At 36.7% G+C, this 72,089-nt stretch overlaps 2 protein-coding genes across 4 annotated transcripts; one reads left to right on the top strand and one right to left on the bottom strand.

The window, feature by feature from the left end:
• The first annotated feature begins 35,871 nt into the window (after nucleotides 1-35,871).
• On the top strand, nucleotides 35,872-45,256 carry LOC141611744 (putative aarF domain-containing protein kinase At5g05200, chloroplastic). The gene is made up of 11 exons (XM_074430356.1): nucleotides 35,872-36,119; nucleotides 38,296-38,410; nucleotides 38,702-38,844; nucleotides 38,954-39,067; nucleotides 39,235-39,423; nucleotides 39,504-39,659; nucleotides 41,798-42,063; nucleotides 42,157-42,254; nucleotides 42,825-43,003; nucleotides 44,117-44,233; nucleotides 44,800-45,256. The coding sequence occupies exons 1-11, from the start codon at nucleotides 36,045-36,047 to the stop codon at nucleotides 44,977-44,979; spliced, it is 1,632 nt and encodes a 543-aa protein (XP_074286457.1). The 5' UTR covers nucleotides 35,872-36,044; the 3' UTR covers nucleotides 44,980-45,256.
• A 111-nt stretch (nucleotides 45,257-45,367) lies between these two features.
• On the bottom strand, nucleotides 45,368-52,028 carry LOC141611743 (uncharacterized). 3 transcript variants are annotated; one of them, XM_074430353.1, is made up of 4 exons: nucleotides 51,580-52,028; nucleotides 50,950-51,054; nucleotides 49,470-49,703; nucleotides 45,368-48,542 (listed from the first exon to the last, which is right to left on the bottom strand). In XM_074430353.1, the coding sequence occupies exons 3-4, from the start codon at nucleotides 49,588-49,590 to the stop codon at nucleotides 45,580-45,582; spliced, it is 3,084 nt and encodes a 1,027-aa protein (XP_074286454.1). In that variant the 5' UTR covers nucleotides 49,591-49,703; nucleotides 50,950-51,054; nucleotides 51,580-52,028; the 3' UTR covers nucleotides 45,368-45,579. The 3 variants fall into 3 exon arrangements, with proteins under 3 accessions (XP_074286454.1, XP_074286455.1, XP_074286456.1); XM_074430354.1 differs by having other exon boundaries at nucleotides 49,470-49,601; XM_074430355.1 differs by lacking the exon at nucleotides 51,580-52,028 and adding an exon at nucleotides 51,140-51,213 and having other exon boundaries at nucleotides 49,470-49,601.
• Between the last annotated feature and the right edge of the window lie 20,061 nt (nucleotides 52,029-72,089).

Raw genomic sequence — 72,089 nt, 5'->3', positions numbered from 1 at the left:
ATAAAACTTGTAAAATTTGTGTTATTATGACATATCACGAAATAATTACATGCATGTTAATATTTCTGGTCCTAAAGTGTTTTAGGATATTTTGGTTAATTTTTCGGATTTTTATTGTTCATATTTAATAATAATGACATTTAAATGTGATTTTATGAGTAAAAATGTCATTTTTGGTCGAAAATTAGCTATACTTCGAATTTTCACTTGGTTTTTGGATATGTTGTTACACATATTATTTTGAGATAACCTGTAAATTTTCATAATTTTTGCACTTGTTATGCTCGAAAAATGAATTTTTCATTATTAAATTCGGATTTAAGAGAAAAATAGGTTAATATGAGTTAAATTTCGAATCTGGTCATAGAAAATTTATATGTTGTCACATGCAATTTTACAAGATGTGTGTAAAATAATTGGCTATAAAGAAGTCTTTTAGCATGATTTATGAATTTTTGAAGAAAAATGGCATAAATAGTGACATTATTAGTTGAAAATTAATAAAACATAATCTATGACTTAGGAAAAACGTCTAATGTTGCATTTTATTATATTTTTCAGATCTAAAATTGAAAAGTTAATGAAAATAATTTTTCCATGTTTTTATGATTATTTTATTAAATATCGATAAACCGCAACATTGTTTTTCCTAAAAATTTCAAATTTTTAACCTAAAATTTTGAACATTATGAGTGTCATGGAATTTTCCAGAATGTTCATGAATTTAAATTTCAAATTTTGAATTTATTTGAAATTTTTGGATTTATTTGAAGTTAAATAGCTTATTTTTGTAATTTTTGGTCCATTTATGAACAATTTAAGTAAATAAAAGTTAATTATGGTCAAATTATTAGTGAAGACTATATTTTGAGTCCTAAGAGGTTAGGGTAATTAACTTATGCATAAATATGAGTTTATGCATTTTTGTGATTATAAAATGTTGAAATCACGCGAATCCGTAAAAACCGAGTAATATACGATATTGGCTAATTAAAAGGCGATTTAGCATAAAAAATTGAGCATGTTTATACATATTATAATGCTGCATTTTCCTTATGATTGTCATAATTTTAATTTATGTAATTTTGAATTATGTAATTTTACTTAGTATGGCCTTAGATTTTAATTGGTATTTCCCGAAATGTATGGGAATATCGATTCGGTTGTAATTTTTATTGTGATCTCGTATCACCGTTTTGTAATTTAATAGATTTATTTTTTTTTAGTTACAAATGTATAATAGGAAATTATGTAATTTATTATGTAATTTTATTCATTCCGGAGTTCCAAAAGACGGATTACTTCAAGAATGGCGATACATAAAGACGGTGTTACCTCGAGATGCGTGCTACAACCGAAGTTCAAGGGACCAATGGAGTTGGTTTCCGAATATGTAATAGATTAATAGTTTTTCTATTTTAGGAAAGGCCATACTAGGATTTATTTATTTTTTATGCTTGCATTTTATTTTATGTCACATGCATCGCTAAATCGCCATAACTAAACATGCATTGTTATTTTATCGAGTTTATCGACCGTGTCAATTCGAATTATCGTAGTTCACCGCTTTAGTTCACTTAAAACGTGATAGATAATAAATTGACATGACCTCTCGCTAAAACTATCAATTGAGACATAGCCTTACCAAAGAGTAGAAACCATGAAAACCTATTTCGTGAGGGAGTGCACTCGGCCACACCGGGGTACAAACCTTGTTACGTAGGGGAAGTGGGTGATGAATGTTAATCCACCGAATTCATGTTGATAAGGGTTTCATCGGCCACACCGTGCCCAAGTTGATGTGGGTTTGGATCATGGACACATTTATTCGAAATTTGGATTGAACTCAACAAAAGTTTTTCGATAAGGGTTTCATCGGCCACACCGTCCCCTTGTTGAATGTGTTTTGGGCTATAGATAAATGTTAATGTAATATTATCGACCAAGAGTTCTAGAAGTAGAATCGATTAAAGCGTTAATCCACCGAGTTATATTGATAAGGGTTTCATCGGCCACACCGTGCCCAAGTCGATATGAATTTGGGTCTTGGAATCATTTATCATAGTTGGGTAGAGGTCACTATGTAAATGCTATACTTGTTTTTCAAGTATTAATAAAACGATAAATGTTAAGTTTTCCACTATTCCGTTGTTATTTTGTTCTATTTCTTTACCACAATTCATATACGATATCATTTCGATTTTTGATTCATATCTCCATTAATCCATCGTAACTAAAGACAAATATGAATTTGCTTCTAAAAACCTCACATGAACCATTGATAAGGATCTCTTGTAAAGAGTATAGATTAAAGTTATTCATTATCAAACAGGTTTTTGATTCTTGACTAACACATCTACTTACAATGGATTGTTATTCATATACTTAAATGAATTAAGTACCTTGAAGCGATAAATTGTTTTGGTAATTAGTTTTGTCAGAATTCGTAATTGACCAAAATAGCGCAACCACTTCAATGAAAGTTTTAAGATTAAAACGAACAAATGAAGAGTAATCTTTATGAATTCAATTTTGCTTCTCAAAGCAAAGACTCATTGAAATGAGTGGGAGCATTCTCTTAAACCGTTAAGATGAGGACGAGGTTCAAGAAGTAAAGATTATAATGGAATTGATACAAGGTTATGTTAAAGGTAAAGTTGTTGAGAATAACGATACTAAACCTATCAATCCCGACCGATAAAGTTTCCATTGTCTTAAAATGTTGGACACGAGAAAGGAAACTACCCCAAATTATTGAAGAATCAACAAGTTAGTTGTGAGACATCTAATGGGACCTTCTTCTTTAAAAATGTTTATTTGATTAAACATAAAATTTTGCTAGTACTACTTCGTCTATATTAGAAACCAATGGAGGTTTTCATCATTGTACTTGATACATAGGATGATTAGAATATGACGACTAGCAACAATGATATCGAGAGACAGAGTAATTGTGTACTCAATCTAGTTTTTGGATTTAAAGTTGTACTTAATTATGACTATTAAGTGCATAAACTTGTTAAGATACAAAAGAGGTTTTCACCTTTGTGACCCTTTACACCATGATTTGATGTATGGCTAGCCCATCATCAAGGTGATTATATTCTAAACCAAACTAGAATGATATATCATGAAGATGATGTAAAACTCAAATTGGTAACCCAAGATTAAACCTTAAATTTTGGAATGATGAACGCAAAGAGTTATCGAGTACTCTTGAAACCATTAGATTGTTAATGGTGTATGCGTATCTTGTATTCAAAGCAAGATGTCTCGTGCCTTTTGGTTGAAAAGGAGATCGAGTTTGTAAATCATCGATCCAAAATAGGTTGATCATTTTCTTTTACCAACGATTTAAGTTGACGATAATATGTTCACTTAATAAGGTAAATAGAGAAATATTTGAAGAATTTCAAAGAGTTCAAGGAATCACGATTTAGTCGTGATGGGATTATCAAAGTGAAAACTTTGATATAAGCCAAAGGAAATGTGATATAGTATCACAAGTTAATCTCTCCTAGCACGCATTATGGAATAATGTGTGATTAGATAAGAAATCAAACGCTATTCGATATGGTTTGGATTTCAATCAAGTTACTTTGAGTTACTTGATCCTTTTGGGGATTTTATCATTTTTGTCTAAATTATTTTTCCACTAAATCGAATCATATGAGATATGAAATGGTAAGGGTACCATGGTTGTAAGTTTTCACAAAGAAACAAATGCTCATTTTTCCCTCTTCAATTAACACGAGTACGACGGGTTTGCGGCTCGTGAAGCTGTCTTTCTAAAATACAAGTTTATTTCTAGAAGACAGAGTGGGAGAAAATTATTCAAGAGCCACAAAGAATGTTATGTCGCAAGAAACTGGTCTTTCTTGGCTACATGAGACGTTTTGTGTAAGATGTTGTTCCTTTAAAACCTAGGAGGTTAAATTCGTCAAATTGATAAAAATGATGGATTCATGTTACTTTTAAGAAAGTAAAGAGCTTATAACTTACAAAGAAATCGTTTGATTCAAATTGATTACTTCTAGAAAGTAATGAACATATGACTTACATAAGAGTGTTTAAGTCACAACTCAATACAAGGCTTAGAGCCATAAAAATCCGAAACAAAAGGGCTTGATTAGTGACAAAGGGTTTTGCACTAATAAAGAGATATTTCAAGCAAGATTGGTTGCAAAGGGTTTTGCACCAATTGAAATGCTTAAGTCTATTTGGATCTTCTTAGGGATTGTGTTTCATTATGAGGTTATGAAATACATAGCGAGTGAATCTAAAACCCACTTCTTCAATAGAAAGAATGTATTCAATACATGTCATGAGTTTTATAGATTCTTGCAATCCTAAAATAATGTGAAACTTAAGAGAGAATCTTAAGTAGGACATCAATGAGTTGGAATCAACATTTCGATCATGTGATAAAACATTTCTCGATAAGTCGAGAAGTTGTGTTTATACATGGAGTTTAGTGGGAGTTACGGAAATTTTAATTAGTCCGATATGTGGATGACATATTGATCATTGAGAATGATTTAAGACTTTTGGAGTATTATAATACATCTTTAATATACGGATTTATGAAGATAAATCCACATGATATTAGCGTCAATAAGAAGTCTTATGTTGATAAGATTCATGACTAGTTCAATTAAATTGAACATATTTGATTGATTCCATTTGCTTCCGCTGCCGGATCAATTAAATGAATAATGATGTATAAGATTTCATATACTTTGAGTATGATGAATTGTTTTAAAATCGAATTAAGTAATCTTTACCAAGTAAGCTATAAAGATTACCCTTAAATGCATGCAGAAGCATTAAGGAAGTAAAGCAAAGTGTTTATGATGCAATCTTGTGTAAGGGTGTTACACAAGTGACAATTGACAATTGAGATTGCGCATGGTTTCCGACAAAACCATAATCAAAACACATCAGAATGGTTAAGATACCATTGTGGTTATGATATTTAAGAAGTAGATTTTCTAGAATCGTTCTAGGCAATAAAGAACAATGAGAGAAATTTATAACGGAAATTGAGTACACTTGCAATCATGAGATGTGCAAGAGGATGAGTCCCGCACACTGTGAAAATGGTGAGAGCTATTCTTAGGCTAGAGGACCTATGTCTTGATTGGATCTCGACACGTACTCAAAAAGTTTTGTAATGCAAATGTATACATTACAAAGGAAAACGAGTATGTAGTAAGGTTGAGTAAGGTACAAGAAGTTGATAAAACCTACTAACCAAAGCCTTCTCAAAGGCTAAAACATGATGAGTCATGTTATTTCAATTGAATTGAAATGAACAACTATGTACAAGATCAAATTAGATTATAGAACATGAAAGAGTAATCAGGCATTGACTATACATGTGTGATAATCGCATTTGTCGTTCGAGTTTTATTTTAAAACTCTTTTATTATACTTTGTTACATCCAAACGGGTTGTAGAGACAATTGAACCCCGTTAAAGTGAACACGGATTAGCATAGTATTCGCCCATAGTCACTTGTATGAGGTGACGTCTCGAAGTGACTAGAGTGTGATGCGATTGATGGCAAGTTCAAGTGACATACAGTCATGTGAGATGACTAGTCGATCACATAGGCAGATGTTAGGAACACCTTGTCGGGCCTTATGACCGCTTATAGAGTTCTGGCAAATTTATATAGCCTGGTCGTGGCGAGAGCTGCTATAGTATTCTAATGAGTCGATTCTTTTGACTAAAGACTATTCACCTAAGATGGCACAGTTTCAGATTAACTTTGATTTGTGTTACTACGACCTTCGTAAATGGGGTCAAATGGGCATATTTTGGGTTATGATGGCTGTGGCTAGTCGAAGGGAATGAGTGCGATAAGAATTGTCCATCCCCTTGTCAGGGTTAAAACAATATCTCGGGGCCACTCGAGGAGTAATGAATCGAAATGCGTGGCCACGCTCGGAAGGTATCCGAGTGGATAAATCCGGTCAATCGCTTATTCTCCGGATCGAGGAAACCACTCTCGATATGATCACTTGCAAGTACGACCGAAAGACACCTTGCATTGAGTGGGAGATAGTAATAGGACAAGAGAATTGGTAACGCACACTTGTCGAGGACAAGTGGGAGATTGTTGGGAAATGTGTCCTCAACAATAGTGCGATTACATGATTTAAATATCATTATTAAATCTCATTTTAAAGAATACAATTGGGAAGTATTTATACTGTCAACTGGTCAACATATATCGGTAATGATTGGCTGACTAGAGTTTGACATTACTGTCGTGCGACGGTGGTGATCAGTTGACCCCCTAGGTCATACCTATAGGGCAACACTCTTAATTGATTATTTAATTAATCGTATAACGTTACGAGTTAATTAAATTACTTGAAAAATTGACGGACGATTTTGGAAGTAAAATTTACGTATCAAATTGAAATGTGATTAAATGAGATACGGTCTGAGTAATCGAATTGTATCATTACTCGGATGAAATTATTGTTTAAAGAAACAATTGAAACGGAATGAATAAATTATTATAAATACAGAATGTTGTAGTTTATAATTTGGAAACTTTTTGGTACGAGTAATTACGAATTACTAGTCAATTTTGTAAATGACATATTTTATGAGTATGTTGATTTTTAATATGATAAAAATACATTTCATTGTAACATGTCATGTAACATGTTACATGTGACAAATTTGACAAATGACAAAATAAAATGGTTTCTCCATTTTATACATAAAACCGAAATTATGGGTGTGTTTAGAGTATATATTGTGTTATTTATTTTAAATGGAAACACAATCATAACACTAGGTAGTAGGCTTTGCATGCTTGGTCTCTTGTGAAGAGCAAAAATAAAAGCTATTGGGCAACCTACCCAATGCCATAATTTCGGCCACCATGAAGAGAAAAGAAAAGTTTTCTTTTTCCAATTAATTCATTCAAACAATAAGAGAATTTTCTAGTGTAAGAAAATTAAAAATACTCTCTACAATTTATGAGAATTCTAGAGAAATAAACTCCAAAATCCCCTTACTCTTGACCGAATATTCAAGAGCACAAACCATATTTTTGGGTCATTTTTCTACAAGAATTAATATTATCTAGTACTCATAATATTAATTCTAATTAAGAGAAAGCCTTGGGTATAAAGCTTAGGGAGAGATCTTATTCTTAGATCTTTGTTCTTCCATTTGGAAAGCTCAAGAACAAAAGAAAAGGAGATTTCTTTTGTGCCCATTAGAACCGAAATCACAATGTAAGGATGATTTCTCCTCTATTTTATCTTATGTTTGCATGCATAAAATCCATATTTAATTTTATGACAAATTAATCTTAACGTATATGAGTATGTTAGTATGTATATAGATCTACATTTCCTTCAAACATATTATACAGAATAAACAGACAAGAATCTCATGAATATCATCCATACCTTTTCACGGAATAAACACATATCATGAATACACATACAAGTATAACTAACCATGCCAGATTACCCAAACTATCACTTTTGAATATCATTCCATTAGCCTACCGTACCCATCATGCATTATAGAACATTCAAATAACAACTTTATAACTATCACACCACACCACTTATCGTGAGGTCAGAACCTCACACAAACTTTTATACATATCATATACCCATAAACACATCCAACCAGTCAATCCTAATCACGTAAGTTACCACCTGATAAAGGTTACCTCTCGCCCATAACACATTCCTCCATTCGCATAACCATCATTCCCTGCCAACTACAACCATACAGCTAATACTCAACCACTAGCAACTGCCTCCTAAGACCACGTCTTATACTTCCCCACAAACGTACATATCGATCCGGCCTCTACCAAATCAACCTCTTTAGAATTGTTATCTTTCTAATTGACTATCACCCTTAACCACTAGTGACAACACCACAATACCCCCACTGCTCGTATAACAACCCTTTTACACTCATTTCTAAACATTACGGTTTCCTTCCTACCTTTGGTTAACATCCCAAAGAACGAACATCAAATCCATCAACAAAAATTACCTCAACACTATTCCTAATTCCATCCTTAATTGCATCGTCGCCCAACTCACCACCAAGGTCTCATATCGTGTAAATTCTTTACTCGACTTCTTACTTTCCTTAATTCCCCGAAACTCATGACTAATTATGTTGTCCTGAAACTCCTATATAACCCTTAACTAACATCCTCATGATAATATCATAAATCTCGACGCTTCCTTACTTCTATATCACATAACTCCGGTCAACATTTTTCTCAGCTTACTTTTATCCTTCTTTTCTCTTTACATTCAACAATACCAATTAGTATTCAACTCCTTATTCCTTCTACCTAACTCTTTAGTAATCCAGTTACCCTTTCGTTGCTCAAAAACTCAAATTCCATTATTTCATATTAGTACCATCTCAATCCTTCTTACCATCGATCTTTTCTTATCCTGCTATTACTCACACTTAACATAAATCAGTCCAGACCATCTCATGCTATTACTCACACTGATCTTTTTTTTTTCCCAAAACTCATTTCATAACGTTACTCGCCCAAGGATATCACACACATTAGTTTCACCTCTTGATAATGCAAATTCCCAAACTCACTCACTATCTGCAAATCCACGTCGCGACATGTCTCCATTAAGTTCACTATATACTACTCTTCTCCATCCCTCTAAAACGACCTTTCACTACATATATTCTTAACCCACACGATTCCTAACCATCTCCCTCCATAATTCTTTACACATCTCAAGTTGCCACTATCCACATCCTTCCTTTCAATCTTTTCATTCTCACGTTCCTTAGACTCACATCATCCCTTGCCCATATTCACTTACTTTTACATTACTCAACACACAATCATATCACTCATCTCATCTCACAAAACATGCTCCATGCCTTAATAAACCTTACCCATCTTCCTTTTCTTTTCCACTACCTATCACAACCGCATATAACTCATGTCCTCCCCACCGAACTCATACTCACCACAGGTGCCACTCCTTACATCATAAGATTGGGTAACTTACGCATCAAGACCGACACACATGTAAAGCAATGCATAAGGAAAAAAAAAGAACACCTTTGAATTAAACATAATAGGCAACGAAGTCAAAAGATAAGCATATGACCCAAAACAGGGGTCACTAGATCGAGTACAGGCCACTCGATCGAGTGAGTGACTTACTCAATCGAGTAGGTGAAGGTCAGAAGTACGTAAAACAAATTACCAGGGCTACTCGATCGAGTAGGGGTTACTCGATCGAGTAACAAGAGGTGCACTCGATCGAGTAAGGGCCACTCGATCGAGTACCCTACGCATTTCTCAGCACTGTCTAATTTTCGTAAAATGGTCATAACTTACTCGTTTCTTGGTCGTTTTGGGCGTGTAACCTATCGTTAGAATCGTAACAGAACAAGCTATCACCTCAAATTGGAATCACATTAAAATCATTTATGCATCTCAAGTTATAACAGTTTAAAGACAACTTTGCTTTAATCAGACGACATAACTATTTGATTTTCTCTTTCAAACAACTTAAACAACAACAAGGTAGACAAATACAACTCAATACTCGTAAAATCAGTATCCCTAACCACATGTTACTATCTTCAAAAGCCAAGCAACAAACAACTCAATGCACATATATCATTCAACTTACCCATCATATATTACCCGCATGTTTTTATTCTATAACTTTACGTAAACAAAATCACAAATACATGACATCAAGTCCCCTTTTTACATGTTACTAGCATAACTACATCATAAAATCACTTTCATCATACAACATGCTTAATCATAAATCGTATTATCATGCAACGATTATTCATCTTTTTCCACCAATTCATCCATCATACCACATTCTTCATCTAACAAGTGCATATGACACAACAGTAGACAAGTATATGAACTTATTACTTAAGTGTACGCAAACAAAATTTATGTAAAATCATATCACATCCCCTAATCACATGTTACTAGTATAGACACATTATAAATCATTCATCCTGCAACATCATTATTCATCACATATTATCATATATGATCTACTTCCTTTTTCCACCACATCATTCATCATTCTCACATACTTTTCCAATGACTCCAACCAACATTATAAACCAACTATCATTCAACATGCTTTCACCCAACAACATACAAAATCACACCGATTCATGTCACACATCACTATATAGGTACACAATTCATAAAATAAACACATAGCGATCCCGACTCATATCCCATGGTGACCGGTTCAAAATTGTAGGGCGAGTTCGCGACTTTAGGACGTCTCCCAAGTCTTTGCATTAGCTCCTACAACTTCTACCCGGGCTCATTTTATTTTGACTCCCTATGTTCATTAGGTTCATTGGTTACAGGTTTCAAGATCGTCGCTCTGATACCACTTTCTGACACCCTCATACTCCAAGTGCCTTACCAAGACCACTAAAGGTATGAGAACGCCACCATCTTGGTTACCCGAGGCGATGATAATCAAATAGACAATAACGAAAAGTACTTAAATGATTACAAAGTTTAAGTGATACAACTGAACTCCAAATTTGTTAAAGGAAAATACAACTGTTCTCAAATGTTAAACCAACTAGCTAAAGAACAACGTTCGACACAATGGAAGACTTCTAAAACGGCTCGTGATGACACAACCCAGCTATCCCATGCGCATCTGTTGGAGCTTGTGTCCTCCACAATTAGTGTGATAACATTTATAAATCTCTTATAGGTTCACGAGGGTATACTTAGTATTTTATCAGTTGATTAACGATTACCTAATAACGGTTGGCTTGCTGGAAAGTTTGACGTTATTATCATACTGATGGCGGTGATCAACTGGTCCCTAAAAGTCACACCTAAAGGATGTGTTTGAGAGATGTGATTATGGAAATGTAATCACATTGATGCCTTATATGACTAAAAGGTTAGTCCATGTATTTGACTAAACAGTTAGTCAATGTGATGATGAGACGATTATTTAATACCGATTAAATAATATTAGCTGAGACGAATTAAGTTGTTAATTCGTAAATTGAATATAAACTGTTATATTTAATTAATGTATATAATGTTAGCTTAAACGAATTAAGATATTAATTCGTAATTAAACGTAACCAGTTATATTTAATTAGTGAACTATAAATATGTTACATTTATAGTTAATGTATATATTATGCGGAATTGTCATAATAAAATGTTGACAGACCGGTATTAATAAATCGACTGCAAACTGTTGTGTGTAGACTTATTTAATACATGTCGACATAAATAGACAATTGAGAAAATAATACATATGATATACATTTTGATAACAACCAAAATAAGAAGATTTTTCTCCTTATTATTGTGGTTGTTAAAACCGAATAAGAGGAATAAAAGGAAGAAAATTATCTCCCTTTTATTCACTCCATTTCACACGGTTTTAAAGGGGATTTTGCGGATCATTTTTCTCATTCCTCTTTGACCTAATATTCTCTCATCAAACAAAACACAAAAACCCTAAATTAATTAGTGAATTTGGGGATCTCATTCTAGCAATTTGAGGGGCATTTCTCGGAGTAGCTTGGGTGAAACAATTAGGAGAATATTATTTTGATATTGTTCTTAGGCCATTTTGCTAGGACCAAAGGTTGATTATTAATCTCTTCTCTTTTTGTTTATGCAAATTCATTTATGACTAGTTTTCATTATCATAATTTCGTTATAATCCTAATTATATTAAAGGAAGTATACCGATATTTCCTCCAAGTGGTATCAGAGCATAGGCCACGAAATTATTTTGTATGATTTTCATAAATGAATTTAAACAAAAATTTTTGAATCGAAAAAAAAAAAATCGGCCGTGTAAAAATTTTTGCCGAGGGCATTTTTTTGTGCGCAAATGTTTTTTGTTTTTTTTTTGATGATTTATTCCATTTGATTTATTCATATTATTGTTTTAATAGGTTAAGATAATAATATTATAAATTTATAGATGTTTTGATTTAATAAGAATTAAATTGAAATGTAAATGGAATTGTTTTGATTAATGATGATTTTGTTTTAGCTATGTAGTTTTTGGCATACATGATGTTGAATTGTTGTTTAAGATCATGATTCATTGATTTAAATGTTGATGATTATGCCAATCTTGTTCTAGTAGCAACTTTAAACAAATTTGTTCATTATTAATTGGGTTGTTTTCGAAAAAAATTCTGTTTTTGATTTTAGGGCATTATGCCGCAAGAAAAAAAAGGGAAACTGTTCTTGTTTTTTTTCAGAGTTGCCGAGTAAAAAAAAATTTCTGGTTTTTTTGTTTCGGTTTTTGAGGGATTGCTGAGAAAAAAAAGGAAAAAAAAAATTTCTGTTTTTGTTTTTTTTTTTTGCATTTGCCGAGAACAAAAAGCAAAAGAAAAAAAAAAGTTTTTTTGGCAAATATGCCGAGTGCAGCCGAGAATAACAAAAAAAATAATTTCTGTTTTTGTTTTATTTTGGCCAATGATTATTATTATACATCATTTCTTTATTTTGTATAATTGTTTGTTGTGAAAAAGTTCACATATTAAAGATACCTAATTATTTTAAAGAGGTTTAAAATAATGTTGGATTAATTCATATTATAGGTTAATGTGAATTAAGATTGGAATTATTGTGAGTAATTGAGGAATTGTCACATAATTTGATCAATTAAATAGGTGGTTTGGATAAATTACTCTACATAATTAAGGAATTATGTCTTGAATGTTTAATTTATTAGTTGATGCATTTTATTTAGTTGAATGTTTTGTTGAATGGTTTAATTTACGTATTTTTGCAATCGGTTGTAATTTGTAATACCTAGTGTGGCCTTAGTTAATTATGTTTTCGTAATGATGGAAACATAATTTTTATGTAATTTTGAGATCTCGTATCTCTGTTTGGTTTTCTTTTATATTATGGTTTTTAAATTAGAATGTAAATAGGTTTATTATGTAATTTTTAATTGTAATTTTGAGAAGACTAAAGATGGGGATTGGATTGCTCACTCCCGCTACATGGACCAAGATGGAACATCAAGACAAGCTTCTCGGGTCCAAGGATGGATTCCAAAGTTGTATTTATGTTCATTTTGGTAGATAGGCCACACTGAGACTTTATTTTTGTTTTACGTTTTACCATTCTTATTGCTTTTCACTCACATGATAGTTAGTGCATCATATTCCGCCTAAACCAAACCACCTACTAAAATGCATGAAAATTGACTCATATAGATTGAATGTTAGTTTTCATAGACATACAGATGTCACACGCTTTATAAGCCATCACTTTAGTTTATTCATTCACGCATGCTAGATATTAGTTCACTTAAAATGAATTAAAATAAAGTTGATGGGATCTTCCTCTAAAATTGAGATTGAGAATAGTCTTTATAAGGGCAAACAACTATGAATCCCTTCTTCGTCGGTAGGCATATAGGACCTTACTCTCCATATGACCCCTTCTACGTTGGGTAACTAGTTTGTGTTGACTTAGTTTACCTCAACATTATAATCCGAAGAGTTTCTCGTGATTATGATGGACTAAAGATAGAATTTACAGAAATTTATCGACCGAGAATTCTACAAGTAGAATTAGCCAAGAGGTTGGCTTATCAATTTACAGATAATTGAGTCTTGGGATCATTTATATAATTCTTGAGGGAGGTCAATTGTATAAATGCTTGAGTCTTCGCGTTATAACAGTATTGCATTAGACTTAAATCATAACGATGAGTATGCTTATTATATTTTATTCTTCTTTTCGCAGTGTAGAATTCGTTTATATTGATAATACTGTTACAACAAATGGCTGGAAATAATGATATCCCTATGCCAAGTGCCACACTTGGACGCGAGTCCTGGCTAAAAGCTTTCATGGACCACATGAATCAGTTCACACGTCTGAAAAATGACGGGTCCAACTTTGCGGACTGGGAGGCATCATTACGGAATGCTGCCATTGCTGACGGTAAGCTCAAGTACTTAACTGAGCCAATACCGGTAAACCCAGGCCTCAATGCAGGATTTAACGAGTCACTTGCTTATAGTGACTTCGTCATGGAAGCGGGAGCGATAAAGAACGTACTCATTTTTGCAATGGAAACCAATTTGCAAAGACGCTTCATTGCCCAAGGTGCAAACAAGATTTTCACCACGCTCACTAATGAGTTCTCAAAAGCACCGAGAATCGTTACTTATGAGCATACCTGTCGCTTCTTTGATGCGAGACTCCAGAAGGGCCAACCGGTTACCCCACACATTCTTAACATGATTGAGAATGTCGAGAAATTGGAGGCACTTGATTGCAAAATCAGTGAGAGCATAGTCATTGACCCTATGCTTCATTCACTTCATGATGGTTTTGCCTTCTTCAGGGCAAATTACTACATGAATGACATGAAGAAAAGTCCTCATGAGCTAAACTCACTTCTCGTACAGACCGAGAAGGATATGAAATTGAGTGGGAGCATGAAGCAAGATGTTCTCATGATTTCCAACAAGAATAAGGGTAAAGGCAAAGCTCTCGGCGACATAACTGTAGGAAAGCCAAAGGTTAAGAAGCCAGGAAATGGTAAGAGTGGGCCTGGTGAGACTAGTGGCTCACAAGGCAAGACAAAGAGCAAGGGCGGTGACATTGAGTGCCACCATTGTCACAAGACTGGACATTGGAGGAGGAATTGTCTGTTGGAATATGTGTCCTCCGACAATAATGCGATCACAACTGTCGATCTTGATGATCACATGTTTAAGTCTCATTTTAAAGAATACAATTGGGAAGTAATATTTTACTGTCAACTGGTCCACACATATCGGTAATGATTGGCTGACTAGAGTTTGACATTACTGTCGTGCGACGGTGGTGATCAGTTGATCCCTTTAGGTCATACCTAAAGGGTAACACTCTTAATTGATCATTTAATTGATCGTATGACGATACGGGTCAATTAAATTACTTAAAATTGACGGACGATTTTGGAAGTAATATTTACGTGTCTCATTGTAATTTGATTAAATGAGATACGGTCTAAGTAATCGAATTGTTTTAATTACTTAGATGAAATTATTGTTTAAGGAAACAATTGCATTTGAATGAATAAATTATTATAAATACAAGATGTTGTGATTTATAATTGATAAAATAATTTGGTACAAGTAATTATGAATTACTAAGTCGATTTTTGTATATGACGTATTTTTATTAATGCGTTGATTTTTAATATGTTAAAAATACATAACAATTTTATGTGACATGTGACATGTGACATATGACAAATTGACAAAGATAAAATGGAGTCCATTTTTTCTCTAATGACCGAAATTAAGGGGAGTATTAGGAATATATTGTGTTGATTATGTTAGTGGTAAACATAATCATTTCCTCCTAAACCTAGCCATGCAACCCTACTTGCTCTTGTGAAGACCACCTTGTGCATGCATTGGTCCCTTTCCTTCCCCCTTACCCGGTTTTTCAAAGAGCAAGGCCAAGGGTCTTTTGCTCTATAATTTATCTTATACACTACATCAAAACATTAGTGTATTATCATTCATTCATTATCTAAAATAAGAGTTTTAGTGAGATAAAATCTTCCTCCTCCTCCCTCTCTCTTAACCGAAATTATTGAGAGACCAAATAATATTTTGGGTCAATGTTTACACAAAATTAATATTGTTCTAGTAATAATAATATTAATTTTATTAAGTTGTTACTTTGGGTATTAATCCTTGGGAGGGAATCTCTACTTGAATCCTTGTTCATCCATTTAAGGAAGCTCAAGAACAAGTGAGTAGGAGAACTCACTTGTGCCCAAATAATCCGAAATCTTCAATGTAAGATGATGATTTCTTCTTTAATTCTTTTATTGTTTGCATACATAAGATCATCTTTTAATTTTATGACTAAATTAAAATTAAAACATATATGAATATGTCAAGTAATGAGATATAGATTTCTAACAAGCGGTATCAAGAGCCTTGGTTGTTTGCATGCAAATCGGTTATAGTTTTTCCGAGTTATACGATTAACATATAAAACTTGTAAATTTGTGTTATTATGAAATATCACGAAATATATTATACATGTTAAAGTTTCTGATCCTAAAATGTATTTAGGATATTTTGGTTAATTTATGGATTTTTATTGTTCATCATATGTAATAATGGCATTAAAAATGTGATTTTATGATTAAAATGTCATTTTCGGACTAAAATTAGCTAAACTTCGAATTTTTCAGTGGTTTTTGGATATGTTTTCACATATATTATTTTTACATGACCTGTAAATTTTCATAATGTTTGGAGTTCTTATGCACGAAATATGGATTTTTCATGATAAAAATCGGATTTAGATGAAAAATAGGTTAATATGAGAAATATTTCGAATCTGGTCATAGAAATTTAGTATGTTGTCACATGCAATTTTACAAGATGTGTGTAAAATAATTGGCTATATTGAAGTCTTTATGCATGATTTATGAATTTTTGATGAAAAATAGCATAAATAGTGACTTAATTAGTGAATAATTGCTAAAACATACTCCATGACTAAAGAAAAACGTCACATGTTGCATTTTATTACCTATTTTAGATCTAAAATTGAAAAGTTGATAAATATAATTTTTCTCATGTTTTATGATTATTTTTGATAAATCCAATAAACCGCAACATAGTTTTTCCCGATAAATTTCGAAATTTTTAACCTAAGTTTTTGAACATTATGAGTGTCATGGTATTTTTCCAGAATGTTCATGAGTTTAAATTTTAAATTTTGAATTTATTTGAAATTTTTGTGATTTATTTGAAGTTTATAGCATTTTATTGTAATTTTGGGTCCATTAATGAACAATTTTAAGAAATATGAGTTAATTATAGTCAAATAGTTAGTGGCGACTAATTTTGAGTCCTAAGAGGTTAGGGTAATTAACTTGTGCATAAATATGAATTTATGTAATTTATTGTGATTTTAAAACGTTGAATCACGCAAATCCGTAAAAACCGTTAAATATACGATATTGGCTCCTTAAAGGCGATTTAGCATAAAATTGGGCATGTTCATACATATTATAATGCTGCATTTTATTTATGATTGTCATAATTTTATTTTATGTAATTTTTGAATTATGTAATTTTAGCCTTAGTTTTTTAATTGGTATTACACGGAAATGTATGGGAATATCGATTCGGTTGTAATTTATTGTGATCTCGTATCACCGTTTTGTAATTTAATAGATTTATTTTTATTTTAATTACAAATGTATAATAGGAAATTATGTAATTTGTTATGTAATTTATTTATTCCTTAGTTCCTCAAGACGGTGTCACTCAAGAAGGCGATACATAAAGACGGTGTTACCTCGAGATGCGTGCCAAAACCGAAGTTCAAGGGACCAATGGAGTTGGTTTCCGAATATGTAATAGTTAATTAGATTTTCTATTTTAGGAAGCCATACTAGGATTTATTTTATGTTTTGCATTTTATTTATATGTCGCATGCATCGCTAAATCGCCATAACTAAAACATGCATTGTCATTTTAATCGAGTATATCGACCGTATCAATTAGAATTATCGTAGTTCACCGCTTTAGCTCACTTAAAACGTGATAGATAATAAATTGACATGACCTCTCGCTAAAAATAAACAATTGAGACATAGCCTTACCAAAAAGTAGAAACCATGAAAACCTATTTCGTGAGGGAGTGCACTCGGCCATCCCGGGGTACAAACCTTGTTACGTAGGGGAAGTGGGTGATACATGTCTCTCCACCGAATTCGTGTTGATGAGGGTTTTATCGGCCATCCCGTGCCCAAGTTAATGTGAATTTGGATCATGGACACATTTATTCGAAATTTGGATTGACCTCAACGGAAGTATTCGTGACCGTAGTCGCATGTGTTCCGGGCTATAGATAAACATTAGAGTAATTTTATCGACCAAGAGTTCTAAAAGTAGAATCGATTAAAAGTTAATCCACCGAGTTATATTAATAAGGGTTTCATCGGCTATCCCGTGCCTAAGTTGATATGAATTTGGGTCTTGGAATCATTTATCTAAGTTGGGTAGAGGTCACTAGATAAATGCAATAAAACTTGTTTAAATTATTTTTACGAGTATTATTTTGAAAACGACATATGTTTTATTCCTTCTATTTTGTTTTGTACACCGCTTTTATTTCTCATAACAAATGGCCAATCCAAACACCAACGCCACGCCTCTCACTAATACTTCTTGGCTCCGATCCTTCATGGATCGTTGTAAACTTGAAAAGAATGGGTCAAATTTCTCCGATTGGGATGCCCAACTCAAATTAGCCGCCCAAGGTACCGACAAGTTTCGTTACCTTACCGAGGCCTCTCCACCCGAACCTAATGCTAGGTCAACCGCCGCCACTAGGGAAGCATATGAGGCTTACCATAAGGAGTCCGCCGCAATGAAAAATGTGTTGATCTTTGCGATGGAGGCGGATCTCCAAAGGAGAGCCTTTAAAATGGGCACCGCTAATGAAATCTATTCCAAGCTTGTGACAATGTTTTCACAAACTCCGTGGATCGTCCAATATAAGGCGGCCGCGGCATTCTTTGATCTCGACTTTAAAGAGGGCCAAAAGGTTAGCCCTCATGTGCTTAAATTAATGGAGCTAGTCGAGACTTTGAAGATTCAAAAAGTTGAAATCCCCAAAGAACTCATTGTAGATAGGATTCTACACTCCTTATCCAAAGTCAAGGCATATGTTCAATTCCGGGTGAATTTTAACATGCAAGACAAGGACGTGTCTCTTGAAGAGTTGCACAAGTTACTTGTGCAAGCCGAAAGAGACATGGGGTTAAATGTTAACCCACCCAAGGATGTGCTTAACATAAGCACCAAGAGTAAGAGGAAGTTCAAAAAGAATGGGAAGAAGGGTAAGAAGCAAGCTCCCACTTTCACCAAAGCTAAGACTTATGAAGCTAGCACTTCCAAGATCAAGAGGGGTCCTCTTGATAAATGCCATTATTGTAATGGTGTTGGACATTGGAAAAGAAATTGTTCCAAATATCTTGGTGACATCAAAGCTGGAAAGATCACTCCAGTAGGTAAATGACTATCCTTTCTTTTATGTTTCTAATTCAACTATGGTATTGTGATACAAAGTTGTGATAATGTATCCCCTTTTTATTGTAAATAGGGCCTCCACCAAGCAAGGACAAGGGAAAAGAAAAGCAAGCTTGAGAAACCATCGAGAAGCTAGGAGTAGCTTCCATGAAGCTTGTCTTTTTATTGTCTTATTTTAATTTATGTTTCGGATTTTAGAACCTTTTGATTTCCGTGTTCAACATGGAGATGTATTTTGGATAATGGTGGCTTGGTTTGCAACCCAAGTCACCCGTTTTATCGTATTTTATCCTTGTTCTAAAATTCGTCTTTATCCGCTTGCTCATAGAAACATATGATCATTCACTTAAAGTGATCTAATTGACAAATACAATGATGAGATTCATTATATGTCCACAAGCTTAAGGCTTGTATATGATCAATTATAAAGTGATATTGAGTTTATGAACTCTCTTAAAGGAGTGGCAATCACCAAGTACACTCATCAAATTTAAAACTATTAGTCAACCTATAAGATAGTCCTCCTAATACTTCAAAATCATTATTTGTGTCTCATAAGCTATCTTTGAATCTCTAGTGTATTCATTCTAAAGATAGAGTGGGAGAAAAATGAAGACACAAAGAACATCAAGAAAAATTTGTGTAAATGAGATCTACGCAAGGAAGAATGATTTGAATAAAGGTATATCTATTTATATAGTATACACTGATAGATGAGATCTATGGTCTCGAATAGATCTACATGACAAAAGAGACCAAGTGAAGTAATCAAAAGAATATGTTCTCAAGATAACTACACGAGGAGACCAAAAGAAAGTTTTGGAAGAAGAATGACTAATGTAAAGTCTTAATTTACTAGTTTATGATATTTTTAACCAATAGTTTCAATATTGATATTTACTTAAGAGCCTAAATGAATCGAAGTTACATCCTAGAAAATAAATGAGATTTATGACTAGAAGTTGCAAGGATTGATATACCGATATCCACAATAGCTAAGTTAAGTATTAACCACGCTAATGTCATTACTTAACCTCATTATGAAAATGAAATGGTTAAACCTCCTTCCGAAAAGGGTATTTTGAAGGACGTGTATTACATATTATTCATATTTAAATAATGACATTGCTACGCATCATTATAAAATGAATGAGTTAGAGATTAAAATCTCTTTCCATAAGGTTAAGATGAGACCTCTTCAAAATAGGTATTTTGAAAGGATATGATGGGAACATATATGGTTTTATCTTAATAACTTAGCAAAGCAATATATTTCAATTCTTGAAATGTGTCAATTGAGTAGTCAATTACGAAACACGTGAAGTTAAGTGGGAGTTTGGAAATTATCATGTGAAGACATGGAATTTAGTGGGAGCAATCATCTTGTAAAAGTTTATAACTCGTTACTCATTGAGAATGACGAGCTAATACTTTCTTTCACAAAGAAGTATTTGAGTTTTCAATTCTAGATGAAAATGGACTATGATGAATCCAATCACATCATGAGATGTTGGATAACTATTGAGACATACACATCGAATCAACGAGAAACGTAGGTTATTCATGTCAATGAAAATGGAATTGCCATTAGCAGTCATGGTCGTTCATTGAACCTAAGAATGGTTGATCAAATGATTATTAGTTACTAATGTTTCCGCCATTAGAATAATCATGCACATGTCCAATAATGAATCATATGCATAAGAGCATGATGAATCATTGGCAAGCCATACAAGAATCGTCATGAATTCTCAAGGAGAATCCGATGAGCGATTTCAGTGTTGGACAGAACACTCTGTTATGTGTCAAGAGGTTGCACATATTAAAGTTCGAACAACGCGTAAGGATTTATGAAAATACTAAGCCTTTCAAGCTAAAAAGGAGAAATAAAAGGTTTGGAAAAGTACTTAGTTGAAGTAAGAAGTTACTCAAAACTAATATTTCCTAATATGCTAGGACTTGTGAGAAGTGCTAGGCTAATCATCTTGACAATTGTTGCAAGACTCTGCAAAACATTTACCTAGTGCATTGTGAGTGGGTGGAGTACTTGATCAGTGCAAGTTATATCATTCACCACAAACTCATTGGTTATGTGATAATCGACAGGGAAGTTCTTTCAAGATAAAGAACCCAAACCGAGGTTGGGAACCTATATGTGTACTTGGTGAGGTTCATGCTATGAGAGATAACATGAATGTAAAGGAAAATGTGATAAAAGAAGTTTGAACGCATGGACACATGGTATGTTAAACTTCTATTGCAATCAACTAGTGTTTATACACTTACGATATGCATCACAAGGTTGTGATACGATATTGACTACCCGAATGTGATGTCGACATTTGTCGTTTGAGTTATTATTAACTCACCTTATACTTTGTTACATCCAAACGGGTTATAAAGACAATTGAACCCCGTTAAAGTGAACACGGATTAGCATTGTATTCGCCCATAGTTACTTACATGAGGTGACGTCTCGAAGTGACTAGAGTGTGATGCGATTGATGGCAAGTTCAAGTGCCATGGAGTCATATGAGAATGACTAGTCGATCACATAGGCAGATTGTTAGGAACACTTTGTCGGGCCTTATGACCGCTTATAGAGTTCTGGCAAATTTATATAGCCTAGTCGTGGCGAGAGCTAATATAGTATTCTAATGAGTCAATTCTTTTGACTAAAGACTATTCGCCTAAGATGGCACAGTTTCAGATTAACTTTGATTTGTGTTACTACGACCTTCGTAAATGGGGTCAAATGGGCATATTTTGGGTTATGATGGCTGTGGCTAGTCGAAGGGAATGAGTGCGATAGGAATTGTCCACCCCTAGTCAGGGTTATAACAATATCTCAGGGCCACTCGAGGAGTAATGAACTGGAAATGCATGGCCACGCTCGGAAGATATCTATGATAGATAAAATCCGGTCAATCAGTTATTCTCCAGATCGAGGAAACCACTCTCGATATGATCACTTGCAAGTACGACCTGAAAGACACCTTGCATTGAGTGGGAGATAGTAATAAGACAAGAGAATTGGTGACGCACACTTGTCGAGGACAAGTGGGAGATTGTTGGAATATGTGTCCTCCGACAATAATGCGATCACAACTGTCGATCATGATGATCACATGTTTAAGTCTCATTTTAAAGAATACAATTGGGAAGTAATATTTTACTGTCAACTGGTCCACACATATCGGTAATGATTGGCTGACTAGAGTTTGACATTACTGTCGTGCGACGGTGGTGATCAGTTGATCCCCTTAGGTCATACCTAAAGGGTAACACTCTTAATTGATCATTTAATTGATCGTATGAGGATACGGGTCAATTAAATTACTTAAAATTGACGGACGATTTTGGAAGTAATATTTACGTGTCTCATTGTAATTTGATTAAATGAGATACGGTCTAAGTAATCGAATTGTTTTAATTACTTAGATGAAATTATTGTTTAAGGAAACAATTGCATTTGAATGAATAAATTATTATAAATACAAGATGTTGTGATTTATAATTGGTAAAATATTTTGGTACAAGTAATTATGAATTACTAAGTCGATTTTTGTATATGACGTATTTTTATTAATGCGTTGATTTTTAATATGTTAAAAATACATAACAATTTTATGTGACATGTGACATATGACAAATTGACAAATTGACAAAGATAAAATGGAGTCCATTTTATCTCTAATGACCGAAATTAAGGGGAGTATTAGGAATATATTGTGTTGATTATGTTAGTGGTAAACATAATCATTTCCTCCTAAACCTAGCCATGCAACCCTAATTGCTCTTGTGAAGACCACCTTGTGCATGCATTGGTCCCTTTCCTTCCCCCTTACCCGGTTTTTCAAAGAGCAAGGTCAAGGGTCTTTTGCTCTATAATTTATCTTATACACTACATCAAAACATTAGTGTATTATCATTCATTCAATATCTAAAATAAGAGTTTTAGTGAGATAAAATCTTCCTCCTCCTCCCTCTCTCTTAACCGAAATTATTGAGAGACCAAATAATATTTTGGGTCAATTTTTACACAAAATTAATATTGTTCTAGTAATAATAATATTAATTTTATTAAGTTGTTACTTTGGGTATTAATCCTTGGGAGGGATTCTCTACTTGAATCCTTGTTCATCCATTTAAGGAAGCTCAAGAACAAGTGAGTAGGAGAACTCACTTGTGCCCAAATAATCCGAAATCTTCAATGTAAGATGATGATTTCTTCTTTAATTCTTTTATTGTTTGCATGCATAAGATCATCTTTTAATTTTATGACTAAATTAAAATTAAAACATATATGAATATGTCAAGTAATGAGATATAGATTTCTAACACTGTCCCGTGTACCGTGAGGACATAAAAGCAGGCCGCGTCACTCCTGTTGGTATGTCATCTTATATTCATATGATTGAGATTAACCATGCAAGTTTCGGAACTTGGGTACTTGATACTGGTTATGGTTCTCATCTGTGTAATCATTTGCAGGGCCTAAAAAACATCACACCTCTCGGAAAGGGTGATGTGGACCTGCGAGTCGGGAATGGAGCTAGAGTTACTGCAGTCTCAAAGGGAACATACGTAATCCAACTCCCAAGTGGTTTTGAGTTATATTTATATAACTGTTACTATGTACCCAGTTTGTCTAAGAACATTATTTCTGTTTTCGTACTTGATAAAGACGGTTTTTCATTTTCAATAAAGGATAATAGCTGTATTTTCTCTTTTAATGAAATGGTTTATGGCAAAGCAGTTTCCATGAATGGAATTTACATCTTAGATAAAACCACAGATATATTACACGTGAATAATAAGAAATTAAAGGTTGGTGACAAAGATCAAACTTATCTATGGCATTGTTGAATGGGACACATAAATGAAAAACGTGTAAAGAAACTCATCGAGAATGGGACTATTCCCGCATTCGATTTTTCTACATTTGGCACGTGTGAATCATGTCTTATCGGCAAAATGACTCGAATTTCTTTCAAAGGTGTTGGAATGTGCGCTAGTGACCTACTAGGACTCATACATACTGATGTATGTGGACCTATGTCAATTACCGCTAGAGATGGCTATAGATATTTTATCACTTTCACGGACGATTTGAGTAGATACGGATATGTCTATTTAATGAAGCATAAAAGTGAGTCCTTTGAAAAATTCAAGGAATACCAGAATAAGGTTGAGAACCAACTGGGAAGAAAGGTTAAAGCACTCCGTTCAGATCGGGGTGGCGAATATCTTTCAAATGAGTTTGATCAACACCTTAAAGACTGTGGAATCGTTTTACAGTTAACTCCACCTGGAACACCTCAATTAAATGGTGTGTCCGAACGGAGAAATCGAACATTACTTGATATGGTTCGATCCATGATGAGTCACACGGTAGTACCTGATTCATTATGGGGTTTTGCTCTTTTGTCAGCTGCTCTTATACTTAACCGAAGTCCGACTAAAGCTGTCGACAAGACTCGATATATATGAAATGTGGAAGGGAACGGTCCCTAACTTGTCCTTTATTCGGGTTTGGGGCTGCGAGGCTTATGTCAAGTGGAGACACAAGGATAAGCTCGGCCCACAATCGGTCAAGACATACTTTATTGGTTATCCAAAAGGAACGTTTGGTCATTACTTCTATTCGCCTACCGAACATCGAGTTTTTGTTGCGGCTAGTGCAAATTTCTTAGAGAAAGAATTTCTCGAGAACAAGTCAAGTAATAGAAACTTCGAGCTGTCGGAGGTTCAAGAACCAACAACCGAGGAACAGATGGAGGAAGTTGTTCCTCCAACTGATGATACGGTTAATATTCCTCAGGAACCTAGGAGGTCGGGTAGAGTCTCTAATCCTCCAGACAGATACATTGGTATGGTCGAGGAGAATGACGTTTTGCTCCTAGAGAGTAATGAACCCGCTACCTATAAAGGTGAAATGACCTGTTCCGACTCAAAGCTATGGCTTGAAGCCATGCAATCCGAGATGGACTCCATGTATGAGAATGACGTATGGGATCTTGTTGATTTACCTAATAAGGTAAAACCTCTACAGTGCAAATGGCTTTACAAAATAAAGCATTCTGTAGACGGGCAACCAGATACCTATAAGGCACGACTAGTGGCAAAAGGTTTCACTCAAGTGCACGGATTGCATTATAATGAAATTTTTGCACCCGTAGTTATGCTGCATTCCATTCGGATAATCTTAGCGATTGCCGCTTTTCATGACTATGAAATTTGGCAGATGGATGTGAAAACCGCCTTCTTAAACGGTTATTTGGAGGAAGAGTTGTACATGGTACAACCCGAAGGTTTCATAGATCCTGAAAATTCTAAGAACGTATGCAAGCTTAAGCGTTCCATTTATGGACTTAAGCAAGCTTCTCGGAGTTGGAATCATCGTTTCGACCAGGTGATAAAAGAGTTTAGTTTCACTCGATCGGTCGAGGAACCATGCTTATATCTCAAGTCGAGTGGGAGCAAGATTGTTTTCTTGATATTGTATGTCGATGACATACTCTTGATTGGGAATGACATTCCTCTCTTATCTTCGGTTAAAGGATGGTTGAAGAACCATTTCCAGATGAAAGATCTGGGTGAGGCACAACGCATATTGGGAATCCGTATCTACCGAGATAGATCACGACGGATGTTATCACTGAGTCAGGAGTCTTAGGATAAGATTCTTGAAAGGTTCAGCATGACCAACTCCAAGAAGGGGAACCTTCCAATGACGTCTGGGATGCATTTGAGCAAGTCTTAGTCACCCACGACACCTGAAGGGATTGAGCGCATGAGTCGTGTTCCTTATGCATCAGCCATAGGATCAATCATGTATGCCATGATATGCACACGTCCAGACGTGGCATATGCATTGAGTATGACGAGTTGGTACCAAAAGAATCCAGGTGAAACACACTGGATAGCTGTTAAAAACATCCTCAAGTACTTACGGAGGACTAAGGATTGGGTATTGACTTATGGAGGAGATACTAAGCTATGCGCAATCGGTTACGCAGATGCTAGCTTCCAAACGGATCGAGATGATTCAAAATCTCAGTCCGGGTTCGTCTTCACTCTTAATGGTGCTTTGCATGTCACCGGAAGAGTTCCAAACAGAGTGTTGTAGCAGATTCTACTACTGAATCCGAGTACTATGCCGCTTCGAAGCAAAGAAAGGAAGCTATATGGATGCGTCAATTCTTACAAGGACTTACGATAGTTCCTAGTTCGAATGACCCGATCACCATTTATTGTGACAATAGAGGTGCCATCTTCCAGGCTAAGGAGCCTAAGTCTAGCAACAAGTCTAGACATGTACATCGGAAAGCTCACCTGATCCGTGATTACGTGGAGCAAGAAGAGATAGTGATTGACAAGATAGCTTCGGATGACAACATCGCGGATCCTCTCACTAAACCGTTGAATTATGATAAGCATGTAGGGCACGTTATTTCCATGGGAATTAAACATGTTCCTGAGTTGTAGTAGTTGATTATGAATTCGATACATTATCTTTTTCATATACTATTTATAACTACATCGTTTTATTTCATATTTTGTTTTTTCATGTGGATTGTACGACAACATTGAACGCCACAAAGTGAACTGAATTACATTATATTTGTTTTGGTCCGTAATCGCCTACATGAGCTGATAACTCTGGCTATTATTTTGTGAAGTTGATTGATGGTGGGTTCAACGAGCCATAAGTCAAACAGTTGGCTGATAGATCACAGATGCGAGTTATAACGATACCTCGTAGGACAAATTTTGACAACGTAATGGAGTCCTAAATGTTTAAAAACATTCGGTGCCAGGTCGTGGATTGGATGTCCATTGTGTTCCTAGAGTCGATTCTTTTGACTATCGATTGTCTCTTGAGATTAAGGCAGTTTTTGGGTGACTTTGGTTTCTTTCTCATGGTCTCAGTAACAGAGGCTAAGCGATTTTTTCGGGTCATTTCATACTTGTGCTTATATCTCAGGATTCGAGTTGAAGAAAATATCCAACCTTTATCAGGTTTAGTTATTTCTCAGGGCCACTCGAGGAGTTGTAACTGAAATGCATGGCCATGCTCGAATGATGATTCGTTTATCAGTTAAGTTACTCTCTAGTCGGGAAAACCACTCTTGATATTGATCACTTGTAAAATACGACCTTTGTGAATACGGATTTTGCAAATTGTTTTACATTGAGTGGGAGAAATTTTAGGATATGAGAATCGGTTATCGCACATACACTTGTGAGGACAAGTGGGAGATTGTTGGAGCTTGTGTCCTCCACAATTAGTGTGATAACATTTATAAATCTCTTATAGGTTCACGAGGGTATACTTAGTATTTTATCAGTTGATTAACGATTACCTAATAACGGTTGGCTTGCTGAAAGTTTGACGTTATTATCATACTGATGGCGGTGATCAACTGGTCCCTAAAAGTCACACCTAAAGGATGTGTTTGAGAGATGTGATTATGGAAATGTAATCACATTGATGCCTTATATGACTAAAAGGTTAGTCCATGTATTTGACTAAACAGTTAGTCAATGTGATGACGAGACGATTATTTAATACCGATTAAATAATATTAGCTGAGACGAATTAAGTTGTTAATTCGTAAATTGAATATAAACTGTTATATTTAATTAATGTATATAATGTTAGCTTAAATGAATTAACATGTTAATTCGTAATTAAACGTAACCAGTTATATTTAATTAGCGAACTATAAATATGTTAAATTTATAGTTAATGTATATATTATGCGGAATTGTCATAATAAAATGTTGACAGACCGGTATTAATAAATCGACTGCAAACTGTTGTGTGTAGACTTATTTAATACATGTCGACATAAATAGACAATTGAGAAAATAATACATATGATATACATTTTGATAACAACCAAAATAAGAAGATTTTTCTCCTTATTATTGTGGTTGTTAAAACCGAATAAGAGGAATAAAAGGAAGAAAATTATCTCCCTTTTATTCACTCCATTTCACACGGTTTTAAAGGGGATTTTGGGGATCATTTTTCTCATTCCTCTTTGACCTAATATTCTCTCATCAAACAAAACACAAAAACCCTAAATTAATTAGTGAATTTGGAGATCTCATTCTAGCAATTTGAGGGGCATTTCTCGGAGCATCTTGGGTGCAACAATTAGGAGAATATCATTTTGATATTGTTCTTAGGCCATTTTGCTAGGACCAAAGGTTGATTATTAATCTCTTCTCTTTTTGTTTATGCAAATTCATTTATGACTAGTTTTCATTATCATAATTTCGTTATAATCCTAATTATATTAAAGGAAGTATACCGATATTTCCTCCAGCATCAACCAAACCTGCTCAATAACTGCTCACCACCCCCGAATGGATCACCACAGTTTTTAAAACATTTAAACGGGGTCAGTACTAATTACACAAAAACAAATATCATAAAGGAACAATATCATAAACAACACAAGCAGCTCAACAAACCCCAGTCTCCATCTCAAATCTCCACACAACTGACTACACACTAAAGTGTGTAGCCCTGCCATAATACCCATCGCAACAGATACTCCACACCGCCAGTGGGGGGCCACAGCCGTACCCACCAAATCCCCGCTCATCTCCATCGAGCGATAAACCCATGTTCATTAATGTGCACATCCCCTCCTGTGGCGGGTTCCACAAAGGGTGAATCAAGGGCGTGAAGTCACTCCTGCAAGTGACTCCACTCAGCCAGGGACGCACCCCGAAGATCACAGACAGATAAACCGTAATCACAACACAAAACCAACAACCGTCTGAATCAATCAATAATACGAAATCACAACCGTCTAAATCAATCAACAATCACTAGTTACAGCACAATCACCACACATTATGTAATTAATACTGAGTAGGGAAAGCCTACCTAGATAGCAATCACAGAATCAGACGATCTAGTAGCTGTCTCAAAACCTCTCTTCTACGAACCCTCCTCCTATACATACATTCATACAATTACTATCTTAACCATACAATCATAAAACCCCCAAATCACCCAATTAGGGTTTAACCAATATTAACAAAACAATATAAAAGTTATATGTAAAGCTTACCCTCGACACAAGGATCACAACAGTATAAAGAATGACGAAATACGGCACTTCTAGCTCCGGGGATTGCTAATAATGCGGCGAGGATGATTCAACGTAACTCCAATTCTTCTCTTGAAAGTTTTTGGGTTGTAAAAGTGTTTTGAGAAAAGTGACGAAAGCCTTTTATACCATTCCCGCATTATTAACAAAACCCGTCAAATATTACCCGTAAAACCACTTACTCGATCAAGTAAGTAACTTACTCGATCGAGTTGCCCCCTTACTCGATCGAGTGCCTCACATACTCGATCGAGTACCCATCAGACAGACTACTGTTTCGCATAAAAACATACTTACTCGACAGAGTAAGCCCCACTCGATAGAGTACCCATAGACATAGAAAACCGTAGTATTACACCAGCTTAATGAATTAAAATACGCAATGTCGAGAGTTGGAGTTTTCGAAAAGTGGTGCCTCGATCGAGTAACATCAGGCTCGATCGAGGAACCATACTTGGACCTGGTTCCGCGTTTTAAACCGGAATTTCCTTCTTTCTTTTCTCATATTATTACTTTGCTTGTTTAATTCCGTCACATTCTTCATTCATTCTCACATCCCCCTTACTCATAATCTTCATATCATCATCAAATCTTCTTCTAAATTGTGCTAAATTGCTTGCTAGTGAATTAAATCACTCCTCTTTGCTTATTTGTGTGATTCATTGCTTCAATTTGTCAAGTAAGTGTCCAGAAATTTTGCCCCTTTTGGTCCGAAATTCAATTTTTGTTGCTCAAATCTTGTGTTTATTGCCTTGAATCTTCCATTACTTATATACAATTGCTATTTCCTTACTTTTTAAGCCTCTAATTGATGAATTAAAAGCCTAATTTCGAAAATTTGGGAATTAGGGTTCATAAATCCGCGTTGATTATTTGCATTAAATTGGTTAGTAATTGTATTTATTTGCTTGGAATCTTCACTATTGGTCATATAATTGCAATTCCCTTGCCTTTTACATGGTTTATGTGTGATTTTCGACCTCAAAATTGAATTTTCCAACTCATGTAGTCTTAAAAACGTGGCCTGTTTTGGGTAACTAAATTGGTTTGTGATTATATGCTTGTCTTTTACAGGTATGTCGAGTAGAGGACAAGATAACAAGAGGCCACGGGAGAGGCGCGCTCCCGTTCGTCAGTCGGTGGTAGTAGAGACTTCCGAGCAGGAAGAGGAAGAGCTTCTACCAATTGACGAATTTTCTTTTGTTGAGTTTCGTGATGGTGAGCAACGGGCTAATTTTGTGGAATTGATGGAAACGAAAACCATGCTTCCTACTAGGTTTGTGGATCGTAAGACATTGCGTACTTTGGGTATAAAGTCGGCCATGTATGATATGTTCTATCAAATCGGGTTACAAGGTCTATTTCTTTTGCATGAACTCTCCTACCGAGCTTTGACACCTGAGTTTTTAGCTCATTTGTCTATCTCCCACAAGACCACTTGATTCGGTTTAGGTTGTTAAATGTAGAGCGTTTTTTTACCTTTGATCAAATTTCTGAGTACCTGGGCCTTGATACCCACACTGATGGTGATTTGTATAATGCTGCTGGTTTATCTGTTGTTAGATACTTTTCCCTGTTTACTGGTTTTGCTGACGCAGATGTTAGCTCTATGGCCTTGCTTGATGTGCAACATGTTTGCCTTACGCTATTTTTGAGGTATTTAAGTTATTTTTTATTTGGGAGGCACGACAGGAGTAAGGCTTAGTCCTTAGAAGTATTGATTCTAGCTAGCTACTTGAACCCTTATCAGGAAGAAACCTTCCAGTTCAATCCACCGGCCCTTATTTTCCAAGCCTTAGACCGTATGACTGGGAAGTATGCTGATTTAGATTGTGGGGCTATTATTACTAGGATTGCACGCCATTTATGTGTTTTTCAGGGTGAGGCTCCTTACGAGTCAATGCTTGATCACGAGCCCTTGGTGGATGATGACCACTTACATTTTGGTATTTCCTATATTGACATTCTTAGTGGTACCGATCACTACTGGAGGGTGAGGGATAATCTTTACATGTTATTGCCTAATGCTAAGTTGCCAGCTATTTCTGTTTTAGAGGAGGATGAGTCTGAGGAGAGACATGCACCCCGTACTTACTTGATTCCTGATGAGCTCCTGATCACTTTACCTTCATCCAGCACCACCACTACCACTAGAGGGCGTCGTAGGCTGCGCCGTCGACCTCCTACCCACTTACCTGGTTCCTATTAGCCACAGCCTTCTGCTTCTTCTTTTGCCTCTACTTCCCATTACGGTTATCATTTTAACCCAACTATTGAGAGGGAAGTGAGGATCGATGAGGGGATTAACACTGCCTTGACTCAACGGCGGTTGTGGGAGCAGATGGATGCTATTACTATTTCTGGGGGAGGTCAGTGCACTGGCATTGTTCCGAGTTTTTACACCACTCCTGGAGATGATAGTTAGGTTTTTCATCTCTATGGTGTTACTCCTGCGGAGTATGGGCAGTTCAGTCGCGACTTTGGTGCTCTAGGTCGTCCATTCTATACTCCTATTCGGCCTAGTCAGCCTTCTAGTGTGTTTCCTGAGGATGTTAGGGTCTCTCTTTCTCAGAGAGGGTAGTTTGCCCAGTTTGCAGCTTCTACTTCTAAGGCAGCTGTTGTTTCTAGAGGTGGCCGTGCTAGAGGTTGTGGTCGACGTGGAGGCCGTGGTGGCCGTGTTCCTGATCCAGAGCTGGATGTTTTATTCGAGGATATTGATGGGTATAATGAGGCCATCCATGGTGGCAATGATGCTGATGATAATGGAGCTGCGTAGTAATGACATCTGGTCACTACGTCCCTTATTTTTCAGCTGGTTTGGCGGAGCTTTTGCTACACAGCTGGTACTATCTTTCCATGTATTTCTTATTTCCCTATTCCATTTGTTAGTAGTGTCCTTTAGGTTGTTGGATTTGTTGTGTGATTGTTATGTTGTAGACGTCACAATGAGGACACTGTGACATTTAGGTTTGGGGGAGTATATTTCTTTCTGTTGTGTGATTTACTTTCAGTTGTGTGTTTTATTTATGTTGTGTGTTTTAAAATTCAAAAATCCAAAAAAATTGAAAAGTTTATAAAATACAAAAACATGTTTTTCTTTATTTAGTTCGAGTCTTGGTGAATTGTTTAGCAATGATGATAATTTGCTTTGTCTTTGCATTCGAATCCCACTTAAGTTGTCCATGTACATTGTTTTGACATGTTATTTATGAAAACAAAGCTCGTAACTCAAGTCTTGGCCGTAATAATATGCCCTATGCTAAGTAAATTTGACAATATTATGTTGGTAAACCACTTGAATTTCTGAGGTCTATAGAGCTTCCTAGGCCAGGAACATCAATAAATTGGTCTCATTTGTCAATTAGGCTAAAGAGCGTGGTCTCCTTGTGGAATGTGTAATATCAAACTGCATAAGTGTGACATTAGTTTCTTAACTTTTTGCGCGTTCATATGATTAAGTACATGAGGAAAGGCGATTCTTACCGTTCAAATAAGCCATACATTACCCTGTTTTGTTAGCCCGTTTGAACCTTGTAGCCATTTCATATCCTATTTTCATAGCTACAATCTAGAATTTGCCTACCTTTTCGGGACAGTCGCAGTTGCTTGAGCCTCATGTTATTTTAGCTACTTTGGTTGGAATTGGGACTTTTATGTCATGTGGGCAGTAGCTTAAATTTTTGTAGCAATTGTGTTAATCTCTTATGCTGGAAAAAAAGAAGAAAATTATGGAGCAAAGAAAGAAAAGATGAAAAAAAAAAATAAAAAAAAAGTGACCGAAAAAAAAAGAAGAGGAAAAGAAAGAAAAAGAAAAAGAATTGCTTCATTTGGTTTTGTTAGGAGATTATAAGTGGTGTACTAGAGTCTAATGCACTTTTTGAGAGTCTTTCATATTCTCTTATATGTTGTCAAAGTTGAGATTATTTCTCTAGTTGGGATGGTTATGTTTATTATTATTAGAATTGGCTATTGGTTTAGCGCTGCGACTACCGTCTTAGCCTCACATATCCATACGTGTTTTGGCACAAACCACTTCTCTATCCTTGCCCATTTGCCACATTACTGTCCTTGATACATGTACTTTAATCTTTATTGTGAATACGTATTAGTCGGAGAAATTTTTATCACATTAGATTGCATGCATGTTTCATAAGTTCTGTGAGTGTCTTAATTCTTTCCATCTCACATATATCTTACCCCTTATGAGTGCATGCGTGAAACCGTGAGAATCCAACTAATTTGTCTTGTAAGATTGAAAAGTATTTGGCTGAGTCACGGTATCATGTCACATCTTGAGTTGAGCTGCGTTCTTCTATTACCCGTGCCTTTGAATTTGTTTTATTGGCACAATTTTTTGTCATTACTTTGTTATAGATATGGATAGCTTGGGATTTGTATGTGATTCGACATTAGCTCTGAGTTATTCATTCACCATTTGTATGTTTGTCTTTTGTTTGGTGTTAGTTCTTTGCTTAGGGACAAGCAAAGGGTTGGTTTGGGGGAGTTTGATGTACCACTTTTATACACACTTTTATAACTCCTCTCATGTTGGTTTTGATACCGTTTCCGTGCTTATTATGTTATTTATATGCCTTTTATAGTGAAATGTCGATACTGCCGCCATTGTATGTTTTAATGCAGAAATGACGCATTACGAGGTGAATCAAGTAAAGATGAGCATTGCGGATATGACATAGCAGAATACACGAGGCATGGCACAAGAAACGAGGAGACTTGAAGACAAAAAGAGAAGTTAAGACGAAGATGGAGCTGAGGACCTGATTCCTCGATCGAGTAACAATGGGCTCGATCGAGTCAGTGTCCTTGATCAAGTATCACTAGGCTCGATCGAGGATCCTTCTGTCTAATTGTTTTCCGTATTTCCTAAAACACGTCTTATTTGTATTATATATTCTAAATTCGTAAGAATAATTAGGTTACGCTTTCTATAACTTTCATACCGCAAAATACTTTAAATTTTAGTCAGCTAGCATTACTTTTGGATCTACAATCTTTCCTCATTAATTGTTAAGGTACATTAATCGTTCTTCGTTAATTATTATTCAATTTTATGCTTTTATTCCATTGTTATTATTTTATGTCTTCAATCATGCTTTCATCTACCTTTATTGTTGTTAATCTATTTACTATGAGTAGCTAAACCTTTCATTTAGGATAAAGGAGATATAGGTTGATTAAAAAGGGAGGGGGGGGGGTATTAATTGATTGTTAGTAATATCGTTTAAACTATCGGTTGATTATTGTTCTTATTCTAATTATATGATTTAAGGCCTGAATCTATAATTAGTGTAGCGAATTAATACTTTCACCGACTGGATAATGATTAATATAGACTGCGATACTCATATAGGTTGTGTTTAATTATAGCGATTGCGTGTTAAACTGAATCTAAAGGGCATAATAGAATTAATCAATCTTGTGACCTTAGATAGTTTGATTGACCTAACAAGTGATTAAAATACACCCCGTATAATTGATCTAGTGATCCGGCATCCTAGACTTCTTAATATTATTGTTATTCATCTTTATTTCACTTGCTATTAGTTGTTAGAAAACAAATCAAACAAACCCCCAAGAAATCGTTACTTCAGGACGACCTAAATATTAAACTGAATATTACCGCCTCCTTGTGGATTCAACACCTGTCTTACCACTAGCTATTTTGTCAGTACTGAGATAGATTGACTTTGATTAGGTGATACGACTTTAGCCTTATCATGTTATTAACTCACTTCGTAGTATTTGCCAAATTCCTTGGGAAATCTCTAGTATTGTCAAGGATATGAAATTAGACCTTCATTTCTTCGATGAAGTGATAATTAAACATTGTTTTCGTGAAGCCAACAAGGTTACTGACTTCATGGCTTCTATTGGACATTCATGTCTAACTTTTTCGAGGTGGTTTGAAAGCCGGTGGCTTCAACTCACCTCACTCATTCGAAAGGATGAGATAAGTTGATCCTACCTTAGAGGATCAACCTCGTTTTCTTACCTTATAAAAAAAAAGCATGATACTAAATTCACAAGGCCAATTAGCAATCCTGATAAAGACGTGTCAGTTAGAAATACTACTAGTAAGGAAGAAATTTGGTGGGAGAAACCTAAAAATGGGTTTTTAAAGCTAAATTTTGACGGATCAAAAATAGATGGTAATAAAGCTGTTCTAGGATATTCTATAAGAGATCATAATGGTAAAGTCGTTTTGCTAGGAGCAAAAAAGTGTGGATCTAATAATATTCTTGTTGCTGAAGCTCTCGCTAAGAAGGAATTTTAGCAGCTAAATACTTAGGAATCTCGAAGTTAATTGTAGAAGGTGATAATTTATGTGTTATCAACTCAATCCGTAGTACTTGACAAATTCCTTGGGAAATTTCTAGTATTATCAAGGATGTAAAATTAGATCTTCAATTCTTTGATGATGTGATAATTAAACATTGCTTTCGTGAAACTAACAAAGTTGTCGACTTTATCGCTTCTATTGGACATTCATATCAAACTCTTTCAAGGTGGTTTGAAAGCAGATGACTTTAACTTACCTCTATCATTCGAAATGATGAGATAAGTTGACTCAACCTTATAGGATCAATCTAATTTTATTAGCTAACTAAAAAAAGCCCAATTAGCAAGAGATGCTTAACAAAATCGTAAACCAATTAACCACCACAAAACCACATTTCCCGCGTGACTGATTACTCCATCAAATTATCAACTTCACTCACAGTTTCATCCCTAAATTTAATTTAATTAAATCAGCAAAAAAATACAAGAATGGCGAACATGGCGCTGAGGACTTCAACCACCACTTCTTATGGCACCTTACCTATCTTCCTCTCTCATCCTCGGGTTCATACTTCATACTTTTTACCCTTTTGATTTTCAGTAATTAAATGCTCATTATATTATTATTAATTAATCGATTTAATGTTTTGGTATTATATTTTGGTTTATTTAGGGCGATTCAAATATATTGTTAGTTTGTCATTGAAATAATCTGTTAAACTATGGTCAAATAATCTGATCTAAACCGTTACCCTATCCGTCCCGATCATTTATTTATGTTCGCTTTTGATTGCCACAAAGAGAGAAAGCAAGCTTTCCATACTCCAAAGGAAACCTAAATAAGGAAATCGTAAAAAAATGATCGAGCCAAAGAGAGTATTTGATTTGCCGTCTTACCTTAAAGTAGACGGACTTATTTTACTGGTTTTCAACTTTGATATATTAGGATGAACTTGTAGTAACTAGTTAGCGATGTTATGTTGATCTTAATTAAGTTCTTATTGATTTTGATTATTACTCCCTCCGTCTCCGTCAATTGTTGTCCTTTGGTTTTGGCACAAAGACCAAGGAAAAAGGAGGGGCCAATTACTAAATGACAAGTGGACCAAATTGAGGGTAAATGAGCTTCATTCTTAAAATAGAAAAGACAACAGTTGATGAGACATCCAAAATGGAAAAGGATAACAAATGACCGGGATAGAGGGAGTGGTTGTTATAGTATATACATTCAAAATTTCAACATCTGGTGTTTGTCATTCATTTGGAATAGAGCAGGCTTGGTATTTTGTGGTGGTTACTCATGGTTGGTTGTTGCCAAATGTCTGTCGTGCTTATTAAGTGTGATAGACTCATTGGATTTCGTTACACTTACAATGGGGATTCCCCCTGCCAAACATGCAGTTGACGAATTACCTAAGTCGCTAAAGCCAGGGGCGGAGCTATTAAGTAGCATGGGGTAGCACTCGCTACCCCCAAACCCCAAAAAAAATAGCGAAGAAGGAAGATTTCTGCAACCCCAAATAAAACTGGAATATTACTATAGTTAGGCTCTGTTTGGTAATCAGCAGATTGATATTAGCAGAAGCAGATTGATTAAGCAGATTATAAATGACAGATTGGATTAACGGGTTTGACTAATACTCCCTCCCATTCATCATAATCTTTCCCTTTGGTTTTGGCACAATACTTTAGGAAAGGTATTAAAATAGGAGTAAAAGAGTTGTGTGGGGTTGGTGATAGGAGAGAGGGATGAATAAAATAAGAGTAAAAGTTTCTAAAAATAGAAAGGGGAACATTAGTTGAATAATCCGTTTCGGGAAAGAGGGAATATTATAGTGACTGGGAGGGAGTATATTTAAATTAGCAGATTTAGTAGAAGTGTTTGGTAATTAGCAGATTTTGGTTAATAGATTGTTGTATTTATGTGTAAATTGTTGACGGATTCATATTTCACAATCTACTAATGTGAATATGCTAGGTAGAGCAGCATATTGGAAAACAGTAGATTGAGCTCAAATCTACTCTTTCAATATGTCATTTACCAAACACTCAATTAGTATAGTATTAAGCGCAAGTAATACACACATCAGTGTTTGTGATTCAATGGTAACTGGTAGGAGTAGTAATGAAGTTACCTTGCAACCAGGGTTCGAATCCCCAACCACCATAGTTGTCCCTTTTTTTTGTTTGTGCTCCACCCGTTAAATGTGTGCTGACACATAACAACAGAAATCGCCTCTTCATTTTTAATTGTCGATCAGTTTTATATTCTTAATCAAGTTTCTTTCCTTATTCTTTTCTAAATGCCAAAAATAATCATATAAATTTAAATATTAGAGATTTATATAGTTAACTTTTATAGTTATAAAATAAATGTGAAAATATAGGCTTAAATCAGTTTGAGTTAATAAAATAGAAATAATTTGGTGAACCACCGTGTTTGAGCTTAAAACTAAAAATCAACATTAATAGTGAGTATTATGTAGCATCTGTTAAATTGGTGGTGGTTAATCGTGAGTACGTAATTTAGATACGTATATGTTATGATAATATTCGCGGTTTCCAAATTTTAGGACGATTATATATCAAAAAAATTTGCTACCCCAAACTCGGAATCCTAGCTCCGCCCATGGCTAAAGCTACTTTCCGCAGAGTAGTGAGTATAAGCTGTGTGTTAAATGTTAAACATTGCTCTTCAGTACTTCTGCTAAATGAACCCTTTGCTGCTGTTTGGCTGCAGTTTACCACAAAATTTTTGTCCAATCAATCAAGGAAATTCTATTATCACTCCAGTCGCATGAGACTTTTGGCACAGTATTCTCAGACACAAGATCTTTTTACATCGCGTCTCCAAGGTATCTAGCTTTGTTCCTTAGTTTTACATCCTGCGTTTAATGGCTCTGCAATTACATTTAATGCTATGCTGACCAGCAGGAACAACAGGACCATAATTGTCTTCAAATTCTTGTACTGTCACTTCCGTTTAGCAACCAATTCAGAGTTTGACATGTGATGTACGGAGTACATAGTTAGACAGGGAATATGACAATATAAGTTATACATTATGCTAGCATCTACAGTGTTTCCATGTATCAAATTTTATGCTTCTGTTGCTCGGAGATTTTATTGATTTAAATTCTCTGTAGATCGTATCCAAAACCTTCCAAAGCTGGTTGAAGATATACTCCAGACATCCGTAAACACAGGTCCTCGTGGAGCCTTGAGACTAGTGCAAGGGGTCCAGGCATTTGCCGGCGTGAGTGGTGAGTGGCTAACAGACGTGTCAAAGGTAACACGTGCTATATTTTCATGTATTATACATCCATTCAGATTATGTGGTGTTTTATCGATATTAATTTCACTTACCCAGGAAACTAATGCTTATTCACATGCTGTAGTGGGCAAATTCATCGGCTGGTGTACCCCCTGAATTGCAGCTGGGATTGCTTTCTCCTTTCTATCTAAGGAAATTGTTCGAACGCCTTGGGGCAACTTATATAAAATTGGGTCAGGTAATTATAGCGAGGATATTTTGATTATGACTACTGCAAGACTGCACTATCATCTTCAGACTACAGTAATTTTGTACTATCTTTCAGTTCTCAATTTTATTGCAATTTTGACTTCTGTTGATTTCATAAATGCCACATCCATGCTTAATATGGTTTTTGATGTGTAGTTCATAGCATCTGCTCCTACTCTGTTCCCTCCTGAGTATGTTGAAGAGTTTCAGAAATGTTTCGATCAAGCCCCTCCAATCCCTTTTGAAGATATCAAATCAATCTTGAGCGAAGAGTTAAAAAGACCAATTGATAGTGTGTACGAGTATATCGACCCCACGCCCCTTGCATCAGCCTCAATAGCGCAGGTTTCACTCTTCGGCTTCTTTATTGTTTGGTATATTCTGACTAAAACGCAAGTTACCAGACCCACGAAATTATGCATCAGGTCCATGGAGCAAGATTGAAAGGATCTCAAGAGGATGTGGTCATAAAAGTCTTGAAACCTGGTATTGAAGATATATTAGTGGCTGACCTGAATTTCATCTATGTTGCTGCTCGCATCGTGGAGTTTTTAAATCCTGAATTTAGTCGCTCATCATTGGTAAGTTGATTTATAAATTCCTAAAATAAAAATCTCTTTTTTGGGTTTGTATCATCGCACCCCACTCTTTGAATGAAAAGAAGGAAACTAATCCTTTTGTACCTATTTATCACAAATTTACAGTGCGTGTCAAATGGTTATGGCCGCGGGCACTTGCTTTACTTTTAGTCTTTTACAAAATATATGATCTCAAAGCAAATGTAAACAATCAAATGTGTGTGAGTGTGCGCGCGCGCGCGTGTGTGTGTGTGTGAATAAAAGCACGTGGGTTGTAGGCAAAGGGAAAGAAAAACAAGATTAAGGTTCACACTATATAAATAATACTTCCTTTGTCTCTAAATAAGGTTCACGCCTTCAATGGCACAAGAAGATTGAACAAAAAATGGTGTAGGAAAATGAAAGCCGAGAAAAATGTGGAGTCACAAATTCATACCACAAATAACTGAACAAATACTCCTCCATTCAAAACCAAACATACCATTTCATTTTTTGACACTATTCATAAATGAAGGGAATCTTCAAAATTCTGAGCAATATATAAGAGAAAATGGTCATGTGGGATCTTTTTTTATTTGCCTGTACAAGTACAATAAGAATATTAAACTTTTATATTTTTTTTTATAATTTAAGTTCAAGATATACATTACAATGTGTACATTGGCAAACGTGTAAAAGCGAAATGATGTGTTTGGAATTAAAGAGAGGGAGTAATAATTAAGCAAAAATGTGAACCTTATTGTGAGACGGCCTGAAAGAGAGTGTGAACTTTCTTGTAAGAAAGAGGGAGTATACAATAACATTATATATTAAAAGTTTCTCCATACGTCCTTTTACTAATATCATAACAATATGTGGAAAGGATTGCCGATTATCTACTCTCTGGAAAATTTTGTGTAACTTTGAGTCACCATATATCCGATGTTTCGCATGACTGAGATGAGACTTAATAACACGGCACAACTCATGGACACTTAATTCAAGATGGAAACATGATCAATGAATAAATGTCACATTGTCCACCCTCGGGCAAGGACAGACACTTGAAACCAAGTCTATCATTAGTTAATAAGAATATGTGGATTGTGTTATTTGAGTAGTGGATCTTTATGTCCTTGTGTCGGATAATGATAGTTGATCCAATGACCCCAAATTATTTTGGAAGTAAGGCTATCTTGTTATTTGTTGTTACTAAGAATATGACAGTTGCCATTTTGGTGTGCCAACTGGTTAGAGGTCCAATTACTTGCCATTTGTTGTCCTATTTATATGGGATATGATAATTATCAGAATGCTATGAGAACCAGGTCAAGTGTCAAGGTTCTTTATATTAATTTGATGGCATCCTATTGAGGAACAACTTTAAAAAGTTGGAAGTAATTTTTATTGCATGTCAGAACGGGTTCTTATCCCCATAATCACTTTCCAGATTTAATTCCATCGTTTTCTAGAATTAGTGATTACGAAATTAGCAGGTTTCTGTGGTTCTAAAAGGTTGCATCATTGTGAGCCGATTTGAACCTCCTTTCTTGCTATTTTCTGGTGGTATAAATTTAAGAAAAATGGTGGAACATAGCTACCATTGTTGAACGAGCACATGGCAGCTAGTAATATGGTAGGGTGGTCCCTCTCGCTTCTGCTTTCCCAGCAGCATTGTACTTTGTTCCCTCTCTGATGAGTGAAATTCTTATTGCTTGAGATGAAGCTAATGTTTGATGATTAAACTTTGAAAAGCGTATACTATGATTTATTCCAGTATGCAATGTATCCCAGCTTCTTGTCTGACTTCGTGTGTTATGATATGGCTCTTATAATCTTCGCTCTTTATGACTTCTAAGTGCAAAGTCCTGATATGCTAGCTCAATTTTACTGAAGTTGTAATCTGCAAGGCATTGGACTATGTCGTGATTAAATCTTATATGTAGTGATATGCCTTCTGTCTAAAACTTGTTGGCGATTGCGTGGCAAATATGAATTTAAGCTTTGCCTTCTCTGTGTTTTCGTTCTCTCTTTCTTCATTCACTTACCCTCCAACCCTTAATCCCTCTCCCTCTTTTGTCCAAAAAGCTTTAGGAAAAAAAATTCCTTGAAGTAGTTCGTACTGACTATACGGAGGTTTGTGAATTCTTTGTTATCTCTAGGTTGGTATTGTTAAAGACATTCGAGAATCAATGCTTGAAGAAGTCGACTTTACTAAGGAGGCTGCAAATATTGAGGCCTTTAGAAAGTATTTGGATTCTATGGGACTCAATAGGCAGGCTACGGCTCCAAAAGTGTATTACCACTGCAGTACCAAGCGAGTTCTGACAATGGAAAGGCTTTATGGAGTGCCTCTTACTGACCTAGACTCTATAAAGTCCCTTGTTCCGAGTCCAGAGACAAGTCTCATTACCGCACTTAATGTCTGGTAAAGATCTCAGCAAATTTATACATGACCAAAGTTTTGACATTTTAGGTCTGACCTTATGGCCTTTCTCCTTTTGTGGAGAACGTGTTGCAGGTTCGGCAGTTTGCTTGCATGTGAATCATTTCATGCAGATGTGCATGCTGGTAATCTTTGGCTATTACGCGATGGTCGGATTGGATATCTTGATTTTGGTATGCATATTTTTTGGCTTATCTCGGTTATTTTCTAATAGTTTCAGCCCTTGCTGTTAATTTTGACTCATTAGGGAATTGGGTTGGTATAAGTTTGGATACATGGCCGGGGTCTTAGTCATGCCTTGTCCAAAAAACGCATATTTCAGAACTCGTCAAACCTGGCCAATTGACTCACAATATGAATATAGTTATTTTGATAAATCAACCATGACAAATTTTACTTTGTATCTCTACATATTTGGAGAAATTAATGGTGAAATTTCACATCGATTGACTAAAGTCGTTATGGGACGGTAAATTTACGATTGACTGCCACCAGGGCTTCAAGTGGAAATACGATCTGAGGAAGAATCTTTGCTTGTCTTCAGTGTCTACCCGTACTTTTCATTCCTTTGTTTGTTCCACGGGGTGGAAGGATCATATGCCTAGCCTGCCTATCTTTCTTAAGCTCTTAAGTCGGTACTATTTTATTATAGTGGATATGTAAACTGCTAAATGAAAATAGAGATCCTCACTTCAGTAGTGTTATAAGAAGTTTTTCAGGGCTTTACACCTATCCACTTTCAGGAATTGTTGGACGTATATCTCCTAAGACATGGGCTGCCATGGAAGTATTTCTACAATCTTTAGCAACACAAGAATATGAACCAATGGCATCGTCCTTAATTGAAATGGGTGCAACAAGCAAGAATGTAGATGTCACCGCCTTCGCTAGAGATCTAGAGAAGATATTTTCGTCGATACAGGTACATACAATATGCTTGTCCAAACAGCTAGTTACATTGCGGTGTCCTGTCTTTTTCTTTTTGGTTAAATTATAAATGTATTAAGTGATTGCTTAATTCATATCCATACATTAATTTTTTGGTTATAGTTATATGTATGAGGGCGTAAGTCCGACCGTGTACCGCGGGGGTAGAGTCTTTTAAGTATCGGGGAAATATATATAATGGTTTTGCCAGAAAATGTTGTTTAGCATGAAGTTGAGAAATCCCAATGCCAATCCTCCGTGTCAGACGCTCTGTAGCACTTTGACACGTTGATCACTTGAGGCGTGATGCCGTGAAGTTAAGTGACCACCTTGACACTTCACTCTAGACCAAATATATATGTGTGCGCGCGCGCAAGAGAGTGCGTGTGTGGCGTGTCGCATCCACCTTGTGAGAGAGAGTTGGTGTAACCTAAGTGTTCTATCCCATTTTTATTGTTCCCATTTGACTTGGGTGGTCGGAGCAAAAAAAAAGGAGAGAGAGGGATGGGGAAACATTTTCAACTTTGAACATGAATTCCTCTAAATTAATGAGACAAGAATAATATTTTGTGAAAATGGATACACTAATCATTTTCATATTATATTTAAATATAAGTTGTACCAATTGTTTTAAAAAACAATTGGTACAACTTATAGTATATTCTGATGAAGGGAGTATATTCTGGATAATCATCTCAGCTTTTGATGTTGATGTTGCTTGCTGTATACATGCTACTGGCGTGACTATGGTCTAATGTCGCTGCGTTTTGATACAATGTTTTCAAATCCTGCATACTATTCCATACTCTCGTTTCCACTCTAGTACAAAACCGATATTGTTCAGAAGAGTTCCTTGTTCTCTTATGACTCTCGTTTCCACTCTAGGACAAAACCGATATTGTTCAGAAGAGTTCCTTGTTCTCTTATGAAGAATATTCCAGTCAACTTATGAACTTTATCTAACGTCACGTTATCTCACCACTTTGGCTGAGAAGAGTTCTATGTCTTCCAAAAGCCATTCCACTGGCAACTTATGCACTGTAATGTCTGCAAAGAAAACGTCCATATTTGGTTGTTTGTAAACTCTCTATCCATTTGTATTGTGCAGGATTTAGATACTGAGATTGTTGTTGCAACAGCAAGGGGACCTAGTACAAATTCAACAGCTGTTGCTGCTAATGTGCTTGTTGATGAAAGGCAGATGAATGCACTCTTTCTCGATTTAGTAAGTTCCTTTTGATTTTGTTTTGGAAGACAAATTCTAGGTGATTAGGCATTGATGTACTATGATTGTATTTATATAAACTACTAACCTAGGTCGCTACTTGGTATCAATGGCAACTTGACCAGTGATTGATTACCTCAAGTTTGAAATAAATCTGCTTGCGGTAATCAGCGAGCAACGTATTCCTTATGGACTTCATAACGATTAGATGCCAGCCATTCTGAACTTCTATTTGTGTTTCACATATTATCTTTAGTAAGCTTTGAAATTATGTTCGGGTTACAAAATCAATAGTATATATGTAATTGGAAATGTCAGGTCTGCTTCGAAAGATTGCTTAATTGCAATTTTACCCTTATATTAACTGCACATATTGTAATGGAATAACCTATAATTAAAAGTGTGCAAAGAATTGCGGTGGATTAATGATACTTCACAATAAAAAATAAAAAAGTAGCACAACCTAGTTGAGAGTTATTTTGCTTTATTTACTTCATTAGAAAGGAAAAAAGTAAAAAAAAAATGGTTCGCTAACTAACCATCATTCATGATTTGTTGTTCTTCAGGTGCGGGTGAGCGAGTCATATGGATTAAAATTTCCTCGCGAGTTTGCTCTTTTGTTGAAGCAGCTTCTGTACTTTGACCGATACGCTCGTTTGCTGGCTCCGAATATGAACATGTTACAAGACCAACGAATCACCATTGTTTCAAATCAAAGAACCAACTCTAGCAGGAGTAAATACTAATAGGAAGTGTCTCATATTGCTAGACGTTTGAATATCACAGGGTTTGGTTTGCAAGCTAATATTCTCGGATGATAAAATGTTGTAATGTTATTGAGTGGGAGAAAATAGTTCTGTAAATCTATAGAACATGGAAAAATAGTTTTAATATTGGTAAAAATGTAGAATGCATATTCGCAGTGTTGTAAATTCATTTAAAAGTTGCCTGTAAGTCTCTGACAAAGTACCAAATTCTACTAATTTTGCTGTCATATAAATCACATTAAATTTTCTTTTCAAATTCTGCTAAATACAAATTCCGTTAATCATATTTTTCGGCACTGATGACCAAATCTGAGATCAAGGCTGAAAATGACAACATAAGTTCACCCGATCTCGGTGGGGAGATGAGTTGATGAAACCAAACTCCTGTGATATTATATTACAGATACAAGTATACAACCAATCAGTCCCAAGATTTTACTATACACATTACAAAGAATGATAGAAGTAGAACAAATGAGATGAAAATCACGAGATTTAGAATGTAAAAACTGGTTAGCGAATAATACTAGGACTTCTGAATCTCAACATCTTAATAATTACTGTCACCTTAAACTTCTTTTACTCTTTGTCATCTGCAAACAAATCCCGAGGTGAAGAGTAGCCCATGAGCCGGTGAAGTGGTGACTTGCTTCGAGCGGGTAGTTCCCAGGTGACCTGCGCCTGCCTCTCGTCGGTCCTTGAATTGCTCTTTTCTCTACCTAGAGCTTCCGAGGGACCTAGAATGCTTTTATTAGAGTGGCTTGCACGAGATGGTGAATCAGACTTTAAGTCTCTGATGGGATCAGCTTCACTGGCGTAAGGCAGACGTGGGGCCAAACAAGAATCGTTTTCTAGTGAGAATTCGAGAATGTTTGAGCATGTCCCACACTTCACCTTGTGGATTTTTTTCCCCTTGGGAAGGAGAAACTCTTCAGGAAGCTGTAGAACTGTGAAGCAGAAATGGCAAGTGATGAAAGGGGCCCCACCTGCCAACGGTCTTAAACATCGTTTCACAGCCTGGCACTTCTCCCTTACATGCAACCTCTTTGTCATCCTCTCTTTGTGCCTTTGATCATCTGAGTGATAGATGGTATCATGGGCCCAACCATATGGGTTTATCGGGTATGGGTCATACGGGTCCCACTTAACTTCTCCGGGAGGATCCATGTATGTCGTAGGCCCCCGATGGCGGTAATAACCTGGAGGGCCTGATGGCAATTGTGTAGACCAACGTCGAGCATCCGGGAGGCGATGTATATAGGGATCTTGTATTTGATGCTTTCTATTGTACACGTCTCCCGAGTATTGCGTTCGTGGGAGATTACCGCTTAGAAACAAGCTCTCCGATCGCCTTCTGCTGTCACTACTATGTCTGTGATAGTCTCCTGATATTTCATCATTGTAGTACATAGGAAAATATTCATTTTCCCTCCAGGAAGCTTCAGTAAATCTTCTTCCCTCCATATAGCCCATCTGACTGTATGGTTCCCTTCGTGTCCAATGACTTGGAGGTTCATCATGTAGATAGCTTGAGGAGCTTCCAGTTTCAAAGGCCATCTCGGAGCTTATCCTGTGGAAGGGAATCCTAGGTGGCAAGACGCCATCTCTGAGCTGCCTAGTCAGCTTCTCATCTGACAGCTGGTATGAAGAACTTTTAGGCCGAGCTTGGCTTCTCACATTCACATAATTGGTTCTAACCAACGGTACACCGATCCATTCAGAATTTTCTTCGGCACCTGAGAAAGTTCCCTCATTGAGACGTTCTGATTGTCTATGAACTTTATCATCATTTCCATCACAGGAAGACACACTGCCATCATATGCCGGAGATCTTTTGGTTGGAGATCGTCGGACCCCTCCTAGTAAACTGACAACTTTCTCGTGTCTGTCAAAAGTTTCTGATGTTTCTGCATTATTGGCGGGCCTGTTCTGCTCAGACTCGCTTAAATCAAAATCGTCCAAGTTCTCGATATTCTGCCTCCAGGTTTCCTCAACATTATCTGTTAAATTTATCTCACAATCAGGCTGTTGTGGAACATCAGAGGCAATTCTTTCACTAGCAGCTCCTAAACTGGCTTCAACTCCCGCGTGCTCATTCTCATTCTGAACTTCAGTTGACACTGGAACCTCATCTGAACTTGTTACACTCGCCAATTTTTCGCGTATACACTCTATAAAGCCTTTTTGTTCCTTTCCACTTTTTTCTTCCTTGCCTAATTTCGCTACTCCGACTGGCACATCTTCAGCAAGGCAGTTGATCTCATTCCCTCTACTACCTTCTACATTAACAGGCCCGAATTGCTCTGGGAGCTCATTGGGTTGATACTGGACTGCCATAGATGCTACTGTTGCAGAGTTCGCATGTCCAACTTCTTTTTGCTTGTCTAAACCACTGTCTTCACATTCTTCTCCGTTATCCCTCTCGTCTTCTTTTGCTTCATTTTTTCTCTCTGTACAAATTTCACGGTTGATTTGGTCCAGTTGTCCAAGAACTTGATGATCATTTCCATCAGATGAAGAAACACTCTCACCATATGCAGAAGATCTTTTGGTTGGAGATCGCGGGACCCCTTCAAGTAAATTATCATTGTGAGTGTTAAGTGTGGCGGAAGTTCCCGCCTTGTCAACGTGGTCAACAATACACTCATCAAAGTTCTCAGTCTTTTGCCTCGAGGTTCCGTTGACATTTTCTAACAAACTTCGCCCACAATCAGTGTTTTGGGGAATTTCAGAGGTGCTATTACTTGCATAGGCTCCGAAACTGGCTTCACCTCCTGGTAATAATGGGTTCTCATTTCCATCTACAACTTCAGTTAACGTTATACCCGCCAATTTCCCTCGTATACGCTCTATAAAGCTTTTTGGCTCCGTTCTACTTTTTTCTTCCTTGCCTAATTTAGCCACTCCTACTAGCTTGTCTTCAGCAAGGCACTTCATCTCATTTCCTGAAACTTTATAACCTTCTGCTACATTAGCAGTCCCCAATTGCATTACGGGTTCAAATTCTTTTGCAAACTTCCTATTTCCAACTTCTTCTTGCTTGTCTAAGGCAATGTCTTCACGCTGTTCTCCTTTATCACTGTCGTCATATGTGGCTTCATTTACTGTAGCATGTTGCTGAATTTTTTTGTCCTTGACGACTTCAAATTCTCTCCTGGTTGAAATTTCATAGGCATAGTCCACATTTCGAATCTGTTCATCATCTTGGCTCTCGACCACAATATCACCACCATATAGATCTTGACCAGACCCGTCTTCTCTAGTTTCAATCTCAATAGGACGTTTCTCTGCTTCTTTGTCCCCAACAATAGAATTAGCTTCTTTATTATCAAGGCCAGTAGACTCTTCAGTCAAGGAAGTGGGATGAGCACATATTTTGTCTCCAACATCAACAGCATTCTCATTACTATCTTTATTGGAAATTGGTGACTGGTCGCCAGAAGATTGTAGAACCTCAGAAGCATGGACATTACCATTACTCTGAACATCTTCTGCAGGCAATGTCGGCACTGAAGCTTCCCTCTGTTGTCTATAGTATTTAGCTGCAATGGACATGCATTACTGTATAAGGCATAGCTCCAGGAAAGGAGGAGGGGTGTTCTAAGTTCATTTTCCTTTAATTTTACTTTTTGAGAAGGCTAGTACAGTTCAACTGAGAGTAGTTGTCCCACATGGAGGAAGACAGTACACTAAATCTTTGTTTTTAAGAGGAGTGAGGCGCACCAAGGCGACAAGGGCTACAGAAGATGAGGCGAAGGCGTGCACCTCATGCACACTGTTTTTGCAAACAAATTTATATTTTATAAATAATTTGTGTGCAAAAAAAAGGCAAAACCTACTTTTTGGATTTTGAAAATGGCCAACTTCTAAATAAGTAAAAGGGATAACAGGGCAGAGGAAAGGACATAATTAAAGAGCAAGAAATGATGCATAAGCAAATGGAGCATGTTGCCGGAACTATTAGTGGAATAAAGGAAGAAGTCGTACCGCGTGTTAGTTAACTTTCCCAAGAAATGCGATTCAACCAACCAGGATAGGTTTGATAGTCTCATAGTTTGAGTTACCTTAGTTGAGACCCTTTTGGGTAATTCTGTTTCTTTGGTCCTTGGCCTAGGTTGTACTATTGTCGGAACTAGTTTGCTCTTCGGTTTTTTCATAATAATAATAAAAAAAAAATTAATAGATCGCCTGTCATAAAAATCTTTTGAAGAAAATGATATGCCAATTGCATAATAGAACACATCAATACGTGAGCCTAGTCAAGACAAGGCACCTAGATGGCTGTTTTTGCTGGTGCCTCATCAAGGTTTTGCCTAGGCTTTTTTAAACTACGCATTGTAATTTGTAAGCAATAAGTGATGACTGGATCATGACATTAAGCCTGCACAATCGAAAAGCATTCCAAAGAGCTCCACACACAGTTACATCCATATCGAGATTTTCCATAAATTCTGTGGTCAAATTATTACCTTGAAGGATGGTATCACATCCACCGCAGGTGTACAAAGGAACTTGCTCTGGTTCTGGAAGTATACGTGCACATTTTGGACATTTTACGTATCGAACTTTTCTGTGCTGTTTGTTGTTCATTGCTTTCCCAGCTGCGGTGGCACCAATGAAAATGATCCGAAATTAAATGATTAGAATAGTTTTTCAAAACTGCAGTAGGAATTTCATTTTTTCTCCTCAGTTTTCTTAACACCCTAGAACAAAAGAAAAGAAGGATTACTATGGTACAATCTTGTAGTCTACAGTTAAAGCAGCAGGATCAGGAAATACTAGTAAGTAGTAATGAAGTTGGTAGAACCAAAAATAGAGGGTAGATGCATTTAAGCACCTACACAGTCTTTGAAAAAGAAAGGTGCACGAACTTGGACCACATCTAATGGTTCACAACATACACCAACAACAACGAACAATAAAAACAACACCTCAAGACCTGTCACATATTACAGCATAAGCGGGTTCAAAATTACGCAATGTTAGACGTACACTAACTAACAGTTTCTTGATGACCCAAAAATGAAAATTGCATCGAGAATTGCATTTGAATGACTAAAATTTCACAATAAAAAAAAAAAGCACAATCAGTTTATTGAGCCACTTTGCTTTATTCCATCATAATCCAAAACCGAGGAGTAATAAATCTTTGGTTCCAAACGGAATTAAAACATTACTTCCTTGTCTTCTACAGATAAAGGAGGAGTGTGGGGAAGTAGTAAAAATAGAGCACTTGAGCAGCTACTTCTATAATTTTTCAGAGAGAAGAGTAGTTTACAGTTGAAATAAGTCCAAAAAAAAAAAGAAGAAAAGAAAAAGATAGAATTTCTTCCTTTAACTTTTGCCAATAATAATGTCCTAGAGTTCAGTGATAATTTGCCTAAATGCATTAAGTTGTGGGGGGTCCATTATGATGCTATAACTGTTAACATGTCTGATAACTCCAAAAATCTAACAAATGCAATTCTAACCAAGATCTTTACCATTTTTAAACAAGCTACTAACTACACAAAAGTGGTATTTTAGATAACAGATAGTAGTTCTAAAACCAAGGAAACGCCAAATATGATTGAGTAGCTTCATTTAATTTTGTTGTAACCACTCATTACAAGATACTCCCTTCATTCCCGATCATTTGTTTACCTTTGGTTTTGGCACAAAGACTCAGGAAAGAAGAGATAACCAATTAATTGATGACAAATCGACCATATTGAGTGGGGGAGAATCAAATTGTTCATCAAAAATATTCCAAAAATAGAAAGGTAAACAGTTACTTAGACATCAAAATAGAAAAGGTAAACAAATGACCGTCAGTAATTAGTACTCCCCCCACACTCTCATTTTCACCCATTTCAATAAAATACTTGTCTGATATATTAGAGAAATGGGGTGAAAATGAATGTGTGGAGAGAGTAACTAAATTAGCATAAAATTTCGGGGCAATCGTACCTGATGTCAGTTGTTAGATATAGACCACCAAGTGCACAAGGTTTTCTCTAGGACATCGTATATATGAACTTAGTCGGCTGCCCTCGGATGTACGCAAACTCACCCCTGTCAATAAAACACAATGCAAGTTGTTAAAATTCCCTCATGATTGACTTGTGGGATAGAGAAAGGAAGAGAAGTAAATACCAACCATAAATTAAACTCAGAAAATAATTTTCCACACAAATTAAGCAGCAATCAAAACCCCACAATTAATTAAGCTATTTCTGATTGTTAAAATGGAAATTTAGTTGCTGAAATTCTTGCTTCCATAAAAAAAGGGAGGAATTAAAATCAGAAGATTTAAACAAAAGCTGCAAAATTAATTTCAACAATACAAGAGCCTTTTTTTTTTTAAAGTGAAAGTGAAACCCTCTCCCAATCCACTCATTTTACACTAATTACAAGATCATGCCCATTTCTCACTACAAAATAAAGCGGGACAACCCCAGATCAAGTTATACATTATAGACTTAAAATATAAAAGACGGTTTCACACTGTAAGACGATCCTACACCAATAATTATTATAAATAATTAGTAGAGCTGTAATGGTAGACAAGAAAGCTGTAAAGAAAGAAGAATAACCAACCAAATAAAGATTAAATTTTGAAAAATTCAGCATACACCACCACCAGACATTATCAACATCATGCCCAATATTACTTTTTCCTTTTTTATTTTTCTTGCAGAAAAAAAAAACAAGATTGGTTTAGTTTCAGCGGTTCATTAACATGAAGAAATTTGAAGGTAAGATGAGATGAGATGAATTGTTAGCTTGGACGACAAGTTTTATTAGAGAAAATCATGTCATTTTTTTTTTTTTTGTTATTTTGTTAATACAAGTTTGGGTTTTGACCATTTTAGTGATGAGTAAATTTCCACCAAAATCTGTGGAGAAAGAAAGAGGGGTAAAGGGGTTTAAGTTGAATTTGAAAAGTTGGGGTAATTGTAGTTGGAATAAAATAGTAGGGAGTGGAAAAAAACAAAGAAAGAAATATAAGAGAGAGAAATGAAAGAGCGTTGAAGTTGGCGGCTTTCAAGAGAGACAAAGTGATGGAGAGTTAAATGGTGGTGGTGTCGAGTGACGTGTACTACGGTGCTCACATTTTTGGATGTGGATTTCGTCAATTTTACCACTGCTTCTTACGCGCTATCTCTTTCTTTCATTTTAAGATACATCAAAAACTTTTCAAACTTAAAAAGTTAAAAACGGTAAGTCTGTAATGCCCCGGCCTAAATCTCGGGTCAGGAGTGGTCACTCAAGGTAGCTTGTCAGACTGTGTACATGACTCACATATCAATACAGATCATTTCCAGTACATTTTGTCATCACTCATGCGTATCCCAGAAATCTTCCCAAAAGATCATCCATCCTAATGCATGGATAATCATAAAAGAAAGTGCACTTTGTTGATATGAGTATTTTCAATCCCTTTAAGCACTAGTCAGATTTTAAGCCTATCAGTGGACCTCTTCGTACCTCATAAGAATAACGTATTCGGTTCAGTGGATTATTACAAAACGGTTAAATAAGCCTTTTGTTATTATCTAGATATCATTTTTTATATATCATGTATCTTATTTAACCCGTTTTAAATTTAAGATTGGTATATTTATACTCTCTCCAATCCGGTTTTTGTATAGATGACATTTTTATTTTCAAAGTGACACTTTAACTTTAATTTTTACAAAAATATTATAATGCAAAAATTATAAAAATTACACCATTAGATTACTTATAAAAAGAGTTTTCGTATGAGTACATATTTCATAATATTTTTCTTATATTTTAAGAGATATTGAAGAGAGACGATAGTCTCTCGAAAAGTAAAAATGACATATAAAAAACGTAGTTGGTTTTTCATAATCTTTCGTGTCCATGATTGATTAAATCATGTCCATCAAAGATCATAACCTTAAAAAAAATTTACGGTGTATTAAACAAAAATATGTCCATTTGTAAGTTAGGTAACGCCAAAACGGACACGGACACGGGATACGACATCCCGTGAAATTTAGGACACGAGATACGCTATTTAAATTTAATAAAATATATATTTTATGGTTATAAATAACGTATGATTTTAGTTTGTTAATGTATTTGACATTAAATTTAAATAAGTGAATGTCAAATTTGACCTTGACCTAAACTAATTCTCATTTTCCACCCAAACCCATCTTTTAATCAATCTCTTTTGACATTTTATTCCTCGTTTAAACTATAACATTGACATCCAGTTTAGTCGTCATGCCCGAGTCAAAAACAATTTGTAAATAACCCAATTAAAAGTAGTAGTAATCGGGGTCGTTCGCAAAGATGGCGTGAGTTTCTACTTAGTTTGTTGTCGACCTTAAGTTTAGTCAAACAAATAAAAAGTAGATTGTAACACTCCTATCCACCAAGGTACCCTACCAAGGCCTACCTTAGCAAATAGGAGTGTTACCATCTCGGTTGCCCGAGGTAGTAAGCATCATAGTTACCATAGTTACCATAATGAAAAAGAAATGTAATGAACCGAGTTACAAAAATTCCAAAACTCCAAATGAAGTATAAAAATACAACTCAAACTATCAAAGTGTAAAGTCTGCTAAAAGAACAGCGGAAGCTAAAGGCGTGTGCTAGACTCAGTGGCGTTCCATCCATCCCGAAAGTAAGCTCAACCATCCAAACCTGCTACACACCCTGCTCACCATTCCCTAATGGATCACCGCAATTTTGAAAACAAATAAAGGGTCAGCTTGTCCGGTTATACTCGTCGTCAAAAGCTACCAACCAAAACAATATTTATAACTTCACAAACTACTCTTAGCAAAGAGGTAAGTAAAGGTCGGATCCCAAGGGGCGGGTATTGATGTAGGATTTTCAATTGCAAATGGTTGTGTCTTAGGGTGTCACAATTTGGGTTGAGATAGGAGATCAACTAAACTAATCAACAATATAAAAGTAAAGTAATGAAAACAAGCAAGATGATTAAAAGGAGATGTAAACAATTGATTAAAAGCACTAGGGTGTCATGGGTTCATAGGGGATTCATGGGAGTTGATCATACAAACATGTTCTCTACTAGATGCAAGCACTTATTGTTGTGATGGGATCGAGTTGGTGTATAAGCTTACAATCCCTAAGAAGGTTTGGATCCCGGAGCCGAATCGATTAGATTGTACAACACCTACAAGTCGACTTAATCCTTCCTATTCAACTATATGCATGGTCTAATGAGACTCGAGTTGGTTTATGTCTTACAAGCTTCATTGAAAAGATAAGTGATGGGTAAAAAATGCAAGAATTCATAGGCTCGCATTTCATCAAACATAACATGTGCATAAGTTGGAATCACAACAAGCAAGAAAATAAATTATGTGAACATATTAGATTAAGCATGAATCATTCCCCATGTTTAATTCCCCTAATTCTCCACTAATCCTAGTTAAGGAAACTACTCACTCATTATCAAGTTCAACATGCTAACAATGTTGTCAATCATACTAGCAAGGCAAAACATGATGAATAAATGAAGGTGATTAACAATAATTAAACAAGGTTAAGAGAGAATTATACCTATGAAGATGATTCCAAATAATAAAGCAAAGAATAATAGAAGTACTTGATGATTGATGGAAGGTTGTCAATCCTCCAAATAAACCCAAATAATCTTCTAATTACCCAAAATAAATGAAGAACAATAGAGAAATTAAGGAAAGATTAATATTGAGAGTTGTATTATAACTTGATTAAGAGTTGATTACAAGATTACTACTTGATTAAGAGAATATTAAAGGATGATTACAACTTGATTATAGCTTGATTAGGAGAGCATGCTAATCTAAGTAGTACAATGGGGTATTTATACTAAACATTAGGTACAAGGATTAGGATTACTAAGGGCTTAAATGACTATTAAGACCCTAAGAAAAGTTGAGGAAATGCTCCTCCCGAAGGAAATGAGCATCTCCCTTTTGCTGGTCCCGTGTCAATCTGCTTGTCCCGTGCTGAGGCACGGTTGGTACTGCCTTGTGATCCGCTCGGATCACTGGTGAGACGCTCGGATCGGGGTGATGTGGGACGCTCATCTTGGGCACAAGACGCTCGGATCTTGCTGCTCAGAGACGCTCGGATCGTCCTCAATCCGCTCGGATCCTGGGACAGAATACTTTTCTTCTTTTTGCTCCTCAACAATCCGCAAGGATCATGTCGGGGATGCAAGGATCCTTTAATCATTGCCCATTTTACTTTATTATCTACATAGGCCTTCTAGTAATGTCTTCTCTTTGATGCTTGGTCATTAGATGCGATCAATTTAGCTCCATTCCGCCTCATAGATGCAAGGTTAGCACTCCTTTCCTACCAAAGGGGACAAAACCTCAAAGAATATGCAAAATGGAAAACTAAAGATAGTAAATGACCCAATTAAGTGCTATAAAGCATAGGAACGAGGTTAATTCGGGGACTAAATGTGCTCAAATATGAGTCACATCAAACATCCCCAAACCGAACCTTTGCTCGTCCCGAGTAAAGAGGTGACTAAAACTAGGACCTTTATTTAAACTAACCTACTAATATAGCCGATGTGAGATAATTAGCGGGTCTCACTCTGCCCCTTCAACTCACAACAAGACAACCATGAGGTAGGATGCCTTCTTGCAAGGCAAGGTGGGGCTTGCCAAAATGGCGACACATCCAAGCATTAAAGCACACAAAATAAGTAATGGATGCATCTACAAAAATGAATAGCCATTTTCCTCATCTAAGTGGCGGAAATTATCTACAAGGGAAGCAATATAAGGGTACACACTCCATCATAGATACGGTTTCTTCAAACTGCTAAGCCTAGAAGGATACCAATAAATCACCTCCAAGTTGTGTCAAGCTAGGGTACCTTTGTCCTCAATTGTTAAATGCTTTCGTCAAGAGTAGACTCCCTATGGTGTTAGAAATACTGGAGGATCGCGGAATTCCCCTTCTTGTCTAGACAAAAAGAAGGGTCGTCCCCTCTCTACCATGCACAAAAGTGGATTCGATGGAAAAGGGATCAATAGATTTTGAGTTTCATGTGGGAGTTTGCTTTTGTTGTTGTTTTTCCCCCCAATTTCTTGTGGCGTTTGTCATTTGAGAACACTTTCTTTTTGCCATTTCTTTTGATGTTTGGCATTTCAATACTTGACAACTTTCAACTTTTTGCACTTTCTTTTGAACATTTTCAAAGACACCCCATTTGTAGTGAGGGTGCTTATATTTGAAGCATAGGAGTTTTTATTTTTGTTACTCCTCTTTTCTTTTGATGCAATTGCAAACTTTTTTACTTTCATTTCAATGCTTGAACTCAATTTTGAACAATTTTTGTGCCCATTCCCTTTTGTTGACAAAATGTGGTAGAATGTGGAAGATGGTTGCATGGTTTTAAGGGTCACCTTGGAATAAACGGTAGCCAATGAGTTATCACACCACAAGGTACTCTTGACTAGGCCTTAATCCATAGGTCAAATGATACTAGCATGACACATCCTAGGGTGTTTTACAAGCATTTTAATGAGCAAAGTCTTAAGAAGAAAAAGTATCAACAAGGGCCTTATATACACTTGTCAAGCTTCCCAAATAGATGTTTTAACAAAATTTTTCCTAAAATGCAACTACATGCCATGATGCAACTAACATATATACATCCTAATGCATATGCTTCTACCAACTAGTATGCCATATAATCTAAATGCAATTCCTAAGATCACATTGGTGTATACCGCATCAACCAAAATAAAGCCACATAGTCATTAACATAGAGAGGAAAAAGGAGATTGGAAAGATCATACCATGCGGTCTTCATGATCCTCATGTCTCGGATGTGGCATAGTCGATCAATGTGATAGAAGGATAAACAAACAAACAAACAAGTATATACAAAATATATACAATTCTACACTATAAAGGACATGTTTTTGTGTTTTTCAAAATTTTTCAATTTTTATCATTTTTTGATTTAAAAGTCAAGTTAGAATTTCCCGTCCCCACACTAGTATGGGCATTGTCCTCAATGGCCAAAACGATAGGAATTTATGCAAGCTAAATGTTAATGCATGATTTCTACACTAAAATGCAAGCTACATGTCATATATACAAGTGATGCAAACTACACTACACTATATGATGCATGAATTTATTTGTTGGAGAGCTAATTTAGATTAACTCCCAATGCTTATGCTTAAACTTCCCCAAACCAAATGAGACACCATTTCTAGTGTCAAAAATGGGAAAGTTCATGCACAAGTATGCAATGCATGAAACTAGTTTGTCATTTTGGATTTTTCAAGGGGGAACAATAAATTTATCACCTTGATATTGCTAAGGTGGAATAATAGTCCTTAACTTTTACAAGGACACCATTAAAGTTTGAAACAATTAATTGTTAACCAAAGTTAGAAAAGCATGAATTTCTTGTTATGAAAAATGAGGAGAAAAGAAGAGTTTCACCTTGGCCATGGTGAGTAGCGCATGCCCACTTCACCAAGCTCATGAACGTCTTCATAGGTTGCTATCATCTCCTTCCAAATCACTATCCCATTGCTCCTTTGATGCATCACTTTCATAGAAGTCCATGAACTCATCCCCGTCACTGTTCACTTCCACCGTATCTCCACCATTTGACCTTTCACCTTCCCCTTCTCCATGAGCTCCGCCATTGGCATTTTCCGAGTTTGGAAAGAGGATATCCATTTGAGCCCAAGAGGGAAGCATTCCCTCTTCACTAACATGCCCTTGGCGGGCCAATCGGTGGAATTGTGGATATAGAGCATAGTAATTATCCACTCTTGCTTCATATTGTCTTTGGTGCATATCTTGGAGGATACCCGTGACGAAGTCATCTCTGGGGAGGATGAAGGGATTCGGGTGATTATAAGGTTGGTATTGAAAGAGGTAAGGCGGGATCACAACCTTTTCTTCTTCATTTGCTTGAGGTTCTTGTTGTTGAGGTGGAGTGGGGGGTGGGTTTTGATTTGCCCGGTTTGCATTAGTTGGGACGAGGTAGGTTGGTACTTGAGAGAGAGGACCCCTTCGAGGTGATATCCTTGTTAAGCCTCCCATTGGAAGGCACATGGGGGTGCTCCCTTTGGTGATCCATTTAATCCTTTTCTCAAAGCCTTCAAGGGCTATCCAATGGTGTTGTTGGAGAAGCAACATTTCATCGATCCTTGTTTTTCCCGGAAGAGGTGTGTAAGCATTGTTGTGGTTGAAATTGGGGTTGAAGAATTTTGCAAGTTTTGTTATTAGTCCCCCATTGACAATGTGTATAATGCCATCATCATCTCCATTCCAAAACTTTGCCCATTTTTCAAGGAGTACTAGGGGAGCGTTGAAGTGGTAACCGCTTCTCCCTTGTATCCTTAAGTAGGATTCCATGAAAACAAGGTCGAGTTCATTCACTACCGCGGGATCACGGCGGGCTAAGAGAGTGTTGTGAGAAACTGGTAAGTGTACCGAATGATAGGGTTTTGAATGTAGGAGGCCGAGCATTCTTTGATGTAAGAAAAATCGCGACCGGTCAAAGCTCGCCATAGAGGTGCTATACTATAGTTCCGGGGTCTAGATGTACGGGTAGGCGATACATCAAGACCTAGCACACTAGCAAACTCTACAAGTGTCATCATTCGGGTTGTATTTTCGAGTCGAAATTCCACACAAATTGTTTTGTTCAAGGTAGAGATCTTTATAAAACTCAAGAATTCAAGAACCAAGGACCGATAAGTGAGCTCATGCATGTTGAACAAAGAGGAAAGACCAAATAGCTCAAATAGTGCCTTAGTTTGATGGTAGATGCCTAGTTTTCTCAAAGTTTCATGGCAATTAAATTTAGTAGGAAGGATGTTCTTACCGAGTAAACGATGAAAGACAATCCTTTGGGCATCATTAACGAATTCTATGTTGGAAAATTCGTTAAGTCTTGAGAAATCCACAATCTCTTCATTTTCTCTCCTTAAAGTGTTGAGGTGTGATGTTGAGGAGCTTCCAATCACTCTTGTTCTTCTCCTTTCTCTAGGCAAGGATCCTCTTGGTCTCATCTTAAAAGTAGATCTTGAAATTTGACTTATTGAAGATGAAGATATTCTTTGCAATTTGAGATCCTTCTTGCAACCCTAGGTTTTGGGGGTTTTTAATTTAGAGAGGTAAGTGGATGCTTTTGATGTGTTTTGAGTCATATGGGAGGGGATTTTATGTTTTATAGAGGAAAGAAGGATGAGCTGTCATGAAATGTATGGTGGGAGGGAGTTTACATTTGTCAAAATTAAGGGAGCAAAACACGCTAGGGAGACGCGCGGGCCGTGCTCAGGACGCTCGGATCAGTGCTTTAGGGGACGGGCAGATCGAGCACAGGACGCTCGGATCCACAGTCAGTACACTCTGGTATTTCCAATCCGTGCTGAGACGCGTGGATTTTGCTCAAGACGGGCGGATCAGGCTGGGGACGCTCGGTTTCTTTTCAGGATGCATAGATTTTCAAACAGTATGAAACCAAAGTTTTAGAGCCTGCCAGGACGCTCAGATCATGCTCGGGACGAGCGTCTCAGGTCCTAGGACGAGCGTCTTCTTCATGATCTGCCCATATTCTAACACAGTATGAATTCTTCAATTTCCAGCTTTCTCAGGACCCGCGTCCCGATGCCAGGACGCTCGGATCTTGCCCAGAACGAGCGGGTTCCCCCCTGGAACGCTCGGATTGCCTGCATTTCCCACAGGCTCAGGTCTGCCCGTGGGAGTCTTCTCTTTTTTGATCTTCTTCTTCCTCATTTGATAAGAGTGCTTCCGACACTTGAATTTCTAAATCCTTCATTCATTAAAAGAGTTAGTAACCCTCCCTCACCTACTCTTATGTCAAGAATCATGCTTTTATGTAAATGCAATAAAGCTAAAAATACAAGTGAGAAGAGTTAGTATATTTACAAATGGTGGTTTGGAGAGGACTCCACCAAACTCTCTTTCTTTGATGGTCTTCTCATGGTGGGGGAGGCCCGAGGCGGATGACCTCAACTTCTCCGATGAATGCTCCTTCATAATATGGCTTCAACCTTTGGCCATTGACTTTGAATTTGTTTCCATCTTCCAATTTTATCTTAAAATCTCCATATTTTCCTACCTCGGTAATCACATAGGGACCCATCCATCTAGAATTAAACTTCCCGGGAAAGAGTCGATATCGGGAGTTAAATAGAAGGACTTTGTCTCCCTTGTGCAAGGCCTTTTGCTTGATTCTCTTGTCATGAAGCAACTTTGTCCTTTCTTTGTAGATCTTGGCATTCTCATAGGATTGTAGTCAGAATTCCTCCAACTCTTGGATTTGCGTTATCCTCTTTTGGCCACTTAGCTTGAGATCAAGGTTGAGAGCTTTGATTGCCCAAAAAGCTTTGTATTCTAGCTCAATTGGCAAATGACATGCTTTTCCATAGACTAGCTTGTAAGGGGAGGCTCCTATGGGAGTCTTATAGGCCGTTCTATAAGCCCAAAGAGTATCATCAAGCTTCGTACTCCAATCCTTACGAGTCTTGTTAACAACCTTCTCAAGAATTTGCTTGATCTCTCTATTTGAAACTTCAACTTGACCGCTTGTTTGAGGATGGTATCCCAAGCCGGTTCTATGTTGAACACCATACTTTGCCAAAAGGGATGTGAGCTTCTTTTCATGGAAATGTGTCTCTCCATCACTTATGATTGCTCTAGGGACTCCGAACCTTAGGAAGATTACTTTCTTGAGAAGCTTGGTAACCGTTTTGGCATCATCGGTTGGGGTAGCAATTGCTTCTACCCATTTTGACACATAATCAACGGCTACAAGAATGTACTTGTTTCCCTTAGATGACACAAATGGTCCTTGGTAGTCAATTCCCCAAACATCGAAAATTTCTACCTCCAATATTCCTCGTTGTGGCATCTCATTTCTCCAAAAAATGTTTCCGGTTCTTTGGCAAAGATCACAATGGAGAATAAATTCTCTAGCATCTTCAAACATGGTAGGCCAAAAGAAGCCCGATTGGAGGACTTTAGCAATAGTTCTTCGTGCTCCATGGTGTCCACCATAAGGTGATGAATGACATCCTTCTAAAACACCTTGAACTTCCCATTAGGGTATGCATATTCGGTAAAGTCCATCACTAAATTCCTTGTAAAGATTGGGATAATCCCAAAGTATCTCTTCACTTCAAACAAGAATCTCTTCCTTTGATTGTAGTTCAAGTTTGGAGGAAGAACTCCTCCAACAATGTAATTGGCATAGTCGGCGAACCATGGTGTGGTGTTCTTCTCAAGTTGTGAATGAATGGCCATCAAGATATCATTGGGGAAAGAGTCATTGATCGGTGTCTCTCCCTCATCATCATGAAATCGAATTCTTAACAAGTGATCCGCTACCACATTCTCGGCTCCCTTCTTATCTCTTATCTCCAAATCGAACTCTTGGAGTAGCAAAATCCATCTCAACAACCTTGGTTTTGCCTCTTTATTTATCAAGAGATGTCGAAGAGCACGGTGATCCGAGAAAACAATTACTTTTGATCCAAGCAAATAGGAACGGAATTTGTCCAGTGCATAGACAATGGCAAGGAGTTCCTTCTCGGTAGTATCATAGTTCACTTGGGCGGCATCAAGAGTCTTGCTTATATAATAAATAGCATGTAAAGCCTTTCCTACCCATTGGCCAAGAACCGCTCCAACGGCATAGTTACTTGCATCGCACATGATCTCAAATGGTAGCTCCCAATTTGGTGGTTGGATGATTGGTGCCAAGATTAGTGCTTCCTTAATTCTATTAAAGGATTCAACACACTCATTAGTGAATTGTAATTGGGCATCTTTAAGCAAAAGTTGAGTGAGAGGTTTCGCGATTTTTGAGAAATCTTTTATGAAACGGCGATAAAAACCTGCGTGATCGAGAAAGCTTCTCACCCCTCTAACATTCACTAGAGGTGGGAGTTTCTCTATCACCTCATTCTTGGCTTTGTCAACTTCGATGCCCTTTTCCGAGATTAAATGACCCAAAACAATACCCTTATTGACCATAAAGTGACACTTTTCTCAATTCAAAACAAGACTAACATCCTCACATTTTTGCAATACAAGAGAAAGATTATGCAATCAAGAGTCAAAGTCTTTTCCATAAACGCTAAAATCATCCATAAAAACTTCCATTATGGTTTCTAGATAATCGGAGAAGACACTCATCATGCATCTTTGGAAAGTAGCGGGGGCATTACATAAGCCAAAAGGCATTCTCCTATATGCAAAGGTACCGTAAGGGCATGTGAAGGTGGTCTTATGTTGGTCATCCGGGTGTATCGGGATTTGGAAGAATCCCGAATACCCGTCAAGGTAGCAAAAGAATTTGTTAGAGGCTAACCTCTCAAGCATTTGGTCAATGAATGGTAGGGGGAAATGATCCTTTCTTGTTGCGGAATTCAATTTACGATTTTCAATACACATACGCCAACCGGTGATCTTCCTTGTGGGTATCAGCTCATTCTTATCATTTTTCACCACCGTGGTACCTCCTTTCTTAGGTACCACTTGAACGGGGCTAACCCACAAAGAATCCAATATAGGATATATGATTCCCGCATCAAGTAATTTCATAACCTCCGCTTTTACAAATTCTTGCATATGAGGGTTTAGTCTCCTTTTGGATTGGATGGTAGGCCTATGGTTCTCTTCTAGATGAATTCTATGCATGCAAAAATTGGGGCTTATCCCTTTAAGATCATCTAGACTATAACCTATAGCCTTTTCATGTTCTTTCAACACATTAAGCAAGCTTTCCAATTGATTCTCATCAAGTTTGTCATTAACAATCACGGGTTTAGTTTTAGATTCATCAAGGTAAACATATTTCAAATTTGGGGGAAGCGGCTTTAGAGTTGGGGTAGGTACCTCACTTTCTTCCATTGAGGATTCACTAAGGACATGCTCCATCTCCATTAGACATTCCATTCTCATGGGATATTCGACTTGTTCCTCAAGCTCCTCATACCCATCATACTCAAATTCCATGACATATTCGTCCATATCTTCTTCTTATATGGTAGGATCTTCGGTTGCTTATTCAACTTTAATGGATTGTGATGCTTCCTCGAGAATGTCATTTATCAATATGGATTGCTCATATATGAGCTCCTTGCAAGATAGAGCGGCTTTAAGTAGATCTACTTCCAATTCCCAATGCTTGTTTTTGGCCTCACTTGCTTCTAAGGCTTCCAATGCTTGCAAAGGGTCTTTAATGAGAGTAGTACCCACATGGTCCTCTACACAACAATCTATAATATCCATCTTGTAAGTACACTAAGAAAAAGGTGAGATGTACCTTGAGGAAGTGCTCTCCCTCAAGGTAAAGAAAGACACAACTAAAAACAATTAATGAAAATCAAATCAAGTTAACACCGTCCCCGACAACGGCGCCATTTTTGGTCCGGTTATACTCGTCGTCAAAAGCTACCAACCAAAACAATATTTATAACTTCACAAAATACTCTTAGCAAAGAGGTAAGTAAAGGTCGGATCCCAAGGGACGGGTATTGATGTAGGATTTTCAATTGCAAATGGTTGTGTCTTAGGGTGTCACAATTTGGGTTACGATAGGAGATCAACTAAACTAATCAACAATATAAAAGTAAAGTAATGAAAACAAGCAAGATGATTAAAAGGAGATGTAAACAATTGATTAAAATCACTAGGGTGTCATGGGTTTATAAGGGATTCATGGGAGTTGATCATACAAACATGTTCTCTACTAGATGCAAGCACTTATTGTTGTGATGGGATCGAGTTGGTGTATAAGCTTACAATCTCTAAGAAGGTTTGGGTCCCGGAGCCGAATCGATTAGATTGTACAACACCTACTAGTCGACTTAATCCTTCCTATTCAACTATATGCATGGTCTAATGAGACTCGAGTTGGTGTATAAGCTTACAAGTCTCATTGAAAAGACAGGTGATGGGTAAAAAATGCAAGGATTCATAGGCTCGCATTTCATCAAACATAACATGTGCATAAGTTGAAATCAGAACAAGCAAGCAAATTAATTATGAAAACATATTAAGCATGAATCAATCCCCATGTTGGTTTCCCTAATTTCCCATTAACCCTAGTTAAGGAAACTACTCACTCATTATCAAGTTCAACATGCTAACAAGGATGCCAATCATACTAGCAAGGCAAAACATGATGAATAAATGAAGGTGATTAACAATAATTAAATAAGGTTAAGAGAGAATTATACATATGAAGATGATTCCAAATAATAAAGCAAAGAATAATAGAAGTACTTGATGATTGATAGAAGGTTGTCAATCCTCCAAATAAACCCAAATAATCTTATAATTACCCAAAATAAATGAAGAACAAAAGAGAAATTAAGAAAAAGATTAATATTGATAATTGTATTATAACTTGATTAAGAGTTGATTACAAGATTACTACTTGATTAAGAGAATATTAAAGGATGATTACAACTTGATTATAGCTTGATTAGGAGAGCATGCTAATCTAAGTAGTACAATGGGGTATTTATACTAAAGATTAGGTACAAGGATTAGGGTTACTATGGGCTTAAATGACTATTAAGACCCTAAGAAAAGTTGAGAAAATGCTCCTCCTGAAGGAAATGAGCATCTCCCTTTTGCTGGTCCCGTGTCAATCTGCTCGTCCCGTGCTGAGGCACGGTTGGTACTGCCTTGTGATCCGCTCGGATCACTGGTGAGACGCTCGGATCAGGGTGCTGTGGGACGCTCATCTTGAGCATAAGACGCTCGGATCTTGCTGCTCAGAGACGCCCGGACCATGCTCAATCCGCTCGAATCCTGGGACAGAATACTTTTCTTCTTTTTGCTCCTCAATAATCCGTAAGGATCATGTCGGGGATGCAAGGATCCTTTCATCATTGCCCATTTCACTTTATTATCTACATAGGCCTTCTAGTAATGTCTTCTCCTTGATGCTTGGTCATTAGATGCGATCAATTTAGCTCCATTCCGCCTCATAGATGCAAGGTTAGCACTCCTTTCCTACCAAAGGGGACAAAACCTCAAAGAATATGCAAAATGGGAAACTAAAGATAGTAAATGACCCAATTAAGTGCTATAAAGCATAGGAACGAGGTTAATTCGGGGACTAAATGTGCTCAGATATGAGTCACATCAATAGCCAACCATACAATTAATCATAAGATAACCACAAAATGTAACCAATCAAATAACTCTGTAACATTTTGAACTCCAATAATTAGTGTCCAAACCGCAGCCCGGACAAGACTACACCCCACAGTGAGTAGTCCTGCCAGAGTACCCATCGCAACAGGTAACCCACTCCGCCAGTGGTAGACCGCAGCCACGCCACCTAAAGTCCCGCTCATCGCAAAGAACGAACCCAAATAATCAATGTGCACATCCCCCTTATGACGGGAGCCACAAGGAGCGAACATGGGGGTGAAGACCATCTCCCGACAATGGCTTCACGATCATTATAGGAATACCAACAATTATACAATGTAAACAAAATAACCATGATACTATATCACTGTCAATCATATAATCACCACATCGCTCATAATTAATTATATGGAAGAACTGAGTAAGGAAACCTTACCTGACTAACGATTCTAAGCAAGCACAACAATCAAAGCTTGAACGGCTCCTCTACGAAATGGTGATCAAGAACACTACATCATGATCCATCACCAAACAACTAATTACCCTAAAAACTTAACCCAAATTAGGGTTACAACGGATATAAACTCATTGCAAACGAAGAGAGAGACTAAAACTTACAAATAGATTGACATAAGAATACGAAATCTGGCGACCGAAGGCTAGATCCTTGATTTCTTGATGATTTGAGTGATTAGGGAGGGTTTAGAGAAATTTTTTAGGTTTAATATGTAACACCCCCACATACCAAGGTGCCTTACCAAGGACCACCCCAGCATGAGAGACTGTTTCCATCTCGGTTGCCCGAGGATAGTATATCAAAAGAAACCAATCCACAACATTTATTTAATTATATAAGTTAAAGTTTACAAAGTTCCAAAACCAAATCAAAACAAGTGTTTACTAATCTCAACAACTGAAAGTAAAACAGCTAATCTTGTAACCGCGAAAGCTATACTCGAAGTGATGACTCCCCCTCTCATCCCCGTAGCTAAAGATAATCATCACCTGTCACAATGTGTTCACCATCCCCGAATGGATCACCGCGGATTTACAAAACAACAACGGGGTCAGTTCACTGCATAATCAAAATAAGAGAAAATATAACAAAGGTAAACAACTGTTCCACAATCCATATCCAACTCCCAATCACATCTCATAACTGACTACACACTAAAGTGTGTAGCCCTGCCAGTGAGGGACCGCAACCTTGCCCACCTAAGCCCCGCTCATCACACGAGCGATAATCCATGTTCATTAATGTGTACATCTCCTCTTGTGGCGGGTTCCACAAAGGGAGAATCAAGGGCGTGAAGCCACTCCCGCAAGTGACTCCACTCAGCCGAGGATGAACCTCGCGAACATCATCAACAATCATCTCAACTCCAATACTCCATACTCCAATCAACTAACAACGATCAACCAACAATATCAATTATATGAATTAAATCATAACAAAACATCTTAAATCAATTATACAGTCAACTGAGTAGGGAAACCCTATCTTAGCACAAATCTGATACGAGTCAATCAAGAAAGCTAGAACGGCTCCTCTACGAAATCTCCACCTAACAATAATCATAAAATCGAATCACAATCATGCACAATAACCCTTTTCCCCCCAAATCACCAAACTAGGGCAAACCCTAAAAGACAAACTGACAAAACTCATAGGACTAGTGGCTTAACGACACAATCGACGGAAGAGAGGAATGAACAAGACTCACGAGTAATCCACGAACTTGAGAGAGATTAGAGATGATTAGAGTTACGTTTGAAGGTTTAAGTTTTGTAAAAAGTTGTAGATACCTCATTTCTACACCTCCCGCCAACCACCCAGTGATGATTGGGCCGCATGTTTGATACGCGGAACGATTTATGATAGTCCGTAAGTTCATCGTCAAGTGATAGCTCAAACACTCGAGTCAACCCCTGGGTCGTCATCTATGCACCGATACGGTCGTTTTGACAGTAGTTAGAGTTTATTTGGAGTCCGGGTCAAAAACCGCTTCATTTTCTAAAAACCCGTTTAAATGCCGAGTCAGAATATTCCAGAATGTTCTAGAATTCTCTAGATATTTATTCCTAAAGAAAATTAATATTTTAAGTAAATATCTACCGTAATATTGTGTTTCATGGAATAAGGAAGTGTAAATCTACCGAAATTCTATAATAAAACGCGAAAATCTTTCTTGCCGAGGAGGAAACCGCTGGAGAAAAGACGCAGCTAATGCAGCGCCTCTTCGAAGAAATGTAGTAGTTGCTGCGCCTCTTCTCTAGTCCTCTTTTCGCATTTTCCAGAATATTTTCGAGATTTGTTTCTAAATCCGTGTCATTCCAAAACTCTTCCATATGTTTAGTATAAATAGAGCCCTTCGGCCTCCATATTTGCCACGCGAGTATTCCGCCCCCTCTCTCTCTCTCTCTCTCTCTCTCTCTCTCTCTCTCTCTCTCTCTCTCTCTCTCTCTGCATTCTAGACTACGCTATTGCCTTTCGATGCCTACGTGCTTGATCAATCGACCACGTAAGCGCATATCACTCTGAGTCCCAGTCACATTGCATAGACCGACCAACTTGACCAACTCCACCTTTACTCAACCCAATCAATCTACTAAATCCTCTAACGAGGGCACTTTTCACGTATATTCGAGTCGAGCAATCACTAAACGATAACTTTAGTCAATCTCGTTTCGTCAAACATGTAAGTCTGAGGGTGTAAATTCTATTTTATTATTGTACTTTTATTTTGTATCAATTAATGTAAATCTATATCAAGAGTACGTTCGAAAACCGATTTAAAATCCACTTTTTAAAGCCGTTTTTACGAAACAGCAGAGAGGTCAGACGTCGAGAAGAAACGCGGCAGCAGCTTCGCCTTCAGGAAGGATCGCAGCCTTGCTGCGCCTCTTCTAGAGGCTGCCTGCTGCTCCTGCTCTTCTTCTTCTTCTTCCTCGACTTCCTGCAAATTTCCTCCTTTTCTTATTCTTTCATTTTCCTTCGTTCTTTTTGTTATTTCAATATATAAATCATATTTTAACAACTCCCTTTTAATTACAATGCTTAATTCATCCTTAATCCCGATTAATTCAATACTTGCGGGTTTTCGCCGTTTTAATTCAAATCGATTCTTCGGGGTTTCGACTTGTTCATGTCGAGGTTATGGAATCCCAATTTGATACATAAGTTTTTTTTTCGAATCTTATTTGTCCTGTTTTGTCTTAATCTAACCTCAGGTTTCGCCTTTTTGTATTTCCGACACGAGTTCATTGTATAATCATAATCATGTAAACCGCTGTAATTTCTCATTTTAATTCGTTTCATGACTTGCCCGGGTACATATGATCGGTTAAAACACTTCAATTCGAGTCTAATATCGATAATCCATCTTAAATCTACCAACGAACAATAACAGTGTTGCGATTCTGACATCAAGCCAGAACTCAGCTCGAGAACATACGCATGAAGTGTTGCACCTCTTCCAGAGGACACAGCAGATGCTGCGCCTGTTCTGGGTTGGTTTATGCCTCTAACCTTTTTGTCGCTTTGACGTAGCTTCTAATTACGGTTTAAATCAACTATTATTCATACTATCACCTCTAATCTGACATATTTTCATATTTTAATTCTAATTTTATTTTATTTTTCTTTTATTTTCTTCTTCGAAATCCCGTCTTTGAGCGTGCTTTTGACGTAGATCAAATAAAGCTTGTAATTTTTGTAATTTTAATTATTGTAATTCATTTATCGTAATTATTATTACGTATGATTTACTTATATGGCATTCACATGTATTGAATCTAACATTTACTTCAACCAAATGGTTTGCTAAAACACGTGTTAACCAACATAGTCTAATTTCACATGCTAGGATTAATCCATGTTTGTTGTATTGCATTCATTACATCGACGACATATCAAATATGAACGACTTCCCTAATCATTAGTAGAGGCCGCTATCGAGGCGGGCAGGATTAGGTGTTCGAATTAAAGAACTTCCTGATACGTACCCTCACCCCTTACTCCAGTTATCTCTAGACATCCGTGTCCATTGGCATCTTGAGAGTCATTCTAGAGATAGAATGCTAAGGGTAACGAGTTCTTAGTGTTCATGTTATTACTTTGTGTCTTGACATGGCACGAGGTATTCGAACGGTTTCCAATTTTCCACAATAAATTGGTGACGACTCCACAAATGCAGGCTTATTCAACCTTTCACCGGTTTCAATGCCTCACAAATCGGTAACGACTTATGACGTGCTTTGGCAAACCAAGGTTCCGTGGGAGAAGTACCGCCGCCTTAAAACCACAACGCATGGGTGCGCGCGGCGCGGGTTAGCCTTGTCCACAGTTTGGGCACTCCGCTGGGGATGATACACTTACGTGTTACCCAGGGTGAAAGTTGAACAAGGTTAGGGAATAGTTTATACGAGACAGTTGTCGATTTTCATTACTCGACCTTCTTAGGTCGTTTTATTTGGTCTTCCTAGGCCCTAAACCAACCCATTCGACCATTCGTCCCGTCCGGACGGTCCAAATTCCTATCTAGGCCTAAAGATGGATAACGATTGACGTCAACCATACTGCGGTACATACTCATGTTTGTATCGAGAGCTTTCACTACTCGAGGAAATGGACTAGGAACCGACCTTACTCATGTTTGGTACGGACCTCTCCACAGACCAGGGTTTGATTGCTTGGTATAGCAACCCACCTTTTTAAGCCAAAACCCTTTAAATGCACTCAGCATACCGTTATAATGCCTATATATATGGCTGTATCATATATGTGATCACCATTTGTAAACGAAACTATTGGGCCTGGAATTTCGCACTACTGACAGGATAGAATTCAACCCTGGCCTGACGATCAGGGCAGGTCCGTCAGGGTAGTCCAAGTTTGGCACCAGTCGATGAGCCTAGACTCCCGCATTATTTTCAGGATTAAGTTCAACCCTGGCCTGACAATCATGGCAGGATCGCCAGGGTAGCTCGAGCCTGGCACCAGGGAGGAGAGGACAACGGTCAAATGTAAGGTCAACATTTGAGCAAGTCATGGATAATTATATAAGATTTCTACCACATAAATATGGTAATTAAGAAGAAGATTTGGTCATAAAGAAGGAGCATTAATGGGCATTATGCACAATTATGGAGCAATCAAGACCGCATTCAAGAGAGCAATTAAGAGAGAATCTTTGCCTTTAATGGAGAATAATTACCAAGGAGTTTCTACCATCCAAGAATCACTATATATAGAAGACAAAGGGGAAGCTCATGGATCATGGAATATTCGGAGAACATACACAACACATCCTACACAAGAGTACATACTATAAGCTAAATAATACTTAGAGATTATATTACAAGCATTATCGTTATCACTCTTATATTCTCCCAATTACATAGTGAAATCCTCTCCTGGCTTGGTGCCCGTGGTTTTTTCCCATTAAAGGATTTTCCACGTATAAATCATTGTGTTATGTTTTCTTATATTGTTTATTACATTTACATTTGTTTCTACTTATATTACAATCAACCCTGCCTAGGTACAATCATGGTAACATCAAAATAGGATGATACTAGTTAACCCCCATACTATTCTACCCTGGTCATATTTCCAACCCTGCGCAAAATATGGACAAAACAATTGGCGCCGTCTGTGGGGAAACTAGTTTATTAATCCTACAAGAATGTTCACAAGATTTTCTCTTCTCACAAGTTTGAGAACCTTGGGAAAGATTGATACAAGAGTTTCCATAATTCCCAATTCAAATGAAGAAATGCTAGATCCAAAGGAAAAATTACCAAAACAAGTCAAAATTCCTTCCAACGATCATAAGTATAACAAACTCCAGTGTTGACTAGGAGAATGCGGATTTCAAGGACATAATTGTCATGAAAGAAGTTCAAAGATAAGTTTTTCCTAGATCTAATACAAGTTTCGCAAAATATAAGCAATATATCTTAAAATTTCATTACTTTGGCTTTTATTCTACGGTGAATTTTCTTAATTCTAATAATTTGATGTTTTTAGGAAATGAAACCTTGAACTTTGAAAATTCAAGCCTGACAGGGCAATCCAGTCCTGATCGTGACAGGCTTCAAAGTCAGTTCTGAACAGTATCAAGGCAGGCCTCAGTGTCATTAACAAGCCTGACCAATCGGCTTAACCCTGAACGGTTATACCAAGCCTGAGATTAGACATGAACAAATTTATATCACTCAATCTGGTACACCCTTAGTGGAACAAGATCGAGGAAGGAAAAAATTGAACATCGTCAATGAAGAAAGAGCTCTCAAAAATGAAGTTTTTCGCTTAATTAAGTATGACTGCCTTTAAAGATCCAATCAGGACAGGGAATGCTGATCGATGGTATGAGACGCAATAACAAAAAAATAAATCATCAAAGGTATTAAGTAATATTCCTGCACAGGTAAGTCGTATCCTATACATAACTTTGAAATAAATATGTCATCATAAGTACATATTCCAACGTAGATATGAATCAAATATTTTTAATATTGACCATATTACATAAGATAATTTTTAGACAGTCCTGATATACCAGAGTTAGTCAAGCCTAACCTGACCTGACTGATCATGGAAAAATAAATCGACCAAACCTGACCTGATTGACTTTTTAAAGGATGAATTAACCTGTCATGACTAGCCTGTCCTGATATGCTTAGATCTATTATCATACTACTATTATGAATCCTTACATGATTACTCATTAACTTTTCCTTATTATATATAAAGCATGTCTAGCATGATATTAGAACCTTTGATCAATAGAATTTTTAATATTAACATGTTACACACATTACACAACATGAACGTTTGGAGACATAATCTATCCCGGCCTGCTAGTTAACATGGTTGTGATTTATAATTCATGTATATCATTTATAAGCTACTTGTGATA

Source organism: Silene latifolia, chromosome 11, assembly GCF_048544455.1.
Source record: "Silene latifolia isolate original U9 population chromosome 11, ASM4854445v1, whole genome shotgun sequence".
NCBI classification, from domain to species: domain Eukaryota; kingdom Viridiplantae; phylum Streptophyta; class Magnoliopsida; order Caryophyllales; family Caryophyllaceae; genus Silene; species Silene latifolia.
This window is presented reverse-complemented; position numbering and strand designations above follow the sequence as displayed.

Excerpts from the sequence above, each read along its gene's own strand:
- LOC141611743 (XM_074430353.1), bottom strand. The coding sequence starts at position 49,590 with ATGAACAACAAACAGCACAGAAAAGTTCGATACGTAAAATGTCCAAAA. Across the intron at positions 48,543-49,469 it reads ATGTGATACCATCCTTCAAG|CTAAATACTATAGACAACAG; the intron begins GTAATAATTTGA and ends TGTCCATTGCAG.
- LOC141611744 (XM_074430356.1), top strand. The coding sequence starts at position 36,045 with ATGGCGAACATGGCGCTGAGGACTTCAACCACCACTTCTTATGGCACC. Across the intron at positions 38,845-38,953 it reads GGCTAACAGACGTGTCAAAG|TGGGCAAATTCATCGGCTGG; the intron begins GTAACACGTGCT and ends CACATGCTGTAG. Across the intron at positions 39,068-39,234 it reads CTTATATAAAATTGGGTCAG|TTCATAGCATCTGCTCCTAC; the intron begins GTAATTATAGCG and ends TTTGATGTGTAG.